At 39.3% G+C, this 72,089-nt stretch overlaps 1 protein-coding gene across 1 annotated transcript; it reads right to left on the reverse strand.

Moving 5' to 3' along the window:
• Nucleotides 1-14,523: 14,523 nt before the first annotated feature.
• On the reverse strand, nucleotides 14,524-39,443 carry Fundc1 (FUN14 domain containing 1). The gene is made up of 5 exons (XM_036174653.1): nucleotides 39,238-39,443; nucleotides 38,411-38,567; nucleotides 34,988-35,063; nucleotides 16,585-16,713; nucleotides 14,524-15,985 (listed from the first exon to the last, which is right to left on the reverse strand). Exons 1-5 carry the CDS (start codon nucleotides 39,263-39,265, stop codon nucleotides 15,908-15,910), a joined length of 468 nt encoding a protein of 155 aa, XP_036030546.1. The 5' UTR covers nucleotides 39,266-39,443; the 3' UTR covers nucleotides 14,524-15,907.
• Nucleotides 39,444-72,089: the final 32,646 nt, after the last annotated feature.

Genomic DNA, 72,089 nt, shown 5'->3' on the forward strand with positions numbered 1-72,089 from the left:
TGTTGCTACCTCCTTCCCACAATGATGATAATGGACTAAACCTCTGAAACTGTAAGTAGGCCTATCTTTGTTTGAGTTTTTATTGCTGTGAAGAGACACCATCATCATGGCAACTCTTAAAAAACATTTAATTGAGGTGGCTTGCTTACAGTTTCAGTCCATTGTCATCATGGTGGGAAGCATGGTGCTTTTACACTGAGTGAAGCTTAGCAAACTTCAAAGCCTGCCCCCACAGTTACACACCTACTCCAACAAGGCCATACCTGTTAATGGTGCCACTCCCTTTGGGGGCCATTTACTTTCAAACAACTACAAGGTCCCAGTTAAATGCTTTCTTTTATAAGTGTTTTCTTGGTCATAGTACCTCTTCACAGCAATAGAACAGAGCCTGAGACAGAAGTTGACACCAGGAACTGGGGTATTGCTGTCACAGGCCTGACAATGGTATTTATTGGAGGAATATGGAAGACTTTGGGACTTCGGACTAGAAAACCAATTGGGCACTTAAGTGGGGTTTCATGGACTATCCTACTAGGGGCATGGAAGACAGTGGTACTGAGGGTGACTTGAACTCTGGGAACCCAGCTCAAGAAGTTTCAGAGAGAAAATATGTTAGTACATGGCCTAAAGACCATTCTTACGATATTTCAGCAAAAAATCTGGCTGTTTTTTGTCCATGTTCTAAAAATCTGCCTGAGGCTAAATTGAAGTATATGATCTTTTTTATTCTGATTTTATAGGAAATTACAGTTAAGAGGTTGCATGAGTCTCAGAAGAGACTTTAAATCTTGGACTTTTAAACAGGGTTGAGACTATGATAAACTATGGGGACTTTTGAAGTTGGACTGAATACATTTTTGCATTATGATATGGCTACAAGCCTATAGGGACCAGGGAGTAGAATACAGTGGTTTGCATAAGAATGCCCCCTACAGGCTCATAGATTTGAATGCTTAGTTATAAGGGAGTAGAACTAGGGGTTGGCTTTGGGGTTTCAAATGCCCACACCAGGCCTAGTGGTTTTCTCTCCACTTACAGATTAGGATATAGCACTCAGCTACTGCTCCAATGGCTACCTGCATATCAGCATGCTCCTCACCATGATGAAAATGGACTAACTCTCTGAAACTGTCAGAAAGCCCCCAATCAAATGCTTTCTTTTCTAAGTGTTGCCTTGTTCATGTGCCTCTTCACAGCAGCAGAAGAGTGACTAAGACAGATTGCTTATGTTTCTAATGTATTTGTTTAGAACTAAAACAGATATGGAGATTGCTCTTAAATGTTCTAACATGCAAGCAAAAGTAAACTTCAAATGTAAAGTTAACCATATATTTGGAAATGAATAATAAACAGACACCAATTATTTCGGTTCTCCATTTATTTTACTGCCTTGCTTCCTCAACCAAATAAGTAGATATAACTACTCTTTGACACATGCAGTGTTGCCTTTGGTTTGCCAACAGAAGTAGAGATAGCTTGTGCCCCATCCATAGCCCTTTTATTGGGCCAGCACATCTAGCAGCCAGCTCTAGAGCTTGTTCTCATGAGGTCAAGGCCTCCCAGAATGGAAAATTACCAACCACAATCCCTGTGGGCACATTGTAGCCTCACTGACACAAGAATACACAAATCAGCCCTCACACCACAAAGGGAGAGGATGCAGAGGTGCTTGCATTAGTTGTCTGTTGTAGCTGTATTGAATTATTATGAATTTAATAGCTTAAAAAACGAACTTGTAGATGTAACTGTCTTGTTAAATAAGAAACACAGAGCCAATGCAGAGATGAAAGCCCAAAAGGTCAGAGTAATAGCTAAGAGCTAAAAATCTTACCCTTCACTGCCGCTCCTGTCCTTCCCTCCGCAGGAGACCTACTTCCTGTGTGTTTGTCTTTTTTATAGACTGTCTGTTCTGCCTTCTCATTGGTTGTAAACCCAACCACAGGACCTCCTCGTCACTGCCTGTCTGTATAGACCTCCAGGTCTTCTATGGTTGGTATTGAGATTAAAGGCGTGTGTCTCCATGCTGCCTGTATCCTTGAACTCACAGAGATCTGCCTGTCATGTGATCTGGATTAAAGGTGTGTGCTACCACCGCCCAGCTTCTGCTATGGCTTGCTATTAGCTCTGACCCCCAGGCAACTTTATTTATTAACATACAAATAAAATCACATTCAGTACAAATAAAATATCACCATACGTACTTATCTTATAGGTCAGGACATAGGCTATCTGACATGGCTCTCACTAGGATAAAATCTATATATTAAAATAGCAATGGAAGAAAAAAATGCATTTTCTTGCTTTTTCCAGTTCCAGGAGGTACCAATATTCCTTAGCAAGTGGCTCTTCTAACTTTCTCTTTAAGGTCAATAATATAGCACCTATCTTCCCATGCTATATCCTCATTGTTAAATCTCTCTTTAGCCTCCCACTTCCTAAAGAACTTTGTGTTTCATAGGGCCTGCTGGTACAACCCAGAATAATCTATGTGAGGTCTGTGAAGCAACATTCTTAACCAACCAGCTATCTTAATTCTTCTTTGCCATCTAACCTAACATATTCACAGACTCAGGATTAGGGCGTGTATATCTTTTAAGGTCAATATTCTGCCAACTGCACTGTCCTCCATGAGCCAGGGCTATTTGTGGGATCAAACTAAGACTAGGCCCAGCCGAGCACACTTAAAGGACGTATAGAGCAGTGGTTCCTAATCTTCCTAATGCTGTGACCCTTTAATACAGTTCCTCATGTTGTGGTGACCCCAACCATAAAAATATTTCATTGCTACTTCATAATTGTAATTTGCTACTGTTATAAATTGTAATGTAAATAGTCTTAGGTGACCCCTGTGAAAGGGCCCTTTGATATTCAAAAAGGTTGCCAACCATAGGTCGAGAACCACTGACCTATGTTGTGTGCTCATTCAACAGTAAATGTTATTTGTCAAAGTAATGTACATAGTTTGTAGTTGTTTAAGAAATGATTATTATAAGCATAGGAAATGGCCGGGCGGTGGTGGCACATACCTTTAATCCCAGCACTAGGGAGGCAGAGTGAGTTCCATGAGAGGCACAAAGCTACACAGAGAAACCCTGTCTCAAAAAACAAACAAACAAAAAGCAACAGTTGTAGTAAATAAATATCAAGAGAAAAAAATCAGCAGAAGTTGAAACTTCTGCTGGGCGTGGTGGCACACGTCTTTAATCTCAGCACTTGGGAGCCAGAGGCAGGAGGATCTCTGTGAGCTCAAGGCCAGCCTGGTCTCTAAATTGAGTTCCAGGAAAGGCGCAAAACTACACAGAGAAACTCTGTCTTGAAAAACCAAAAAAAAAAAAAAAAAAAAAAAAGTTGAAACTTCTATGGTGAAAAGCCTTGGAGTTGGACAAAGGTAGAATAAAAATCATGTACTTTTTGTTCAGAAGCCTTACAGACCTGTGGGGATCTCTGTGACCATCAGGGCCAGCAGATTAACTATCTTTGTGACACAGGAAGGAAATTCAGTTCAACACAACTCAGGAGCTAGTGTTGGTTCAAATTTCTACACTCTTAACACTGGGCAGTTTATTTTAGGTATATTTAAGCACAGGACAATTTTGGAAAAAAGTTTCCTGATGATAATTAACTCAATCCCATGTGTACAACAAAGCTTAGACTGGATGGTGGTGGCACATGTCTTTAATCCTAGCACTTGGGAGGCAGAGGCAGGTGGATCTCTGTGAGTTTGAGGCCAGGCCAGGCTACAGAGTGCGCTTCAGAAAAGGCACCAAAGCTACACAGAGAAACTCTGTCTCGAAAAACAACGACAAAAAACAAAACAAAATAAATAAATAAATAAATAAATAAATAAATAAATAAATAAATAAATAAAACGAAGCTTAAAGCATGTTTACACTGAAACTCTTCAAAGTATATAGGACCTTCTTCCATAAAGATGTGTTCTATTGCCTTGGAAACAATGATCAAGATAAAGGTCTAAGGAGAATGACTGAGATCAACATGAAAGTCTGAGGGAGTCAGGTGTGGTCTAGCCCTAGATATCGCAGAGGTCACCTAGACTCTGCTCCATTTGTAAAGTATATGTTACATCTCCCATACAGATGGGTTCTATTGACTGAGAAATAATGCTTAAGATAGCACAGGTCACCAGGGTATTAATTATGTCCATTACCAGCATTCTGGGTGGAAAACAGGTTCTATATCTCTTCCCTTGAACAGACAACCCTGCATGTTTAACATTCCTGGTTTCCCTAGTGCTTATCTGTGAGCACAAGGGCCTCATGCCCTCTACACAGTCCTATTTGACTTCTTGAACTATTTTCAATGTCTTGGTAGAAACAATTTTAAAACTAAATTCAGCAAATAAAATAGAAACGTTGGAAAGAAATATTCCCTCAAGTAGCAATAAATTACTAGTTTTAAACTCTGGTCCCTGGTTCTAAACAATTATTTCCTTGTAACTATAAGTTAGTATGCATTCAAAGGAAGGCCTCAGACAATACAGAAATGGTAACATCATAAAATAGAAATCCTGTACCTCAACCTCTCAGTAACAACCAGGACAAACATGAGTATCTGTATGTTCACTCAGGAGGGCATTTTAAAAAAATCAGACCACATTGTAACTTAGTTTTATAACTAACATGAGAGTATCATTCTAGGTGTAAGCATTCTGTCCTTAATTACATCATCATCCTGGGACGAGGGCCAACCTAAAAAGCGGGCGGGGCCTCTGTGTCCCCTCCCCTTCTCTCTTTCTGCCCTCCACGCAGTCTCTCTGTCTCTCTTCCTCTCTCTCTCTTACTCTCTCTCTGTCTCTGTCTCTGTCTCTCCCTCTCTCCTCTTTCCCTCTCTCCCTTTCTCAATAAAGTTCTATAAAGTTAACTATGGCTGGTGACTTTCCTCCAGAACAATCCTCCACTGGCATGGCCGCTGTGGGCAGTGGCCTGCCATGATCAGTGCCACTTTAACCAACACTAGGTCAATTTATAAAACTCTATATTGTTCTTAATAATCATGTATAATTTTGTCACCTGAAAATATCATTAGCTTTAGTAATAATTTTAACAAATATCAGGAGGGAAAAGGCTCTATTGTATTCATCTTTCATTATAAGGAATCAAGTGATATTACCTAAAGTCGGTAAAAATGAAATATTAAAGTATAATACTTAAATAAATAAAAGTTTATCCTGATTTAGTCTTCTATAAAGAATACATTTCATTCAAATTATATCTGAAATAAGAAGACATTAAAAATCAGCTATTCTTGAAAAACTATATATACATTTTTTAAAAAAATTAGTCAAAATGTCTCTATATATCTTCCAAAGCCTAAGCCACAAAACAGCAATATTCTATATAGTCATGTTTTATTAAATCTTCTAAACAGCTTCTCTGCCTTAAAAATATAAAAATTCCCTTTCAGACAAAACAAGCTATTTAGGCTTGTCATTGCAACCAAGCTGCGCCAAGTAATTATTTTTGGTGGTGCCTTTATTTTACTGGATTGCTATAAAGAACAGTTTCCTATAGACTGATGTTAGCATAAGTAATAGCTTTTGCATACTCACTCACTCATTCTCAATTATTATCTGAATACCTACTGTGATAGCTAAGGAAACTCCATTCTGTACCAGGCACCCTCCTTAGTAACCACTGGCCTCTGCCATAAATTCCTGAAAGATGAGCTTCTAACAACCCCCACCCTCCACAGAATGATGTAACTGCTGTGAGATAATTAACCACTTGCTCTGGCTTCTGTAACTCTTTTAACATGTTAATCCCAAAGATGTGAGGAGAAAGACCACCGACCCAAATCAGCATGTTCAACTAATTAAAGCAAGCAGTTCATTAAAGCAAGCTATTTTTATTCATGTACACAGGCTGTCTCCCCCTAAGGCAGGTTGGAAAGGTCAGCCTTGGATATGAAGAAGTCAATGCTTTTATAGCTCAAGGGTAGGGGGTTTCTAAATGGGGGATTTTGCAGGCATATAGGGGTGTCTTAGGGTTTCTGTTGCTGCCACAAAACACCAGGACCCAAAACTCAAAAGTAAGTTGGGGAGGAAAGGGTTTACTTGGCTTACACTTCTACATTGCTGTTCATCACTGAAGGAAATCAGGACAGGAACTCAAACAGGGCAGGATCCCTTGGACTGCTCAGTCTGCTTTCTTACAGAACCAAACCACCAGCCCGGGGATGGCATCCACCATGGGCTGGACCCTCCCCCGTAGATCACTGAGAAAATGCCTTACAGTTGGATCTCAAGGAGGCATTCCCTCAACTGAGGCTCCTTACTCTAGCTTGTGTCAAGTTGATGGTGGCTTTTGTATAGATAATATTGAAATCTTGTTTCATGTTGCTCTACTTTATTAAAAAAATTGGCTCTGGAGTTGGTTTATGCTCTCCCCTCTTCTGACCAAGCACACTTGTCTAAAATTTTTCTCCAGTATTTCTGTCCTAAGTCAGAAGTCCATCTGACTCTATGATAGGGAGATGGAGAGCAAAACAAAACAGCCCAGGAAAAGACACTATGTGTTGGAATTCCTGGCCACTCCCCCAGCTACATGACCACACATGCACTGGCAAAATGATTAGTCATTCCAGGGTTTTACATCCTGCGTAATCCCTGTGCTTCGTGGTCTTGTAATTTGCATGCAGCGTGATCATGCAATCTATGTGCATGCATGGTGTAGTTCCATAAGCCCATATGCGCATGTGCAGGGGAATCCATAAAAAGCGGCTCACAGACTCCTCCCCGCTTCTTCTTCTTCTCCCCATCCCTGCACATGTCTTCCATAGGCCTAAGCACATTATCTTCTGTCCCTCCTTCCCTAATAAATAGTGGGTTTTGTCGTGCCTTGTGGCTTTTCTCGCGCCGCTTAATGCCATTGTATAAAACCAACACTATGTGCTTTAAAACACCTAAAAAGCAGAGTATTTCTAATAGGGATTATTGCTACACATTTCAACTGCTTTTTGGTTTTATTTAACTCTCTAAAACTTTTGCTAAAGTATAAACTTTATCTCAAGATTTGCAAGACTACTGTGTAAATTCAAGATTTTAAGTTTATTGAGAACGTTTTTAAAAATCTGTAAAATCTGTAACAAAAAGTTACCTTAAAACTTGTAACAAACATGTTAAAAGTTAAAAATCTATACATAGGTAATCTTAAAGGGACATGTGCCTAATGGGCTCACCTTGGAGTAAAGAGCAACCATGTGTCTTGCTGCCATTTTGTCTGATTACCCCATCAGGATGGAAGCAATCAGGTGGCTGGCAGCCATGTAACTAAGGTTAAAGTGAGGACATGCCATGTAACTTCACCATCTTAATTAAGATGACCATCTAGTTTAAACTACTTAAGGAAGTGGTCATAAAATTTCTTGTCCTACTGAGCCCTCTGCTTATCATTGAATCTCCTTTTTAAAATAAGGAGGAAACAATATGTCTCCAAGATATTTTGGATTAGGATGGATTTCTGTATGATAATTTTTGTCCTGGGAGTAAAAACTTTAGATTAAAAAAATATATATTTAATAAGGTATACTTAAGGTTTATAAATTCCTAAGGTAATAAAGGTCAACATAAATTGACTTAGAGATGAATGTCTAACCACTTATTTCTTTGCTATGTTCAACACCAGGCTTCTAGAAAATTTTAGATAAGGAACAACACATGTTTGAATAAAGAACATAAGTAAGGCTTAGAAATTCCTGAGGTCTATTCAGCCTAGCAGAAACTGACTTGAAGATATAAGTCTAGCCTCTTTGTCTTCACTAATTTTGTTAAGCTTTAGCAATTTGATAAACTGGGTCATATAGGAAACTATAACATTATACAATGCTATACTATAAAAGGATCAGGAAAAGAAAGTTCTCAATCTCTCTGTGGATTGCTTTTATGGTTTAAAGTTTTATTTTACTGCTAAAAAATTTTCAATTAAATCTTGAATTAAAATTTTTAAGGATCAAGCTTAACAGGGATAAAACTGTAAAATCCTAATCTTGTAAAAGCTAATTCATTGTAAACTGTTAAAGATAATTAAGACACACAAATTCATGGTTAGTCACCTTATAAATGATGAAATTCTTTAATGGGCTCAGAACTGTATTTGTACAAATACAAATACAAAGTACAAATGTAATTCATTTACAGGGACAAGCCTTATTTAGCCTGCTATCTATGTTTCAAGGTTAAGCCTGACATAAGTAACTAAAACCAAATAAAGTTTGTTTAAAAACAGGTATATGTAATTAATTAAATAACTACCCGCAAACTCCTCAAAGATTTGCTGAATATGGCATTTAAAATGTTTAATAAAAAGCTTCCCATGATATACAAAAATGAGGAGATGATAGGGCACACCACCTGGATTGTGGTTAACAGTAACCACTGGGCAAAGAACAAACTGTCCCTTGCCTTGCCCACTGCCAGGGCCCTGCCCAAACTGTGGACATTTCTGGGTTGACTGCTCTACTCTGCCTCACCAAGTAAGGTCAGTTTTCCCAAGTTCCTCATCCACAGAAAACAAATCTCTCCAAACTTCTTGGTATGGTAGCCAGAAGACTTAATGTTGTCCTGTGTCACAGCCAAAGACAGACCACCTCTGTTCTGCCCTCCCCTCCCTGCCCCCCAAAAAACCCATTGGGATCACCATGGAGCCTAGGGTAACCATCCAGGTAGTGGGTAAGACTCTGTTGTTTTATCAGATTCAGAGTGCACTCTGGTCAAATTTATTCTTCTCAGATATCCCTTGAGGCTACAGCAGCCTAGTCAGTCCATTTGATATGTAAAAATCAGGCCTTGCTTTTTTCCATAGCTACTTGCTGAGAAAGGCCAATCTAAAAGTTTACCTTGCTGACAGGTTTTACACTAAAAGAAATATTTACAAAACAGTTTTCAATGTAACTAATGTTTTATTATTCCTTTCTTTTCAATGACTGCTTTCAATAAACAACCATCTGTGTCTTATGGTAAATTAGATAAAACGATGTGTAAATTTTGGATGTCTAAGGAAATAATTTAAGTTATAAAGGTCTTAAAACTGATTTAAGGTATGTAAAAATAAGACTTAAAATAATACATGATGTTAAGATTTCAAAAGTTCAGAGTTTTAACATAGTGATCAATAGAGTTCTAATAAGCTATTAATTTAACCTTTGTAAAGTACTGGCTACTATTATCATAGTCGCAAGCTCAAAATTTTAAATTATTTTTGGTTGTCTAATAAGTATAAGCTTAAAGATAATTCTCCTTGTGTTGAAAATAATTCTGTCTGATTATCTCCAGCTCTCTGGACAGAGGAAAGAATGTTTATGACTTTAACCCACAATCATTTTTTTGGATCCCCAAGCTTTTGCTATGGCTGAAAGGCATGAGTCTGCTCTAACTGTTTACAGACATTTGTTAACTGCTTTCTCTACGAGGGTTCTAGTACAGATTCCAAACAGAGGTAATATTAATATATCTAAAACTTTTCTCTCTTTTTTTGTAAATTAAAAAACAAAACCAAAAAAAAAACAAACCAAAAAACAAACAAACAAACAAACAAAAAAACCATGGCCCAGAAGTTAAGAGCACTAGCTGTTCTTCCAGAGGTCCTGAGTTCAATTCCCAGCAACCACATGGTGGCTCACAACCATCTATAATGAAATCTGGTGTCCTCTTCTGGCATGCAGGCAGAACACTGTAAACATAATAAATAAATAAATCTTTAGCTGGACAGTAGTGGCACACGCCTTTAATCCCAGCACTTGGGAGGCAGAGCCAGGCAGATCTCTGTGAGTTCGAGGCCAGCCTGGTCTACAGAGTGAGGTCCAGGAAAGGCACCAAAACTACACAGAGAAACCTTGTCTCGGAAAAAAAAATTATGTAAGGTTTGGGGAGTCACAGCTTGACTGTCATGGGTCAAGTGAATTCCAGATAAGTACTGCTGTCATGTCAGGCATCAGTCTAAGCTTCTCCACCTACTGCCTATTCCTGAGGATGGGTCTTCTCCCATCCCTGGTCTTGGGATCTCTAACTTCCCAACTACTAGGAACACAGGCACAGAATTTTCAAATGTAAGATTTTCCCCTAAGTTCCTGAAGTTTACCTTCTGTCCCTAGTCTATAGCTGTCCCTCATTTCCAATCAACTGAAGACAGTAAACTGCTTCAAACATGCCAGCCTCAGGTGGTTGTTGAGAATCAGGGAGCCCTAGACTTGCTAAAAGCTTATGTAAACCAGCATTCCAGACTGCTCCAAAGCTGGCTGCACTTCTCTAGCCCCAGGTGGCCCAGCAAAACTTGAGCAGTACAGAGGGTGGCGCACACCTCTAATCCCAGCACTCAGGAGGCAGAGGCAGGTGGATCTCTGTGAGTTCGAGGCCAACCTGCTCTTCAGAGCTAGTCCAGGACAGGCTCCAAAGCTATAGAGAAACCTTGTCTCGAAAAACCAAACCAAACCAAAACAAAACAAAAAACCTAAGCAGTGAAACTGAAGAACCAGAGCTGCTCCATTTTTAAAATAAGGTCTAAATGTTCTCCATCTTTGGTATAGGCCTTGAGTTACTGGAACAGGTCTTGAGTTACTGGAACCAGTTGACCCAGATTCCAGGAATTAGAAAGTGCAAAGTACAGAGTATCCCAACCCTAGTCTCCATGGTAATTGCTTAACCACAGAAATGTCCCCACCTGAGGGCAGCCAATGAGGAATGGGGACAGACATCCACCCTGCTTAGATGTAAGCAAAAGATAAGGTTTCTGGAAAGTCCCTAGAAGCAAGCCAATCAGAATTTCTCCCATACTAGCACCCCTAACTGATGTAACCTTGTGGTTTTTGCCTTTAAAAACGGAGCTTGCAGAACGGCGGGCACCTCCTCCAGCCTCCACTGTGTTAGATGGCTTGACAAGGTCCCTGCCTAGGCTTGAATTGCTCCCCAATAAAACCTTGCTTTTGCATTCTGGTAAGATCATCTTCCATGGTCTCTCTGGGGGTCGCAATCTAGGCACAACAATGAGCAGATGTATCCTGCTCCTTTTGAATGGCAGTCCCACCTTCCTGGGTCCTGAAAATGACTTCCTAGTTGAGAAGCAGTTATAGAAGAAAGTACATTGCCCCTTTGTCAAAAAAGCCTGGCATGTCTAAAGTTTAAAGGTCCTTGTAGTAGTACTTTTTTGTAGGCCTGCCAGCCTGCAAATAATGACACAGAGACTTAATAATTATTAAAGTTTGATCTTTAGCTTAGGCTTCTCTCGACTAGCTCTTGTAACTTAAATTAGCCCGTTTATATTATTCTACGTTCTGCCATGAGATGTTACTTCTCTTCCACCTTGCACCTCCTGTTTCCTCTCTTTGTCTCACTGGTGACTCTGCTCTTCTTCCAGAGTTCTCTCCCTAGAAGTCCCACCTATTATCTCCTGCCTAGCTATTGATGGTTCAGCATTTTGTTTTTGTTTTTTTATTTTTTATTTTTCGAGACAGTGTTTCTCTGTGTAGCTTTAGAGCCTGTCCTGGAACTCACTCTGTAGCCCAGGCTGGCCTCCAACTCACAGAGATCCACCTGCCTGTGCCTCCTAAATGCAGGGATTAAAGGCATGCAGCACCACTGCCCAGAGATGGTTTGGCTTATTACACCAATCACAGCAATACATCTTCACACAGTGTACAAATATCCCACACAGTTCCCCTCTACCAAAATGAGTTGCTTCCCTTCTCCCAGGCAAAAGGGACAAATGGTTACCTATGGTGCCTATTGACATACCAGGGCCCATGCTGGTTTCCAAACTCCCTCAGTATCACAAATAGTTGGGGTTTTTGTTTCTTTGTTTGTTTTTTTAAAGCAAAAGGGCTACTCAAGATGTGGGGCTGGGAGCTGATTGAATTGCCTACTTCATGGTTATCAAATTTTACCTGGATAAAGCTGATATTTATTTCTTCTGTCTTGCTGCTTTATACATCCTAATGCTAATTTGTGAATATCAGTGTCAAACACTATAAATACCAGGGACCTTAAAACTATATTCCCCAGATACAATGTGTTCTTCAAGAGTAGTGGTTCTCAACCACTTGGTTGCAACCCCTTTGGGGGTTGAATGACCCTTTAACAAGGATTACCTAAACCCACCAGAAAACACACATATTTACATTACAACTCATAACAGTAGCAAATTACAGTAATGAAGTAGCAATAAAAATAATTTTATGGTTGGGGGTCACCACATAAGGAACTATATTAAAGGGTTGGAGCATTAGGAAGATTGAGAACCCCTATCCTAGAGTTGGTGAGGAATGTAATGGACTACTAACCTATAACTATGCCATTGTATTTAAAAAAAAAAAAACAATTGTTAAAACATTAGCCCTATAAGCTTGGTATCAACCTGAACCACATGAATCAATGATTTGACTCATATGATCTAGAGCCACTGGGGAATGTGATGGCTAAGGAAACTCCATTCTGTACCAGGTACCCTCTACAGTAGCCACTAGCCTCTCTCCAAAATTCCTGAAAGATGAGCTTCTACCAACCCCCACCCTCCCCGGAATGGTATAACTGCTGTGAGAGATAATTAACCACTTGCTCTGCCTTCTGTAAAACCTACTCAACACTGTATATAGGGGAGAAAGTTTCTCTGGTAGCTGAGGGGAGTGAAGCCATTTCTCACAGAGCTACAAATTCCACAGAAAAGATAACTGTGGTATCTACCTTTAAAAACCCTTTCCTTAGCCCCTTCTGGGCAGCACATATTCAATTTGGTTTTATGGTTGCCTGTCACTCTACTACCAGTTTTTAATAAATTCAGATAATTATAATTTGAATTGAGTCTGTGCCCCTCCCCAAAGTGGTCTTGAACTCCATAACACCTACCACATGCAAAGCACTATACAGTTTTTATATACCCCAAATGAAATCCAAAATCCCAAACATTCACCAAATAGGTGATTTGTCGGTGTCCACATGATACATCGAAATAACTTAGATCATGGGATAGGTCACAATCAAAATGGAGGCACAAAAGTTTATGCAGCAACCCCAAGAGCCGCCTAACTGCAATATTAAAAGGTATTATATATAATTACCATTCCTGTTAGGCTACATGTAGACAATGTAAGTGAAAGATAAGTGAATTTTGTGTTTAGACTTTCTGTCTTAGACTGCCCAAAGGAGGAAGCTAGCTGAGCAGACCATTCATCTTTCTTCCTGACTACAGATGTGATATAACCAGCAGCTTCATGCTCCTGTAGCCTTGACTTTCCCAATATGATGTATTACAGTATAAAATGATTCTCAACCTTCCTAATGCTGCAACTCTTTAATACAGTTTCTCATGGTGACCTCCAAGCATAAAATCATTTTCGTTGTTACTTCATAACTGTAATTTTGCTGTTATGAATCATAATATAAATATCTGATATACAGGATTATATTGCAAAGAGGTTGTGACCCACAGGTTGAGAACCACTGGATTATTTATACCCTTGACCTATGAGCCAAAAAAACCCTTTCCATCCTTAAGTTGCTTTTATCTGGTTATTTTGTCACAGGAACAGGAAAAACTAACAAAACAAAACAAAAAACCGAAGACAGGAAATATTCCAAAACACAAAATACAAAATACTTCAGACCCCAATGGTTCAGATAAGAGAAATTTAGCCAGTACCATATGCCATACAATCTAAGCAACTGATTAACAAAATTGCTTCAGGTAATGGTCAACCTAGAGGGAGAAAACAGCATAGCCCAAAGGGGAAACAAGGAAACTGAGAGAGAGAACAGTATGACAGAGTACAAATAACGTATTTCCATACACATATTTTCAAACATGTCTCAAGAGACTTAGAAATGTACAAAATAAGTGTTTCCTTCTGTTGGCTGTTTATTTTGTTGTTGTTGTTTTGTTAGGTTAGGTTTTTAGACACAGGGTTTCTCTTTTATATATCCCTGGCTATCCCAGAATTCAACGTGTAGACCAAGCTAACTCAGAGAGATCTGCCTGCCTGTCTTGCAAGTGCTGAGATTAAAGGTGAACACCACCACACACACCTGCTGTTGTTTCTTGAGACAGAAGCTTACTATGTAGCCCAGGCTGGCCTCCAGACCCTGTGATCCTCCTGCATCAGCCTCCTTTAGGCTGTAATTATTGCACTCTACCACCATTTCTAACTCTTCTTTTCATTTGTATATTTGGACTCTCCAAGGAGTCCCCATATTAGTATACAACTCTTCATACTAACTGAAAGCTTGAGAGCAGACACATTGTGTTTCCCCTACTCTCCTAATATATCACCCCCAAAACAGACACTATAAACATCTTCAAAATGAAAACCGAGACTGGAGTTCCCAAAGTAGACTGCCTTGCTGCACAGGACCACCCAGGTGTGGTGCTCAGAAGCAGGGCCATGGTTCTCATGGTTCTACCAACATGACTTGAACACAATCAAGATATTTGCTCCTTTTAATTTTAGAACAATGAAAAGCTTAGTCAGTTAAAAATGAAGAAAGGTTTTAAAAAAAGAACAAGTATTTATAAGCACAATCAGTTCATATTAAGAAACTGAGTTTTATTTAGCATTCTATGAGACACTAATGAGAATAAAAGAAATTAAAAATCAATCCCACATTGAATTTTAAAGAACTTTAAGACAGTAAAAGCACACAGCTTGTAACCAATACCAGAAATATGAAACGACACATTTCCAATACAAAGAATATACTGTGGGTGCTTCCTATCACAAGGAGATAGTCTGAATGGCTGCAATCTTTCCAATCTGAAGACTCCAACCTATACTGTTTTGCTGTTTTCCCCAACGCCAGCATACAACTCTAGGCAAGACAACATACTGAAAGTTGTCTTGGATAAGGGAGGCTCTGAACAAGCGTGATGCTGGTTCTGAGAAACAAGTAAACTGGCCTAGTATTCAAGCAACATAATTCTACCAATGCGCGAGAGCCACACAATCAAGGAAGCAATTATATTTAAGCTATAATTTTATGACTACACAGAAAAATCACAGTTCTTCAGACAATAAATTCATATTTTACCATTAAGCATTTTAAAGCAATATGTACCTTTTGGTAAAGAGGCCAAAATTATAATTAGGATTTTTACAAATAAAAAATGAGATGCATTTGAAGTTCATAAAATGTATCAATGACCCAACTAATAACATACTCCCAACATACTCCCAAATTAGTACTGTCTAGACTATCAGGGATAAATAAATCAAACAAACCCCCAAACTAGAACATACAATGAAACATTTTAAAAAGTGAAGACATTACAGAAGGAAAAATGTTTTAGGCATGTAGTATTTCCTTACAAAAGCCTTTAATGAAAAGATACTACATAACCAAAGTAAGAAACAGGAGGGGAAAAAAGATTGATACATCAGAAGAGTTTAATATCATAATTATTCTGTTGTTTCTAAAGCCTTCCACAAAGGGGTAATACAATTCTTTACTTAATTGCAAACACATTTTTTAAAAAAAGTCAGCCATAATGTTGAAGCTATAAGACATTTTTTAATCATTGGCATTATACAGTAAAGCACAAAGAACTTTTAAAATACAACAGGGTAATATTTCATTGGACAGTACACATAATGGCTTTTTTTCTGTCTCCATATATCCAATGATTGTATTCATAGGCTAGTTTCTAAATAAATGTAAATTAAAAAACTGGCAAAAGCCATGATTTGCTCAAGAATACTATTGTTTACATAGCACATAGGCTGTCTTACAGCAGATACTAGCTTGTCAAGCTTCAGGTGGCAAAAGGCTAAGCTGTTGCTGTTGCTGTAATTGTCCAGCTGGTTGTTCCTCACTCTGGAGATTCTGGGGCATGTGCCGTTCAGAGACCGCCCTGCTGCCACCAGTTAGTTCTCTTCTCTCTGGTGGATCCACTAAGACAGAGCCTTCGAGTCCTTAAGATGCAAGGCCTAGCAAAAAGCCTCCTACAAAGCCACTGGATACCACAATGTTCTGCTTGATAAATTCTGTTGCCTAAAAATCAAAATGTCAATAAAAATACTCTTAATTATGTTACAATGCAGACGAACCTTGAAACATTCCATTAAATGAAATAAGACAGACAACAAAAGGACAAATGCACAATTCTACTTATGTACACTCTGTGAGTCCCAAAGGAGAATGGAGGACTAAGGGGAAATAAGGTTTAATAAAATCAGTTTTTACATTTTGCAAATAGATAGAGGTAATAATTATTGAGAAGCATGAATGTATGCAATGCCTCTGAATTGTATACTTAAGCATGGTAAACTTTATGATATATTTAACAACAATAAAAAATGCACAAATTACCAAAAAAAACTATTAATTACTGAATTCAAGATAAGTAACATTCTTGACTTTTTTCTTTTGCTGTTTTTCTTTCTTGAAATGGGTTTTTATTCTTAGCTCAGGCTGGCAGACTGGTCTATAATTCATGGCAATTCTCCTCATTCAGTCTTTCAAGTACTGGGATCATAGGCATAAGCAACCACACCTAGCTAAAACATCATTAAAACAATGCAATCCTGTCATATTTTCTACTGAACATAATAACAAAAAAAAAAAGAAAGCAAAATTGCTCATTGTCTTACTTCTTCAATTATATTGTTGATTTCGGGTGCTGCTTTATTGGCTCGTTTCTTAATCTGTCTTTTTGCTTTGTTTACATCTTTTTCAACTCTCTTCCAGTCGATCTGCACATAGCCACTGTGACTGGCAACCTGTAAACATGCAATAAAAATGACTATCATCCCAGAAGTAGAAGGCCATTTAGATTTCCCAGAATTCATGGAGCTTCAAAGTAAGAAACTGGTATTGACTCACCAATTACTCATTCAAGAGGCACTGAACAGAGAGGACCAAAGTCTCCACTCCTTAGGAGTGCTCCTTAGATGTACAGGCTGGGAAAGATTCTAAAAGCTGTACTGTAACTATTATAACTGCTTTCATCCTACCTTTTAGAATAGGGAGTCAGCTAAAAAGAAAGATTATCCAAAGTATATGAATAAAAAATAACTTTTAATTAAAGAGATGTGAAACAGTAGACAGTTGACAAGTCATTAAGGAAATTTAAAATAGCCTGGTAACGGCTCTTCACTAGTTCTGAGTCTACTTAATTTAAGATAATGTGGGGAAAAGGGAACCTCCATTCACTCTTGGTGGGACTGCAGGTTGATGTAGCCTTTCTGGAAATCAGTGTGGAGAATTCTTAAAAAAAAAAAAAAAAAAAAAAAAAAAACTAAAAATAGCTGGGCAGTGGTAGCGGTGCATGCCTGTAATCCCAGCACTCGGGAGGCAGAGGCAGGTGGATTTCTGTGAGTTCAAGGGCAGCCTGGTCTACAGACCTAGTCCAGGACAGGCTCCAAAGCTACAGAGAAACCCTGTCTCGAAAAAACAAAAACAAAAAAATCCTGCCCTGGAACTCCCATCTGGACCAGAGACCAGAGTAACTCCCATCTGGACAAGAGAAACTCCCATCTGGACAAAATAAGGAGACCCCAGGGACTTCCCCAGACTCAGAGTCCAGCCCCCCAGCTCCTATCCAGCCAGCACTCTCATCTGGACCAGAGAGAGGCTCCCTAAATCTGTCAACTCTCTCTGGAACAAGTACACTGATAAGACCAAGAACGAACACAAGAGGAGATGGGCAGACGTCAAGGCAGAAGTACATACAACAAAATAAAGAGCAATACAGCATCACCAGAACCTAGACCTTCTCCAACAGCTAGACCTGAACGTCACGGAATGGAAGAAGAAGAAGAAAACAACCTTATAAGTAACATCATGAAGAGGCTAGAACCTTAGATAGAAGAAATCAAAAATAAAGTAGAGGAACAGAAAAACAAAAAATGGGAAGAACGCTATAAAAAACTAGAGGAAAGGACAATTAAAGCAGAAGAAAACAATAAATCCTTGAATGAAAAAGCAAGGGAGACAATCCAAGACCTGAAGAGGGAAATAGAAAAAATGAAGAAGACACTAGCAGAAGGAATGTTGGAAATAGAAAATATGAGTAAACAAACAGGAACTTCAGATGCAAGTATAACCAACAGAATGCAAGAGATGGAAGAGAGGATCTCTGGTATTGAAGATACGGTAGAAGAAATAGATTCATCAGTCAAAGAAAACACTAAAACCAACAAAGTCATGACCCAAAATGTCCAAGAAATTTGGGACACCATGAAAACACCAAACCTACAAATAATAGGGATAGAGGAAGGAGAAGAATACCAACTCAAAGGCACAGAAAATATATTTAACAAGATCATAGAAGAAAACTTTCCCAACTTAAAGAAGGAAATGACTATGAAGATACAAGAAGCCTATAGAACACCAAACAGACTAGACCCCCCAAAAAAGACCCCTCGCTACATAATAATTAAACAACTAAACGTACAGAATAAAGAAAGAATATTAAGGGCAGCAAAGGAAAAAGGCCAAGTGACTTATAAAGGCAAACCCATCAGAATAACACCCGATTTCTCAATGGAGACTTTGAAAGCCAGAAGGACCTGGACAGATATAATGCAGACACTAAGAGACCATGGATGCCAGCCTAGACTAATATACCCAGCAAAACTTTCAATCATCATAAATGGAGTGAACAAGACCTTCCAAGACAAAACCAGATTTAAACAATAGTTATCCACAAACCCAGCCCTACAGAAAGCACTAGAAGGAAAATTCCAACCTAAGGAAGGCAGATACACCCATGAAAACACAGGCAATAGATAACACCACAGCAGTAAACCCCAAAGAGAAGTACACACACACTACCACCAAAAAATAAAAATAACAACAGGAACAAACAATCACTGGTCATTAATATCCCTTAATATCAATGGACTTAATTCACCTATAAAAAGACACAGACTAACAGAATGGATACGAAAACAGGACCCATCTTTCTGCTGCATACAAGAAACACACCTCAAATTCAAAGACAGACACCTCCTAAGAATAAAAGGCTGGGAAAAGACTTTCCAATCAAATGGTCTTAAGAAGCAAGCTGGTGTAGCCATCCTAATATCCAGCAAAATAGACTTCAAATTAAAATCAATCAAAAGAGATGATGAAGGACATTACATACTCATCGCAGGAAAGATCCACCAAGATGAAGTCTCAATTCTGAACATTTATGCCCCAAACACAAGGGCACCCACATATGTAAAAGAAACATTATTAAAGCTTAAATCACATATAAAACCCCATACATTAATAGTGGGAGACTTCAACACCCCACTTTCACCTCTGGACAGATCGGCCAAATTGAAACTTAACGGAGACATAATGGACTTAACTGATGTTATGGCTCAAATGGACTTAATCGATATCTACAGAACATTCCACCCAAACAAAAAAGAATATACCTTCTTTTCAGCACCCCATGGAACCTTCTGTAAAATCGACCACATACTTGGTCACAAAGCAAATTTCAACAGATACAAAACAATTGGAATAACCCCCTGTGTTCTATCAGACCACCATGGTTTAAAGTTAGATTTCAACAACAGAAAACACTACAGAATCCTACAATCACATGGAAGCTGAATAATGCTCAACTGAATCACCAATGGGTTAAGGAAGAAATAAAGAAAGAAATTAAAGACTTCCTAGAGATCAATGAAAATGAATACACCACATACCCAAACTTATAGGATACTATGAAAGCAGTGCTAAGAGGGAAATTCATAGCACTGAATGCCCACATGAAGAAGCTGGAGAAATCTCACGCTAGTGACTTGACAGCACACCTCAAAGCCCTTGAACAGGAAGAAGCAAAGTCTCCCAGGAGAAACAGACGCCAGGAAATTATCAAATTGAGAGCTGAAATCAATAAAATAGAAATAAAGAGAACAATACAAAGGATTAATGAAACAAAGAGTTGGTTCTTTGAGAAGATCAACAAGATAGACAAGCCCTTATCCAAACTAACCAAAAGACAGAGAGAGAGCATCCAAATTAACAAAATCAGAAATGAAAAGGGGGACATAACAACAGACAATGAGGAAATCCAGAGAATCATCAGGTCATACTTCAAAAACCTCTACTCCACAAAACTGGAAAATCTAAAAGAAATGGATACTTTTCTGGATAGGTACCACATACCTAAGTTAAATCAAGACCAGATAAACCATTTAAATAGTCCAATAACCCCTAAGGAAATAGAATCAGTCATTAAAAGTCTCCCAACCAAAAAAAGCCCTGGACCTGATGGTTTCACTGCAGAATTCTACCAGATCTTTAAAGAAGACTTAATACCAATACTCTTTAAATTGTTCTACACAATAGAAGCAGAAGGTATATTACCAAACTCCTTCTATGAGGCTACAATTACCATGATTCCTAAACTAAACAAAGATGCAACAAAGAAAGAGAAATACAGACCGATCTCCCTCATGAACATTGATGCAAAAATACTCAATAGAACAGACTCCAAGAACACATCAAATCAATTATCCACCACGATCAAGTAGGCTTCATCCCAGGGATGCAAGGGTGGTTCAACATACGAAAGTCCGTCAAGGTAATACACCATATAAACAAACTCAAAGAAAAAAACCACATGATCATCTCACTAGATGCAGAAAAGGCATTTGACAAAATCCAACACCCCTTCATGATAAAGGTCTTGGAGCGATCAGGAATACAGGGAACATACCTAAACATAATAAAGGCAATCTACAACAAGCCAACATCCAACATCAAATTAAATGGAGAGAAACTCAAAGCAATACCACTAAAATCAGGAACAAGGCAAGGCTGTCCCCTCTCCCCATACTTATTCAATATAGTACTTGAAGTTCTAGCCAGAGCTATAAGACAACATAAAGAGATTAAGGGGATACAAATTGGAAAGGAAGAAGTCAAGCTCTCCCTATTTGCAGATGACATGTTAGTATACATGAGTGACCCCCAAAATTCAACCAAGGAACTGATACAGCTAATAAAAACCTTCAGCAACATTGCAGGATACAAGATCAACTCAAACAAATCAGTAGCCCTCCTATATACAGTAGACAAACAGGCTGAGAAGGAAATCAGAGATACATCACCCTTTACAATAGCCACAAATGATATAAAATACCTTGGGGTTACGCTAACTAAGCATGTGAAGGACCTATATGATAAGAACTTTAAGTCCCTGAAAAAAGAAATTGAAGAAGATGTCAGAAAATGGAAAGATCTCCCATGCTCATGGATAGGCAGGATTAACATAGTAAAAATAGCGATCTTACCAAAAGCAATCTACAGATTCAACACAATTCCCATCAAATTACCAACACAATTCTAAACAGATCTGGAAAGATTAATACTCAACTTCATATGGAAAAACAAAAAACCGAAGATAGCCAAAAGAATCCTGTACAATAAAACAACCTCTGGAGGCATTACAATTCCCGACCTCAAGCTCTACTATAGAGCTACTGTAATAAAAACAGCTGGGTACTGGCATAAAAACCGACATGTGGACCAATGGAATCGAATTGAAGACCCTGACATTAACCTGCACACCTATGAACATATAATTTTTGACAAAGAAGCCAAAACTGTACAATGGAAAAAAGAAAGCATCTTCAACAAATGGTGCTGGCATAACTGGATGTTAATGTGTAGAAGGCTCCAAATAGATCCATATCTGTCACCGTGCACAAAACTTAAGTCCAAGTGGATCAAAGACCTCAACATAAATCCAGCTACTCTGAACCTGATAGTAGAGAAAGTAGGAAGTACTCTTGAATGCATTGGCACCGGAGATCACTTTCTAAATATAACACCAGTAGCACAGACACTGAGAAAAACAATCAACCAATGGGACCTGTTGAAACTGAGAAGCTTTTGTAGAGCAAAGGACATGGTCAACAACACAAAGAGACAGCCTACAGAATGGGAAAAGGTCTTCACCAACCCCACATCTGACAGAGGGCTGATATCCGGAATATATAAAGAACTCAAGAAATTGGACATCAAAATGCCCAACAGTCTAATTAAGAAATGGGCTATAGAACTAAACAGAGAATTCTCCACAGAGGAAGTTCAAATGACTGAAAGACATTTAAGGAATTGCTCAACATCCCTAATTATCCAGGAAATGCAAATCAAAACGACTCTGAGATACCACCTTACACCTGTCAGAATGGCTAAGATCAAAAGCACAGAAGACAGCTTATGCTGGAGAGGATGTGGAGCAAGGAGAACTCTCCTCCACTGCTGGTGGAAATGCAAGCTCGCACAGCCACTTTGGAAATCAATATGGTGCTTCCTTAGAAAATTGGGAATCCATCTCCCCCAAGACCCAGCTATAACACTCTTTGGCATATACCCAATGAATGCTCAATCATACCACAAGGGCATTTGCTCAGCTATGTTCATATCAGCTTTGTTTGTAATAGCCAGAACCTGGAAACAGCCTAGATGCCCTTCAACTGAAGAATAGATAGAGAAAATATGGTACATCTACACAATGGAGTACTACTCAGCAGAGAAAAACAATGACATCATGAGGTTTGCAGGCAAATGGATGGATCTAGAAAAAAAATCATCCTGAGTGAGGTAACCTAGACTCAGAAGGACAAACATGGTATGTACTCACTCATAGGAGGATACTAGATGTAAAACAAAGATGACTAGACTGCTACACAACTCCAGGGAGGCTACCTAGAAAACAGGACCCTAGGAAAGACACAGGGATTGCCCAATGACAGAGAAATGGATGAGATCTACATCAACAACAACCTGGATGCACTGGGAGTAATGAAGGGCAAGTTTCAAGGGAAAGAGAGCTTAGGGGAGAAGGAGATCCCAGCTGGATCAAGAACAGGAAGGGAGAACAAAGAATAACACACCATGATAAATGATGACCACATGAGAACAGGAATAGGCAGAGTGCTAGAGAGGTCCCCCAAAATCCACAATGATACATCCTCTGTAGACTGCTGGCAATGGTCGAGAGAAAGCCTGATCTGACCTAGTCCGGTAATCAGATGGCTAAACACCCTAACAGTTGTCTTGGAACTCTCGTCCAATAACTGATGGAAGTGGATGCAGAGATCCTCAGCCAGGCCCCAGGTGGAGCTCCAGGTGTCCAACTGTCGAGAAAGAGGAGGGTCTGCAAGAGTGTGAATTGTTGAATCCAAGATTGCAAAAAGCACAGGGACAAATAGCCAAACGAATGGAAGCCCATGAATTATGAACCAAAGGCTGTGGAGCCCCCAGCTGGATCAGGCCCTCTGGATAAGTGAGACAATTGAATAGCTTGATCTGCTTGGGAGGCACCCAATCTGTGGGACCAGGATCTGTTCTTAGTGCATGAGCTGGCTGTTTGGAACCTTGGGCTTACACAGGGACACTTTGCTCAGTCTGGAAGGAGGTGACAGAACCTGCCTGTACTGAATCCACCAGGCTTAAATGAATCCCCAGGGGTGCCTTGATCCTGGAGGACATGGGAATGGAGGGGAGGGGCTGGGTTAAACGTGGGGGTGGAGACGGAGGGGGGAGGACAGGGGAACCCATGGCTGATGTATAAAATTTAAAACACATAATAATAAAGAAAAAAATTTAAAAAAACAAAACAAAACAAAATAAAACAAAACAAAACAAAACTAAAAATAACTCTGCCAAATAACTCAGCTACACCATTCTTTGGCATATGCCCAAAGTACTTGACATCCTACTGTACTTGCTCAGCCATCCATGTTCATTGCTACTCTGATCACAATAGTAGGAAACAGAAACAACCTAAAAGTCCTACAACTGACAAATGGATAACAAATACTATTCATCTATAAAGAAAAATGAAACAGGGCTGGAGAGATGGCTCAGCAGTTAAGAGCACTGACTGATCTTCCAGAGGACCTGGGTTCAATTCCCAGCATTCACATGGCAGCTCACAACTGTCTGCAATTCCTGTTCCAGGGGATCCAATGCTCTCATACAGACATACGTGCAGGCACCACATAAACACCAATGTACATAAAATAAAAATAAATTAAGCTCCTGCACTCAAGAGATCCTTTAAAAAAATAAAGAAAATAAAAATGAAGCTGGGTGGTGGTGGCCCACGCCTGTAATCCCAGCACTTGAGAGGCAGAGGCAGGTGGATCTCTGTGAGTTCGAGGCCAGCCTGGTCTACAAAGCGAGTTCTAGGAACAGCCTCCAAAGCTACAGAGAAACCCTGTCTCGAAAAACCAAAGAAAAGAAAAAAGAAAAAGAAAAGAAAAATGATTTGCAAGTAAATGGATGGAACTAAAAAAAAATACTTTATTGACTGAGTTAACTCAGACCCAGAAAGACAAATACTGCATGTTCTCTCTCATCTGTGGTTCCTAATTCCAAATCTTTAGGTATGAGTATATAACCTGGAGTAAATACAGAAACCAGAAAAGGGAAAAGGGACTATAGGCATGGGATATCCTAGAAATGGGAATAGTAGGATAGAAACATGAAAGGGGGAAATTGGGGATGAGGTTTAATTGACTGGCAAGGGGTGAGGTGTTATGGAGCAATCTTTTTGTACACTGTGAAGATATGTCTTTGCCAAGGTGTCTTCTGATTGGTTTAACAGCTAACTGACAATAGCTAGGCAATAAGAAATTAGATGGGAGAGCCAAACTGAGAGGACACTGGGAAGAAAGGCAGAGTCACGGGAGTCTGAGGAGTCAGAGGAGATGCTGTGAGATGCAGAGCTAGCAGGATGGGAAATAGGTACATGAGGTAAATGAGCTTCAGGGCAGCATAAAGATGAATAGAAATGTGTTAATTTAAGTTATAAGAGCCAGCTGAAAATAAGTCTAAGCTATCAAGCAAGCATTTATAATTAATATTAAGTCTCTGTGTGGTCATTTGGGAGCCAGCTGCCAGGACACAGAAAAACTCTGCCTACAGCAAGGGGCGGGAGCGGGGGTCAATACGGAACAAGGGGCATGAGGAGAGGAGAAAATAGCACTAAGGATGTTTGAAAAAGCCATAAGGAATCATATTATTTTTTATGGAAAATTACATGTAAAGAAAATTAGTGTCTATATATACATATAGTGTACCTACACACACACACACACACACACACACACACACACACACCCCACACACCACACACACACAGAGTTATGCCACTTGGGCTGACAATACCACCCTGAGAGCCATTGACTGTTAAACAAAAATCTCCAGTACTAGCCATCTTGAGTTGGTCCAGGGTGTCAAAGAGATTCCCAAAATAATATACGCTATTGCTATTGCCTTTGGTTGTCTCCCAGAGATTGAACGTAAGTATGTGGGTTGGGGATTTAGCTCAGTGGTAGAGCGCTTGCCTACCAAGCGCAAGGCCCTGAGTTCGATCCTCAGCTCAAAAAAAAAAAAAAGTAAGTATGTATTGCTGAACATACTATGCACTTTAGACAGAGGATTTGGAGGATCCGAGCTAGATCTAATCTGAAGTCTCCTCCCTGAGGATTCTAGCTCTCATAGTACCAGAAAGGTACTATACAAAATGCCAAGGGAGGAAAGCAATCAATAGTCCTACCCATCCATTATGCATATGAACCACAAAAACAACCAGCATGAGAAGATATCCCCAAAGGCATAATAATGATATCATATCTAGGTAGTAACCAACAACTATCTATTTGGACTTAAGGCTTCCTCAACAGGAAGGAAAGTATGCCTGGTACTTACTGGAAATCTAGCCAACCACCCAGAACTAGTGAGATCATGGATCTTATAGGTGAACCTACTATTGCTACATTCCTTAATCAGCATAATTCTTAACTGCATTCTAAATACTTATCTTGATAGTCAGATAAGTGCAGCTTTTAACCATCATCAAAGCAGCTTTGCTTTGCAGCAGTTGGATATGATTACAAAACACCCAGACCTGACAGATATATCTATAACACAACTCCTGCACCTAAGGTTCAGGGAACATCTCAGAATAAAAGGGGAGAATCTAAGGAGCCACAGAACTAGGAAGTTTGCTGTGAGATCTTGTCTCTTAGAAATAACAGGGAAGCTACACCCATGAAGTCTCACCAATATGGCTGCTTAAAAGAGTACCTGAACAATACTACCAACAGACATGCTACAATGGAGGGGGGACGTCTCATAGAGCCCCACCCTAGACAAAGAACTGCAGGCAATGAATGATCGCTGAAATGGGGAGAATTAGTCAACCCCAGGGAAGAGCCTCTAATTGGTTATCCAGTTCCAAGTTGTCATCCCTGAAACTATATACATACAAGCAACACTAAATGTCTCCACAGGTTGTATTTATATATGTATGCATTTATACATATATGTAATAATAACAGAAAAGGAGGCCATGAAATTTGAGAAAGGCATATACAGAGAAAGCTGGAGGTAGGAAAGAGAAGGGGAGTAATGATGTAATTATATTTTAATTAAAAATCTTTATAGTAATTGCTTTCCATAATAAATTTCATACTATAAATCCTTTTTATAAAACTATAGCTAAATGCTTATTCATCTTAAGAACCCTACTATGAAATTACAGAGCCACTGCAAAATTAGAACAAGAACGATAACAAGATGTAACTAGTATAATGAAAATATAAATATAAATAAGCATATAAGAAGCAAATAATTGAACTATATATACTTTTATAAACCACTTCTATCAATTTCACGCATTTGCCGGGTGGTGGTGGTACACGCCTTTAATCCCAGCACTCAGGAGGCAGAGCCAGGTGGATCTCTGTGAGTTTGAGGCCAGCCTGGGCTACCAAGTGAGTTCTAGGAAAGGCGCAAAGTTACACAGAGAAACCCTGTCTCGAAAAACAAAAACAAAAACAAAAACAAAAAACAAAAAAAAATTTCACACATTCTTTGTAAATTTTTGACTACCAATCTCATACATTGTAGGATTTTAACAACATATAAAATACTTGAAATAACAAAAATATCTGATTTCATATAAAGACTGACTGGAATCTTAGGTTCTATTTTCTCTGTGACTAACTCCACAACAGAATTGGTTTATCTGCAGTTCTTCCTATACTCACTCACCAGCGATCCCATCAGATTCCAGCCTTAGAAAGAGGTGATCAAACTGAGCAGCATATGAAAGCTTTCCCGGTAGAACCTGACACAGTGATGTGGATCCTAGGCACGGCAGTGACAATGAACTTCAGAAAAAGGAGCCTAAGCTAATCACACTAGTTGATTACTTTGAAACTTCTGTAGTATTTAACCTTAGGTTGAATTTCAACTTATCTTCTTACTGAAATACAAAGATTTCATGCATGTGCATGGCTTCTGATGTTGGTTAGAATAGCCAAAATGCTATCCATATTACCACACTCTGGCAATACATAATTCAACTGTCATTTTCAAGATTTACCATTGTAAGATACTATTTTTTTTAAAGTAATAAAACCTTTGTATCATGACTTATGTTGGTGATAAAATAACCAAAAAGCAAACAAACAAACAAGCTTTAAATTCTCTCCTGGAGGTGACTGCTTATGTACTCCAATCCCGTAACTTAAAAATGGAGGCCATCTAATCAGACAGATGAAATAAATTCTCACAAATACAATTCTATGTATAAATTTAAAAAACAAATTGCTACCAAAGTCAGTAAACCCAGCTAATTTGAGAAAAAAAGATATTGTAGATACTTTGAAAGTAAAGTATCATACAGTTGCAGGGTAAATAAGAAAGCTTAAGCTACGTAGGACATAAATGTTTCTCTAGGTTCCCCTTCTTCAATACCTCCAAGCAATTCAAGCCTTTCTCCTGCACTCTGTCCATACCACAGGTACCCATCCAGCTAGGCCTTGACTACCACAGGTACCTATCCAGCTAGACCTTGACCACCACAGGAATCCATCCAGCTAGGCCTTGACCACTACAGGTAGCCATCCAGCTAGGCCTTGACCACCACAGGTAGCCATCCAGCTAGGCCTTGACCACCACAGGTATCCATCCAACTTGGCCTCAACCAGTTGATTTGTTTGCCACTATCTATCTCTCCCAGTGAACTGTGAATCTCTTTTTCCCTGGTCACAAATAGTGTCATGCAAAAAGATGAATGAGAAACACTGAATGAATGATGATAAAGACAATGAATAAATACTAAATCTCCAAAGTTATATTAATCAACCTGGTTCAAAGAACACTTTAACAAAGAAACTGGGCTAGATTAATCCAAAGGGTCCTATCATGTTTACTAGTGAGAGGATGATTTCCACCTGACATGGATGTGACCCACTACCACTGAAGAAATTTCCTTGAGAAGTTCATCACTCTCTTCCCTTAGAGAGACACCTGTCAAAGGGGAACAGTCTGAACTGAGCAGCATGCTGCAGTACAATCATCAAGGATGAATTATCTGTTCCCAGTGAGACTGAATTACATCTAACCTAATAGGCAAGTGCATCCTCAGAACTGACCATACAGGACCCAGTTTAGTCTTGTTCACATCTAACTTATCCATATAAAGAAACTCAAACCAGCAGACTGGAGAGGAGGTAGAACAATGATGACCACTTTTTGAACTATACTTGACTTTTCTACAGCACTTCAATATTTAATGAAATTACATAAAGAGGCTTTATTAGAATAAAAGCTTCTCAGTTAAAAATAAGGAGCTGAGGGTACAGCTCAGTGGTAGAGTGCTTGTCTGATGTGTAGGAAGGACATCCTGGATTAGATCCCCAGAACTACAATAATAAAAAATAATTATATGTTAAAAATAGCACCAAGCTTTCATTACAAAGATTCATTGTTGCGTGAAAGCTGTAAGGAGGTAGATGGGGCTTCCCACTTGTGAACCTCACCATTAGGAATCCAACTGGCTATTTCATTAGGAAGATTCTTCATCTCCTAATTTCAGGAGTTCAGATAATTCTTCTTAGACTGGCTAGATTTCCGGAAATGGACAGTCCCATCAAGGATTTAGAGTTCCATTAAATTTTAGTACCTAGTTCTTAAATATGAACAATCAAGGATCATCAGGCACAGAGGAAGGAAGGCTTTTAACATGAAAATAGGAGACCAAAACAAACAAGCAAGGAAAGGGGGTATACATTTAGAGAAGGGGTTGAGGGTGAGGTTCAGTGTTTGACCACTTGTCTAGTATGTTTAATTTTAACACTGGAAAACAAAACAACAGAAACAGCAACCGAATGTAAAAATTAGGGGAGGTTTTAAAACAAGAGCTGAAGATGTAGCTCTGGTAAAGTATTACAAGGCCCTGTGTTTGACCCCTAATACCATAATATAAAACAAAACCAGTAAGAAGAGAAGGAGGAAGGGAGCGAAGCAAAAAAGAAGGAAATAAACCGAGAAAGGCAGGCAAGCAGGCTGGGGAAATGGCTCCATGGGTAAAGGTCTGCTATATAAGCATGAAAATCTGAATTTGATCCCTAGTAGTAACATGAAAGCTAGATGAGGCTACATACATACGTAGTCCTAGCATTAGGGTGGAGACAGGTGGGTCCCTAGGACTCAATAGCCAGCCAGTATAGCAGAAACATCGAGTTCCACATTCAGTGAGAAATCCTGTCTCAGAAAAGAAGGTGGCAAAACCTCTGAGTGCACAGACATAGGCAAGTGAACCTGCACACATGCATACACCACACAGACATACAGATGCACAAATAAATATATGAGTAAATAAATGAATAAATGAATAACATGAACACTGATGATCAGAGGAAGTAATGCACAATTTTTGAAAGAGCTCCCCATGGCTAAATCAATAACAATTTGATCAAGAAAATGGTATTTAGATTTTAAGCCAAAATATAAAATAAAAAATTAAGTCCATACTGATATAATTTAATAAAAATTAATAAATGAAGAAGAGACAAGTCTTTAGAATTTTTTTTCTCCTTCTGAGACAAGGTTTCACCATGTTGCCTAGGCTATCCTTAAACCCCTGGGCTCAAGTAATCCTTCTGCCTCAGCTTCCCTAATAGCTGGAACTATGCAGACTATACATATCATTACCTCTGACTAGAAATTTTTAAAAACAACTTATGTAGACACTTGTCCTCACCTCAGGGAGGTCACACCTACTCTTCATGTGAGGGCTGCCCTAGTGATTGATTCCCTTCTACAGAATATAGAATAGAAAGAAGAAAAATTGGTATGTACTTTCATAAAGGGACAGTGGAAATGCAATGGATGTATACTTACTAGAGGCACTTGATATTTATTTATTTAGTTAGTTAGTTTTTCGAGACAGGGTTTCTCTGTGTAGCTTTGAGCCTTTCCTGGAACTCACTTTGGAAACCAGGCTGGCCTAGAACTCACAGAGATCCACCTGCCTCTGCCTCCCGAGTGCTGGGATTAAAGGCGTGTGCCACCACACTTTTAAGAACCTTTATTTTCAATTCAAATCAGAGATGGGGTAACGGGATCAAATGGGATATAGGAGACTCAATTTCATATAAACACAGTCTACCTCCTTAATTTCTTTTAAAAAATAATCATGAATAGCTTAGAGGAATTAAAATATATGCACAAGGGCTGGGGCTACATGTAGCTCAGTGCTAGAATGCTTGCCTACTATGCACAAGGACTGAGTTCAATCCTCAATACCAGTAAATTAACAAACAAATAAGCAGAAATGGAAAAACTCAGATAGGAGATGAAGGTGAAAATATCTCAGAAAATAAACCAAAGAGACAGAACTAAAAATCAGGAAGACGGGCTATGATATTAGACAGCCAGTCTAGGAGATGTATATCACAAGAAATACAGGGACAGGGCAGCAATGACAATAAACACGGAGTAGGACTTGTTCACAAATATCAAAAAAATTCCTGAACTGAAAGGGACCACAGTGGGTAAGAATAGACCCACAGCAAGAACTATCAATGTGACAAATCAGAACACTGGAGACACACATACACAAAAATCTTCTAAGCATTTACTAGGAGGTAGGGAGAGGGAGGTACATATACAAATGGTCAGGTATTAGAATGGCTTTAGACAGCAACATTGAATTTGGAAGACAAGGCAGAAATATCTAAACCCAGCTGAACTATTACTCAAATGTGAGAGAAAATGAAAATTTCAGACATGCAAAAATCTCAAAACTTATACCACCCATGCTTATTTTTCTCCACAAGTTACCTGATGTATGGTTTGAATAGGTATGGCCTCTATAGATCCATGTGTTTGAATCTTTGACCCATAGGGAGTGGCACAATTAAGGAAGTGTAGCCTTGCTGGAGTAGGTGTGGCCTTGTTGAAGGAAGTGTGCCCCTGTGGAAGCTTTGAGGTCTCATATGATCAAGCTAGGCCTAGTGTGGCAGTCTCCTTTGGATCAAGATATAAGAATTTCAGCTCCTTCTCCAGCACCATGTCTACCTGAATGTCACCATGCTTTCTCCCATAATGATAATGAAGTAAACCTATGAAACTGTAAGCCAGCCCCAATTAAATGTTTTCCTTTATGAGAGCTGTGGTCACAGTGTCTCTTCACAGCAATAGAAACCCTAAGATACTTGAAGATATAATAATGGGAAGATGTGTCCCTTGAAAATAGGAAACAAAACAACATGAGATACAGGAAACAACCCAAGACAGAGCAGAGGAAACATTCAGAATGGTAATGAAAGAGAAATCCCCTGCTAACAGGCATAGGCTAGGCCTAGAAAACAAGCAGAACAGAGGAGCCTGGGACAGCCTTCTCCAGAAGACTAAACTAGCTGGCTAATGCATATTCCCATAAGAAAAGATTTAGATAATGAGAATACATTAAAAAAAAAAAAAATCCCGGGGCTAGAGAGATGGTTCAGCGGTTAAGAGCACTGTCTGCTCTTCCAGAGGTTCTGAGTTCAATTCCCAGCAACCACATGGTGGCTCACAACCATCCATAATTCTATCTGGCGCCTTCTTCTGACCTGTAAGCATACATGCAGACAGAATACTGTATACATAATTAATAAATATTTTTTTAAAAAATCCCAATCTTACTGGAAACAAGGCCCAAACCTTCCCAGTGTTTTTTGTGCTTTTTCTGTTTTATAAATAAAATTCACTTTTTAAATTCTGTTTTATTTGTCTGTTTGTTTTCTAGAGGGAAAGACAGTTTGGAGTTGGATGGGTGTGGAGGTGGGGAGTATCCAGTAGGATATGGGAGAGGGGAAACCATGATAAGAATATATTGTATGAATTTTCAATAAAAAAAACAAGAATTCAAGCAGCTCATTTAATCATAGATACTTATCCTACACAATGATGAAATAATACTCAAGGGCCAGAGGGCATGGGGGAGGGACAGAAAGCATTCAGGTGTATAACATAGGGGGAGGTGGGGACAGAACAGGACAACTCAAAAGGGAACAGTGACTATTCCACAATGTGAAGCCAACAGTGAAAAATCTGCTGCTGAAAGATCAAAAAACTGGTCAGTCAACTCAGGGAAAAGAAGGTTCTGTGAGAAGTTAAAATGGTTGCTTCAAGGGAGGGAAAAATCGGGGTAGGAGGCAGAGGATTAATCTGTAACAAGCTCTATACAATTATCTGTCCCTTATATAAACATATAACTTTTAAAAAAGGTGAAATACTTATATGTCATTGTCTACTTTTTTAACTTAAGCAGGGGGAGTGGAAAAATCTGTGGCTGGTTACGATTCATTAGTTGTACATACTACTGTACTCAGACCTGCTCCGATGTCTATTTTAAGAAGGCAATATGATAAATATCTACTGAAAAACATTTAATAATGTTGGTAGAAAAACTTCAAGTCTATCCCAAACTAATACTTATCTTTAATTATAAGCAAAGGTTATAAAATATGGAATCAGGCCTAAGAATATGAGGCAATTAGCTTAAAAGCCATTTCTTTATCTAGTTTCTCTTTCAGGTTCCTCCTACTGCGTTTTCAAGGCTAATTATATCTGTGGGTGAAAGTGGTTTGATGCAGACAGGACCTGTGCCCTTCTGCCTTCAAGACTTCAAAAAATACCAGGCTTGGAAAAGCAGGAAGTAGCAATGATAAAATGTGGGTTTGAACAGTGAATACTGAATGGACTGAAATAGAGAGGTGAACATGCAGAAATAGATAAAAACAAACACACAATTCAATTCTCTTAACAGTTTTAGTATACTCTGCTTTAGTCTAGTTCCCTTTGCAATGAACAGAAATGACAACTAGTTTTCAAAATACCAATAGATTCAAATATGCCCTTGATTCTATACAAATGCAAGTCAAAATCAGCTTAAATAAAATTTTCTTCCATGTAAACACTAGCATACATCCAAAGGACCAAATTAGAAATTAATCACATTATTTTACTTCTATCACAAGAAATATTGCTCTTAATATTGTTATTAATATAAAATACATCCTTAAAACAGCTGGCTAGTACACTACTTGAATTAGTGCTTAATTCATATAAGTACTATCCCTTTGCACTTAAGGTGACTACACTGGTTATTACAGGATCAATGGCTTAGGTACTAAAGCCAGATTTTGGTTGCTATGAACAGCAATCACTTCTTCTTAAATCTGATAAAACTGACAGTTCTCCTATCTTTAAGACTGTTGCTAACATTCATTCTCAGAGATTTTCAATTCTGAGATTTACTATATTTGATTTTCTTCAGGAAATACTATTCTGAGGGAAATACATACCAGTCAGACATGAATGGTAGATAATATCCTCATAAACATTCTCTAATAGCAAAGCATTTTTAACCCCTAAAAGAGGATGAACAAAATTAAAATTTTAATCTACCTGTCTTGGAAATAGGATTATGGATAGGATTATGGATATTTTTAAACTTAATTTTCCACTTTCTGCATCCTCCTTCCTTCCATCCTTCTTTCCTTCATTTCTTTCTTCTTTCTTTTCTCTCTAAAGTCTCAGTATATATCTAAGTAGGTCAAGGCTGGCCTGGATCTCTAGATCCTTCTATCTTAGCCTCTCAGCCTCTTGAGTGCTAGAATTCTAGGCCTATATTGTTAGCAAATGGTGCCCTTCCACCCCCAGCCTGCCTTCAGCAACTCAGGGCCAGTAGCCTCTTCATCACCAGCCATTAAATGCAACATGTGTACCCTTTAAAACATCCCCACAATCACAGATAGCTCTCTGGCCATCACAGACAGATCTCTCACTCTTTGTATGTCTCTATTTCTCTCATTGTCTCTGTCTCTGTCTCAGTCGTCTCCACTCCAAGGCAGTAGTTTGCTCCCCCACAATAAATCTCTTGCCTGAGATCTGTTACATGATATGATCTCTGTGGCATTCCATTCTTTAGCCCCAATCAATCCACCAAAGTACTCTTCCATAGAAACCCTACCATATACCACCAAACCTGCCTCTAGTTGTTCAGCTTTTGACATAACTAGGCATCAGTTTACGGAAAAGAATATAATGAATGCACAGTGTGATCTATGAACCAGGTATGGTTGTATATATTCATAATCCCAATTTACCAGTAAAATTCAAAGGCTCAACTACTAAACTACAGTCCCAGCTGTTTAGTTTGGTTTGCTTTGAGGACTAAGTCTTGCTTTGGACTTGTAGTCCTCCTGTCTCAGCTTCTTGAGTATCTGGGATTATAGATGTATGCAACCACATCTAGTTCAAAGTTATCGTTTTATTTTATTTATTTGTTTATTTATTTGGTTTTTCAAGACATGGTTTCTCTGTGTAGCCCTGGCTATCCTGGAACTCATTTTGTAGACCAGGCTGGCCTTGAACTCACAGAGGTCTGCCTGCTTTTACCTCCAGAGTGCTGGGATTAAAGGTGTGCACCACCACCACCCAGCTAAATTTATCTTTTTAATAGTTGATACCACATCATGCTGTGCATATATTAGAGAATCTAGAAATATTTAATTTGTTTACTTTTATTACAGATGCAAGCTTTCAAAACTCATTATAGTTTTTCCATGAACTAATAACTAAAAGAAAATTTCTACCTCCTATTGAAATGAACAGGAATGAAATGAGTTAACATTCTGTTTCTAATGGCTACCTGTATAAGTAGAAGCAAGTACGGAAGCTCTAGCATACCTGCAGGAGAAGAAAGCCACCACCTACTGCAGTTGCCGCAAGTTTTCCAACCTTCTGGAATAAAAATCCTGCACACCTTTAAGGACAGAAATAACAAAAAATAAGAACAATCAGTGGTGCACTAAATTTCTTCTACATTTTACTGCTTTGCTAATAAGAGCTTAATGTCCTCCCATTTCTCCCATTTCTCCTGATAATGTCCTTTGCCTGCTCAGAAACCTTTCAGTGTTTGCCTTCAGTCATACAGGGTGGTTAAAAATGCACACTAAAATGTCTGAGATTTGCTGCAAAATGAGGAAAGAAGAGAAGAGGGAGACTTAAAAGGAAGATAAAAAGAGCAGCTACTGAAACCAGTTGTGAGTATTTGAGTTCATTATACTCCTTCTCCATTTGTGTAAGCTGAAATTTCCCACAGTAAATCATTTGCTTCTTTTGCTTAATGCAGTCAAGGTGTTCCATACATCTGGCCAACACATACTCTATCCAAAGCAGCTCAAACCCAGTTAGATTCAAATGCATCAGCATCTTTATTTGAGCTACTAGTCTTCCCAATTCTATAGATTCCTGCCTAGCTCTGCCTATGAAAGCCTTCCTGTCCTGGGTGTCATTCCACTTTTATGATTACATGGCCCACATTTCTCAGAGCCCCCTTATCTAGTATTGACTTTCAGTTTAAAGCTTGTTTTGTCTCATCTAACTGTAGAGTGTCACCCCATACCTTTTGCATGAACTCACAGTTCCCTTGCTATTCCAGATCAAAATAGCACAAAAGAATCCCAGATTTCCAACCTAAGCCTTGTGCACTAAATTGGTGTCTCCCCCAAATTACTGTCCTTCACGAGACTTTACTTGGAAATAAGGTCACTGTTGATGTAATTAGGTAAGATGAGGTCATACTGGAACCGGTAGGTCCTTAATTCAATGAGTCATGTCACAGGGACACAAACACAGCCAAAACAACTGCTACAAAGGTTCCGATTTCTATGTACCATTCTCCATTTGCCACTTCACATTCATTTCAGATTTCCTCATCTTCAACTGAAAGTTTTCTATACCCTGTCTCTAAAACTGTTTTTTCCTTTCTATTCTTTTGTTAATTTTTTGGCTCTGTGTGTGTGTGTGTGTGTGTGTGTGTGTGTGTGCATGCATTTACATACATGGACATCCAAGCACAATGTACATGAATTAATTCTCTCTACTATGTGGGTCCTATGGTCCTACGGATAGAACTCAAGTCACCAAACTTGGCAACAAGCCTATTTGCTAAGCCATCTTGCCAGCCCTCCTTTGCTGGTAATATAATGGTAATATAATGTTGGGATTCCATAACTGTGCTTCTAGGCCATGTTCTAACAACACCAGAATCAGTCTTGAAGGCCTCCAGGTCTCCTAGCAACCACCCATTTTCATACTAGTTTTCATTTCTTATGATCAAAAACCTACAGCTACCTACCTACTACAGCTAAATATAATCTCCTCAGGCTATCCTTCATGTCTTGAATAGGTCTGAAATGTTGTTAGGTTCATGCCTATTAACTGTTCCTCTTTTATGCCACAATATCACACCAATGTTATATCCTAAGAATATTTCAAAATGTTACTATATTGAATCTACACTACAGTTCAAGTCATTACAGCAAATCACCTATGTAGCTGCCGATGTCACTCAGAGGTAGAGTGCTTGCCTGCCATATGCAAGGCTGCAGATGTCACTCAGAGGCAGAGTGCTTGTCTGCTATATGCAAGGCCCTGAATTTACTCCTACACTAGTTAAAAACAAAAAACAAGCCACATATGTATTAGTGTTCTATTATACAGTTCAGGCCATAGGATGGCTCAGCAGGTAAAGGCACTTGGCACCAAGCCTGAAGACCTGAGTTTGATCCTCAAAACCCACATGGTAGAGTGATCTGATTCCTATAAGCTGTCCTCTGATCTCCACACATACAAATAGATCAGTGTCAAAACAAAAAACCACAAACCATTACATAGCTCCTGGGTTGAATACTTGGCAGATTCTGATAATGAAAATGTATGTATTACTAGTATCAAGAATATGTTCCTCATACAGGAGTCAATAACAAAGTCTCAGAAAGAGAAAAAAAAAGTAGCAAGTATCTACAATATCCCAAGTTGGATGCTCCATAAGCTGTGTACCATAGCTAGGAAGCATCAGTAACTAAGATGACCCTACTAACTTCTTCTCTGCCTTTAGGCTTTTCAAGAAAACCTGGCAATCATGGGCCTTCTTACCAGGTTTGGTCTACAAGAAGAAAATGTGCAGTAATCTTATAATTCTACTTCTCAATTATTTTTAAAATATCTTTTAACATTGGGCTTTTGGCCATGACTCCATTTAACCAGTCACCTCTGGCACCAAATTATGAACTGATTTAAGGGGGGCAGAGGTGTATTAATTCTACAGTGAATCATCAAAGTGACCAAGGTCCTCAGCAAAAATTTCTGTTCTAACTGCATGCTTTTTCAATAAAGCATTATTAATACCTTGCCTGTGTGCCATGGTATCTTCACAATAGTTGGTTTTGTTTGTTTTACATTATAAAAGAACTTTTATAAGAGGCATAGGGAACCATCATTATTCCAAGGTCCATGTAAAACACACATGAAGAAATGTTATTTACCCATGCCACATGGAAGTTTGTATTTTAATTAACACAAGATGAATTTACCTTAGAATATAAAGAAAAAAATGCTTACACTTTAAGCACCATCACTTCAAAAGAGTCATCAACATTTTTCAAAATGTTGAACTGGTTCTGCCCCTTATTATCTGGTTAATCTTTTATTCCAAAAATAACAGAACTAAAATACACGGTAACAACAGTGTAATCATGTGGTCTGAGTTACTGCCTAGTTCATGGTCATTAAGCACTCCTTATTGTACTCGACATTATTGGAGAATAAGCAATCGCTCCACTAATTTTAACACAGAAGCAATGCTGTCAGATCTTCAAAGTACTGTCATAATCTGAACACAAAAAATCCAATCCGCTGCATCATGATGAATAATTTTTTACTGACCATTAATGCTTCTATGTACAGAGCCGAGACTCCTAGAGGCCAGTTCTGCAGTGGGAGTTCTCATGGGTTTTTCCAGTTGTTGGCACTGAATAGCAAATAACTATAATTAACTTGCTAAATTTGGAAATTTGATAATGAATCAAAGGAAGGGTAATGGGGGACAAATGGAACTATGGTGGGCCTGTGACAGAGGGAAATCATCAAAATCCAACAAGGAGTGTCTGAAGGTTGACCTAACCAATTACATCAAGGAAAAGCCCCAAAGTTGTACTCTTCTGGAATTAACAGTGGAGAGCCATCGAAGATATATGGTGACTGGCCTATTTACAAAAGGACAATAGCTAGGTTCCCATTGAAATTTAATGAAAAAGATGTTCTCACCAGCCAGTCACGCCACCCATTACAATCTGGGTAGCTACGGAGTATTTTTCTACCATAGGTCCCGAACTGTGGCCAAATACTCGATTCCACCAGTGGTGTCTTCTTGCATACTCAGTTAAATCCAACACTTCATAAGACTCATCATCGCTTTCATAGTCTTTAAAAAACACAAAACGAAAACATAAATCAAATCAATCTATACTCAGAAATGTCTCACAAACTGTTTTCATAAAACCTGTGACTGTCATGTCTGGCCTATAACTAAAGATGGCCAGATGGAAACGAATACGCAATATTAACTCAATCCCTGAGACTTGGGCCTCAAGAGTAAATTAGGGCATAGCAATAGCATCCCCATAAAGACATAGGGACATGCAGCCAGGAGCCAATTGAGTTACAAAGCAGTGAGTGGTTACCCACCCAATCATACTAAGGTCAAGGCAGCACGGTCCATTTCTATCAGTGGGTTAAGGGGGAGAAGGCATGTTCCTTCCCTGAAAGAACAGGTTAGGAAGCCAGCCAAGGAAATCTAGACAGGCCTGAAACAGAACCAACCAATCAACCCACCAACCCCTCTACTGTAGCAAGATGGAGAAGGGCTCGAGGTGGGGGCAGGGCAGGGTCCGGCATTGATAAGTGTAGGGGAGCATGGTGAGTTCCGCAAAGAGGCGAAGGTGACGTCTGGTTTGGAGGGGGGTTGCTGAAAGGGGCTGTGTAGCGACCGAGCCCCAGAAATACTGGAAGAGGGGAAGGGAGAAGCACCATAGGAGCAAGGTCGAGAGCTGTGGGCCGCGTCCCAGAGACTACTTCGGGCCCTGGCTGCTCACCTTGGGGAGGGGGGTTCCGGGACGCCATGATACCGCCGGCGGCCAGTTCGGGGTGGTCCCCGCCCGCCCTCCTCTCCCCAACACTTTAAAGGACGCTCTAGGCCGAAGTAGAAGTCTATGGTCTCTCTTTTTTCTCAGCCTCCACCTCCTTCTCCTCCTCCTCCTCCAGACTCAGTCTTGTCACCGCCCACTCTTCCCAGCACAGCGCCATCAGCACTTTGTGCGCAGACGCAGATGTAAAACTCGGGATTAGGGGCGGACTATTTGCGTCCCCGCCCTACGAGGGCTTATGGGAATTGTAGTCCCGTGCTCTTCTCCCCGAGTGGCCTGGGCATCTCCCAACCCCCACTGGAGTTTCCAAGAGAAAATTTCGTTATTCTTTTTTTTCTTTAAGCTGAAGGGATAGGTGGAGGAACGGCGCTGAGCAATAGAACAGGGCAACCAGTTTGGCTCGGCGGACTGTCAGGTTGCTCTTCTGAAGCAGTCTTTCTGATTAGATGTCCTCCTTAGGTCCTCTTAGGCCTCCAGTTGCTGCAAAAATTCTGTTGACTTTAACAAAAATTCCACCCCTGCCCCTTGCTTGATATCTAATAACCAAGACCTTTCTTCAGAACCCTATTAAGATGGCTTAGTAATTAACTCTCCTGCCTCTTTGTAGGATTCCACAACTTGACCCTCTCCCTTAAATTATGCATTATAAATCACCGGCATTTTTCTGTATTCCAAATAGAAATGAATTCATTGCCAATTTTAACTAGTGTCAAGATAATTTTTAAAGGTGTTTTGTAAAAAATGTGTCTTAAGCGCCATACCAGCAAAAGATATGAAACTCCCTGTTTCAAGCCATGTATTTCACAAACTTTCACAGGCTCACCAAGAGACAGATTTTTTTAGTGCCCTATTGCTGTGAAGTATATGCTTTGATTGAATTGTTTGATAGTCAAGCAGACATAACTCTTTAGCTTAGAGTTTTGTTTGGTTGGTCATTTTTATTTATTTTTTTTTTTGAGACAGGATTTCTCTGTGTAGCTTTGGAGCCTAGAACTTGCTCTGTAGACCAGGCTGGCCTCAAACTCTCAAGAGATCTGCCTGCCTCTGTCTCCCTAGTGCTGGAATTAAAGGTGTGCGCTGCTGCTACTGCCTGGCAAAACCAGCAAATTAAAAACTCTAAATTCTGCCGGGCGGTGGTGGCGCACAACTTTAATCCCAGCACTCGGGAGGCAGAGCCAGGAGGATCTCTGTGAGTTCAAGGCCAGCCTGGTCTACCAAGTGAGTTCCAGGAAAGGCGAAAAGCTTCACAGAGAAACCCTGTCTCAAAAAAACAAAAACAAACAAAACCCCTTTAAGTTCTTTTCTTTCTTTCTTCTTCTCCGCCCCCGCCCCCCAAGACAGGGTTCTCTGTGTAACAGTCCTGGTTGTCCTGGAACTCCGTTTGTAGACCAGGCTGGCCTCGAACTTACTGAAATCCACCTGCCTCTACCTCCTAAGTGCTGGGATTAAAGGCGTGCACCACCACCTCCCTCATTGGTTATTTTTAGACAACATCTCACATAATCCAGCATTCTCTGCAACTCCCTATGTAGACCAGGCTGGCCTGGGACTTTCACAGATCCATCTCTGTCTCTCCAAACTTGCTTGTTTGTTTTTACATGTCCTCACTGTGTAAGCTCCAACGATGGATTCCTCTGTCTCACTCTCATCAGTGCTGTGATTACAGACATTCACCACCATGCTGAGATTTTTAGAAACATTGTTATTATTTAAATATGACATAGGGATAAAGTCAATTTTTTTATTACAAAAATCCATGGAATTCTATAGGATGTAAAAACATGTTGGGTACCAAACAGCTAACCCAAGTTCACATAAATTAGTACCAAACTTAAATTAAAACATGAATTCTATCTGAATTAGCTGTATAGTTAAAGTGAATAGCCTGATTTGTATTAACATTACTGGAAAGTTAACACATTCTAGTTTAAAGTACATTATTTAAGAATATTAGCCTTGCAGTTGATATTTCAAATCTTGGCAGTTTTAAAACCTCTTGCTTATTAATTTTTTTTATTTATATAGCTTGCAAATGTCTTTCAATTATTTGTTGGTTGGAATAGAATACTTCTAAGCAGGTAATATCCCTACAAATTGAATTACTTACCTTCATTACCCTTCATATTATAATATTAATTTGTAATAACTATTAAGTAACTTGTGTTTCTTAGTTCTTACCTTATCTATGCAAATAATTATTAGCCTTTAGCTTCAACTCTGCTTTCCTTTGAGGTTGTTTGGGAAAGCAAATTTTCTCTGCTATGGTCTAATGGGATTCCAATATCTTCAGAACTAGCAAGACATAAAGACATGTAGACAATAATGACAAGCATTCATTTCATGTCTATGAAGGGGGTTTGCAGAGCTGGAAATAAAGGAGAAATAGAATGAAGACAAACACTCCAAACATGGGGCAGAAAGAGAATATAAGGAAAGAGTGAGGTGCCTAAAGGAAAGAAAGGATACTGGAAATTTTAAACATTGATATAAAATAAGATAGTCTAATCAATGCTGAAATAATGTACCTATTCTAAGGTGACTAAGTTTGTGGTGGTATTTTGGGTGTGCTCTAACAAATAAAGCTTGCCTGGAGATCAGAGGGCAAAGCCAGCCAAAGTTAGCCAAAGAGGCCAGGCAGTGGTGGCACACACCTTTAATCCTAGCAGAGGCAGACAGATCTCTGTGAGTTCAAGTCCACCCTGGGCTACACGAGTTTAATCCAGTCTAAAAGAAAAATAGAGCCAGGCAGTGATTGCTCACATCTTTATCCCAGTACTTTGGAGCCACACCTTTAATCCCAGCACTAGGGAGGTGGAAACAGGAAGTGATATGGTTGGGCAGAGAAAGGTATATAAAGCAGGAGGCAACAGGAACTGGGCCCCTTTTTGTTGAGGATTCGGAAGATGTAAGTGGCTCTGCTTCTCTGATCTTTCAGCTTTCACCCTGATATCTGACTTGGGGTTTTTATTATTAAGATCAATTAGGATTCATACTACATAAGTTCATCACACTGCTGGTTACCCCACCAAAAGAAAAAAAGTGTTTTTTTTTTAATCCACATATGACTAGATAAGCTTTTATGGCTAGGGCTCTAGCTCAGTTGTAGCCTGCTCACCTAGCATCTATAAAGTCCTGGGTTTGAATCTTCATGCCATAAAAAAAAATCAGAATAATTTTTTTTTAATATTTAAGTATTTATTTATGTATGTGTACTACACACACATGCATGAATGACAGAGAGAGAGAGAGAGAGAGAGAGAGAGAGAGAGAGAGAGAGAGAGAGAGAGAGAGGATGCCAGAAGAAGGCAATGAATCCTTTGTAGCTGGAGTTACAGGTAGTTGTAAATTGTCTGATATGGGTTGGGTGCTGGGAACTGAACTCAGGTCCTCTGCCAGAGCTTGGATCACAACTTCAAAGTCAGACTAGGCTATACACTGAGTGAGACCACCCTGGAAAACATTGAGACTCCATGATGGTTAGTGTTAATTGTCAAATGCACACCTTGGAGGTAGGCCTCTGGGCACATCCCTGAGGGATTGTCTAATAACCTCTGGCAGTGTCTGTGAGGGATTGTTTGCTTTGTACTGACCCATCTTGATTGTGGACAGGACCATTTACCTGGGCAGTAGGGCTGTGATGATATAAAATGGAGAGGGCGAGCTGAGCACTAGCACAGATTTATGGACTGTTGTCTCTTGTTGACTGTGTTGCTATGATTTCCCTGCCATGATGGGCTGTAACCTGGAATTGGGAGCCAAACAAACCCTTTCAACCCTTTCTCATTAAGTTAATTTTCTCAGTGTATTTTTTATCACAGCAACAGGAAAAGAAACAATGACAGACCTAGTCTCCAAACAAAAAGTCAAAAAATGTGCTGGAATATGCCTCAGTGTTACAGTGCAAATGGCCCAAATTCCTATTCTGTCTCCAACCCAGGTACTTCTTAAAAGTCACTATTTTAAAATGTGTCAGACAGACTCAGGCCAGGAAGCCGGTAGGGTAACTGCAGACCTTTACCTCTTCCTCTGCTCCTCCAAGTCCAATCACCCAGTCTCATCCCCAGTTCTGTAGCTGACCACCTGCTGAGACCTCCCTTCCCTCACTGCCCCATCACCAGTTGGTCATAGAGATTTTATCCTCCTAGGGTCCTTCCCCCAACTCATTGCCTTATCCCAGCCCCCAATTCCAGCAGGCATTCCCTGGGAACTCACAGGCCACTCTGGCCCGGGAAGCAGGTAAGCTGACTGCAGATCTTCACCTCTCAATTCATCTAAGTTCAATCAACCAATCTTGTACCCAGCTCTGTAGTAAACCTGCTGAGTGGCCTCTCCTCATACTCTGCTCTCATTGCCAGGAGACTAAGCAAATCTGGTAGAATACCCTGTTAATCTTCCCACATGTGGACCACCTCAGCCCCCACCAGCCCATCACCATTCCAAAGTGTCAGTTCCCAACACCCTGAAACATATTTTACCTGGAGCCCACAGTGGCCACACATATCAGAATCCTAGAATAATTTTCTATCAGGCAACAAACAGATACCACACTATCCTAAAAACCAGACAGGAAATCAGAAAACAAGGAACAAAACACCCATTCAAAAAAGACAAGGCCACGTATCAGAACCTAGAATTATAATCTTCCCAATCCCAGATGCCTAGATGCCAGAGTAAAAACACAATCAATAGCAGCCATGAAAATATGTCTCCACTAGAGCCCAGTAACCCTACCACAGAAGTTTCTGAGTATTCAAACAGAGCTGAAACATAAGAAAAGGACCATAAAATAGCCTTTATGAATATGATGGAAGTCCTCAAAGAGGAAACAAATAAATCCCTTAAAGAAATCTACACACACACACACACACACACACACACACACACACACACACACAAAACCAAAAAACAAAAAAAACAGTGGAAGGAAATGAATAAAACCATTCAAGACCTAAAAGTGGAAATACACTCAATAAAGAAAACCCCAAACTGAGGAAAATCTGGTAATGAAAAAGTTAGGAACTCAACAGAAACTACAGAGACAAGCCTCACCAACAGACTATATGAGATGGAAGACAGAATCTCAGGGAATGAATACACAATAGAAGAAACAGATACCATGGTCAAAGAAAATGTTAACTCTAAAAAGTTCTTGGCACAAAACATCCAGGAAATCCAGGACATTAAGAAAAGGCCAAATCTAAGAATAACAGGAATTAGAGGAAGGAGAAGAAACCCAGGTCAAAGGCACAGAAAATATTTTCAACAAAATCATAGAAGAAAAAATGTCCTAATTTAAAGAAGGAGATTCCAATCAGGAACAAAAAACATACAGAACACCAAATAGACTGGACTAGAAAAGAAAGTCCCCTCAGTACATAATAATCAAAACACTAAACACAGAGAACAAAGAAAGAATATTAAAAGCTACAAGAGTAAAAGACCAAGTAACATATAAAGGCAGACCTATTAGAATTATACCTGACTTCCCAGTGGAGATTCTAAAAGACAGAAGGGTCTGGACAGATGTGCTACAGATTCTAAAGGCCATGGGTATCAGCCAAAACTACTTGTACTGGCTACTTTTATGTCAACTTAATACAAGCTAGAGTTACCGAAAGGAGGGAAAATCAATGGAGAAAATGCCTTCATAAGATCCAGCTGTAGGGCATTCCCTTAATTAGTGAGTGATCAATGGGGGAAGGGCCCAGCCCATTGTGGGTGGTGCCATCTCTGGGATGGTGGTCTTGGGTTCTATAAGAAAGCAGGTTGAGCAAACCATGGGAGCAAGCCAGTAAGCAGCACCCCTCCATGACTTCTGTATCAGCTCCTGCCTCCAGGTTCCTAACCTGGACAGTGATGTGGAAGTTTAAGCAAAATAAACCTTTCTTTTCCCTACATTTTTTGCTCATGGTGTTTCATTACAGCAGTAGTAACCCTAACTAAGACACTACTATACCCAGCAAAATTTTCAGTCATAAGAGATGGAGAAAATAAGACATTCCATGATAAAACCAAGTTTAAGCAATATCTATGTATAAATCCAGGCCTACAGAAGGCACTAGAAGGAAAATTCTAATCAAAAGAAGTTAACCACATCCAAGAAAACACAAGGAATAAATAACCCCAGACCAACAAATCAAAACAGGAGAAACACACACATATAACAACAACTACAGCAACAACAACAAAGTAACAGTAATAAACAAACACTTCTTATTGATATCTCTCAACCAAAATGGTCTCAATTCCCCAATAAAAAGACACACACTAATAGAATGGTATGAAAACAGAATCCATCCTTCTTCTGCATCCAAGAAACATACCTTAACATCAAGAATAGACAGCACCTCAGAATAAAAGGATAGACAAAGATATTTTAAGCAAAAGGACCAAAGAAGCAAGCTGGTACAACCATTTTAGTATCTGACAAAATAGACTTCAAACCAACAGTAATCAAAAGACATAGGAAAGGACACTACATACTCATTAGAGGAAAAATCCACCAGGATGATCTTTCAATTATTAACATCTATGCCCCAAACACAAGGGCACCTCAATTTTTTAAAAGAAACATTACTAAAGCTTATATTCCACATAGATCCTCACACACTGATAGTGGGAAGACTTCAGTACCACACTCTCACCAATGGGCAGGTCATCCAGACAAAAACTAAAGAGAAAAATACTGGAGCTAACAGATGTTCTAAATCAAATGGACCTAACAGATACTTACAAAACATTTCACCCAAACACGGAAGAATGTACCTTCTTCTATGTACCATGGACCTTTCTCCAAAATTGATCACATAGTCAGACATAAAGTTTCAACAGATATAAATAACACCCTGCATCCTATCTGACTACCACAAATTAAAACTGGATACCAACAACAGAAATCTTACAGAAAAACAGAAATCTTACAAACTCATGGAAACTGAACAACTCATTACTGAATGAAAATTGTGTCAAGACAGAAAGAATTTAAGACTTCCTAGAATTCAATGAAAATGAATACACAACATATCGAAACTTATGGGACACAATCAAAGTAGTGCTAAGAGGAAAGTTCATAGCACTAAGTACCTACATAAAAAATTAGAGAGATCTCATACTAGCGACTTAACAGAATACCTGAAACGTGGAAACAAAAAGAAGTAAGCACACCCAAGAGGGGTTCATGGCAAGAGATAATTAAACTGAGGGCCACAATCAATAAAATAGAAACAACAACAAAAATAATACAAAGAATCAATGAAACAAACTCTTATTCAAATTAACTAAAATGCAAAGAGAGAATATCCAAATTAATATTAGAAATGAAAGGGGGAACATAACAGACACCAAGGAAAATCCAGAGAATCATAAGGACATACTTTAAAAGCCTGTATACCTACAAATTAGAAAATATAAAAGAAATGAATAATTTTCTCAACAGGTATTACTTACCAAAGTTAAATCAAGATCAAATAAACAATTTAAATAGACCTATAACCCCTAGTGAAATAGAAGCAGTCATTAAAAGTCTCCCAACCCAAAACAGCCCAGGGCCAGATGGTTTAAGCACAGAATTCTACCAGACTTTAAAAGAAGAGTTACTGCCAATACCCCTCAAATTATTCCACAAAATAGAAACAGAGGAACATTGCCCAATTCATTTTACAAGGCCACAGTTATCCTGATACCCAAACCACATAAAGAGCAGGGGGGAGGGAAAGGAGGAGGGAGATGAGGGAGAGAGAACTACAAACCAATTTCTCTTATAAATATAGATGGAAACATTCTCAATAAAACACTCACAAGCTGAATCCAAGAATACATCAGAAAGATCATCCACCATGATCAATTAGGCTTCATCCCAGAGATACAGGGATGGTTCAACATACAAAAATTTGTCAATGTAGTATACCATATATACAAACTGGAAGAAAAAAAAACCCACATGATCATCTCAATAGATGCAGAAAAGACCTTTGACAAAATCCAACACTCCTTCATGAATAAAAGTATTGGAGAAGTTAGGGATACAAGGGACATACCTAAACATAATAAAGGCAATTTACAGCAAGTCGACAGCCAACATCAAATTAAATGGAGAGAAACTCAAAGCTATTCCACTAAAATCAGGAACAAGACAAGTCTATCCACTCTCTTCATACCTATTCAATAGGGTACTTGAAGTTCTAGCTAAAGCAATAAGATGGGAATGTCTTTCTGTATGCTGTGAAAATGTGTTGCTCTGATTGGTTGATAAATAAAGCCATTTGGCCTATGGCAAGGTAGCTTAGAGGCAGGCAGAAAATCCATACAACAAGGAAGGGGAAAGACAGAGCAGAGGAGATGCTGCCAGCCCACCGCCATGAGAAGCAAGATGTAAAACTACCACTAAGCCACAAGCCACATGGCAAAATATAGATTCATAGAAATGGGTTAATTTAAGATATAAGCACTAGCTAGCAAGAAGCCTGCCATGGCCATACTTTAAAAATAATAGAAGCCTGTGTGTGTTTATTTGCGTCTGAGTGGCTGTGGGACCAGTGGGTGAGAGGGATTTGACTGCAGGCCAGGCAGGACACAGGAAAACTTTCATCAACACAACTGAAGGATATATAGAGCATAAAATTCGAAAGAAAGAAGTCAAAGTATCGTGTTTGCAGATGACATGATAGTGTACCCTAAAAGTTTCTCTGGGAAACTTCTACAGTTGATAAACACTTTTAGCAAAGTAGCTGGATAACAAAATTAACCCACAAAAATCATAGCCCTTGTATATACAAATGGCAATTGTTCTCAGAAAGAAATCAGGAAAGCAATACCTTTCATAATAGCCTCAAATAATATAAAGTATTCTGGGGCATCTGTAACTATGGAACTGAAATATTTGTATGATTAAAAAAAAAAACCTCTTTTGACTATTGTACACCACTCTGAAATGAACACTAATATAAAAGTATCCTGACTGTTCAAGTCCCTGGCCAGTATATCACTCTTGTAATTTAGTTACAACAAATATATATTTGCTTATAGCGAGCATGTATTTGTTTGCAGAAACATTGGAAGAACACACAAGACATGAACAAAAGTGGCCAAGAGATGGAAAGTTAAGATAGCTCCTTTGGGCCAGGGAGATGACTCAGTGGGTAGATAGATACCTGTTGTACAATCCGGATGACCTGAGTTTGGTGGAAGAAAGGGCTGACTCCCAAAAGTCCTCCTCTGTGGCATATATACATTCCACCCACAATAATAATTATAAATATAACCAAATTTGTTGGAGTCCAGCTCCCACCTGTTGAAGGGTTCTTGAGGGGAGGAGAGAGGAATGAGGAAGTATTAGATAGAAATATAGACGGAGATGATGAGAAAGACAGAGACACAGGATAGCTTTGGGAGGGCCCTAGGTCAATACCTGGTTGCCTTGAGTTTTATTCTAATGGGCTTTTTGTACAATGCCAAGGGTAGAGAACAAAGACCTCCCCCTTCAAGGTCAAAGCACAATGTACAGCCAAGTGTAGACTCTTCAAAACACCTAGTAACCACGCCCCTGGTCAAATCATCCCACTATGTAGCCCTGCTGGGCAAAGCAAGCTCAGACTTTCTGACCTTGAGTAAAGCCTTACTAGGGAGCCTCTGTGGGCTCCCACACAGATTGAAAAACTTCTCCTTAAGTGTACCTTTTTATGGTTTTAGTATTCGATATTGTTAAATGTATTGTGTGAGTTAAAACTTTATCTTCCATCTTGAGTTTCCATCAAATAATGCATTAATGAAGTTGAGAGCTGTGTATGGAGAAGGGTAGAGAAGCAAAGAAGACATGAGTCTCAAGTTATCCACTGTGAAGTTAGTAAACTATTTACAAGCTCAAAGTGTGGAAAGAATACTTTCAGAGTCAGGTGTGATGGCACACACCTATAATCCTAGCACTCAGAAGGCTGGGGCAGAAAAATCTCAAGTCCCAGACTTGCCTGGTCTATATAGCAGGATCCTCTCTCAAAACACTAGGAAAAAAAAGTTGCTTAATTAACTCATTGAACAATGTTTACTTTTTCCTATATGTGAAAATGCCAAGTTTTACTGCTGATTTTTATCCCTAAAAGTTCTGACAGTTCTTGTTCATCTAAATATTGTATAGCTTTGCCAATAATGTTTACATTACAATAATTGTTTTACAGGTTATAATCTCCATAGGAGTGAAATGGTGCTTGGAAAAGTCAGTATCCCAATGACATAAAGGAAAAATTTAAACAGAATTTTCTTAGTTCTGTCAAAAATAGATCATATTGCTGCAGAAATTGAACTCATACTGCCTCATACCTCCAAAAGAAGTAGGGTTCTAATTCCCCATGAGCTCAGAGGGAGACAGGGAGGGAAATCAAGGAAGGGAAAGAAGGAGAAAGAGAGGCTACGGTCTCTTATTATGACCCCCAAATCCCAGATTGTGAGGGGGACAATTCATTTTTCAAAGAAAGGCCCAGGAGGAAGATGAGGTTAGCAATAATGTCATCCAATTATGTAACAAAAGGAAAAAGAAAGCAATCCCCACCTCAGATCAGTAAACATGCTCTTAGTAAAGAGTACACAGAAAGAAAATTGTTCACATGAGTCAGATGGCAGAGTACAGGAAATAAACCCCATCAGATGTAAGCCCTTAAAGTTACATGCAAAATTTGCTGCAGCACCTGGCTTATCAGAGGCTATCCAAAGCTTGTTGGCTGGTCCATGGAAAAATCCTTCTGTGGCTTTCTCTTTTCTGGCAATTTTTAAAAATAACTCAGCACACTTCCTTAGGGGGACCGAAAAGCAAACATGTGGCCAGTGCAGCCAGCCCTGAGTATGTCAGGAGACTGGAAGGCGGCCAACAGCCCAATTCCCTGATGTAAGCCTTCCTGCTCATAAGCAGATTTCAAAATAACATTTCTCACTCCAAAACATCTAGTGCAGACTCTGACAGTTCTTGGATGGATGGAAATGGGCCGGTTCTTTGGGGGTACTTTAGCAGCTCATCCTTTGAAAATGTTTTGAATCCTACATTCAACAGAGAAATATCCAGGACATCAAGCCCATTAAAAACCACACATAGCAAACAAATAAGGACAATCTCAATGGCTTTTTACTGTTCCCTCAACTTACCTTGTGCTAGCTTACCAGGTTCCCATTGGATAACACATTAGTTCATCATTCCTCTGCTCCTCTCACTGTGCCTTTCAGCTGTGTTCTCCTGCTTTGGGCAAATGTTTGATTGTGACTTTGGGTTTCTGAGGAAAAGTTCTAAAATATCCAATGCTGCTGATTTTCAATTCAATTCCCAGCCACAGAGTTTCGGTTAAATATTTTGAATTAACTCTTAGAACTGCAAACAGGACCCCGACAGGAAGCTAAGGGGGAGGCTCCAGAGGCATCTCCCTAAAGGCTCTAGCTAGGCTACCAGGTTTGGAACTACAGGAAAGGTTGCTCTGCCATAGCTATTCACTTCCTCAGAATTCAACCCTTCACCAAACTGTCCTGTCTTTTAAGCTTGTCAGTTCCACTTGGAAAATTAGATGATGCAGAGGTTACCTACTGATTGGTATAACCTAGGAAAATGGAATCCAAACACTGCATAAAAGTGATGTGGAGAGCTGAGTTGGTGGGAAGAGAGAGGTGAGCATTTCAGACTTTATTCTCTCAAGCAAATGTCCACTTCTCAATTCTACAAGGTACAATGAATGAGTGGAGTCCATGTATATTCTCTTATACTCAAGGAATTAAGAAAAGAATCATTGCAAGCATTAAAAGGAATCTTAGTATTTAATTATCTTTTACTGAAACATAAGAGTATAGTTACCTTATTTTTTAAATCAGATATTCTACTTTGGTAGAAAAAGAAGGAAAAGGAAGAAAACAAATACTAGTTCTTTTTGCCAGGAAAATATTTCTTATATTGATATACAAAGTGTCTATAATGGTTAATCTCAGGAGCTCCAGAATCACCTTGGAGATGAGCTTCTGGCTGTGCCTGTTGGGAATTATCTTGATTAGGTTAGTTGAAGTGCAGAGAAGCAATACAATGGTGGGTGGCATCATTCCCTGGTCTGGATCCTGGACTTAACAAAAAGGAGAAAAGGAAGTGAGTACAAGCATTCATTGATCTCTCTTTGTTTACTGCAAATGCAGTGTGATCAGCTGGTTTGACAGTTGTTGAAAATTGTAGTGAAAGCAATCAGACACAGCAAAAGGAGACGCTATAACTCAGCACAAACACCAGGTATCCAAAGCCATTTTATTGTGCTCACTTTCCCACCAACCATTGTGTCTTAATCCATTTCTGTTACTATCACAAAATACCTGAGGCTGGGTTACATATAAAGAAAAGGTGTTTGAGGTTGAGAATATAAATTCATTGTAGAGTACTTGCTAGCATGCACAAGATCCTGTATTCCACCCCTGGTACCACAGCAAGAATTAGACAAAAGAGAAGTTATTTGGCTCTGCGTTCTCGTGATTTAAGAGCATGATGTTATAACCTGTTTGGCCTTTGGTCTTCTAGCTACATTACAACATGGCTATTACCATCATAGTGGGATCATGCACTTGCTCAGACTGGAAGTCAGAGAAATCCGGGAGCCAGGCTTGTTCTTTCTTTCGTCACTTTTTTTTCCTACTAATTTAATCTTTAGAGATTATAATTATAAAATTTCCCCTTTCCTTTCCTCCCTTCAAACCCTCCCACATACCCTCCCCTTCAAATTCATTGCCTCTTTTGTGGTGATATATAGTGTACCCTAATAAAATTTGCCTAAAGATCAGAAAACAGAACAAGTCACTAGATTAAACATAGATACCAGGCAGTGGTGGCACAAACCTTTAATCCTAGCACTCAGGAGGCAGAGATCCATGTGGATCTCTGTGAGTTCAAAGCCACCCTGGACTACATGAGATTGACTCAGTCTAGGAAAGAAACAGAGCCAGACACTGGTGGCACACACCTTTAATCCCAGTACTTGGGAAGCACACATGCCTTTAATGGCTGGGTGGAGAAAGGAATATAAGACATGAGGAGATAGGAACCAGAAGCCTTTCAGCTGAGGAAGCCCTTTCGGCTAGAGGCCTATCAGCTGAGGCTTTTCAGGCTGAGTCGTCCTAGAGGTAAGAGGTGGCTTGTTCCTTTGTCTCTCTGATCTTTCAGCATTTACACCAATCTGGCTCCAGGGTTTTTTTTTTAAAGACCATTTTAAGATTTTGTGTAACTCTCTTTCTCTTTCATTGTTGTTGTTGCTGTGTGTGTACTCTTAATTATATATAATTACAATGTGCTCAATCTGTACAATGTTACTTGTATGTATATGTTTTCAGGACTCACCATTAGGTATTAGATAAACAGTTGGTGTGCTCTTTGTGTACTCATAAAATCTCACCAACATGGTTGCCTAACTATGACCTAAACAAGAATGATATCAATAGACATGCTAATGTGGAAGAAGAAAATCTCACTGGGCCTCAATCCTAGACAAAAAACTACAGGCAACTAAGGAACGCTGAGAGTGGGAGAAATAGTATTTTGTTACAATTTTGCCAATATTTTATTGGTACACATATTTTTTACATATTTGTGGGATACTATGTGATGTTTCAATACATATATTCATTGTGTAGGCTTGCTCCTCAACTTACTTTCATAGGAAAAGTTCCATAAGAACTACACTAATCTCTTCTAAGAGTTGGTTCCTCCAATAATCCTATTACTTCCTACTTTGTCCCACTTCTTGAGTTCCAGGACCTCTCAACATTTCTACACTGAGGACCCAGTTTGCAGTACATGAAGTTTGGGGGGTCTATGGTCAAATCACATCCAAACAACAGCTCAGTGAGATTGGTCCAAACACCTCTCACTTCAGCTGTGCTTCCCTTCAAGCTCTGAACTGTATGTCTTTGAATGCCCTTATCCTGTAATTTATCACATCCATCCCTGTTAACATTAAGTTAACAATGTCATTGGGTTCCACTAATATTATCTCACATTGTGTCCAAGCTACTGAGTACACAGGTTTAATTTACCATTTTCAGTTACTGTTGCATTGTTTTGTTGAATATGCACTTCATGAAATTGGGCAAATTACTCACAAGTGGTTTATTGAAAAATAGTGGTGAGAATAGTGACATACAAGTTCCAATGTAAAATAATGTCATAAATACAATCAACAGGGTCCCAGTCTAATTTTTACTATGAGTCTATAAATATAAGTAGGAGCCATTCTGTCTGTGAAGATACCTGACAACTCTCGAAAGCAAAAAGGCTTAAAGTGGGAATAATATGACTGATATTTGAAAATTAGATTTTTATTGGACCTGTGATCTATTTAAAACTCTCCCAGGTATAGTCTGTTATATAACTTTATTAAATAAGAGGATGAAGGCACTGAGATTTCTGCTATCTAAAGCAAGAATGACCTCTCAGATAGCTTTGGTGTGTTTATTGAAAATAAGCATAAAATAATGCCTCTCATTATAAAAATTATTATCTAAAATTAGAGAACAACCTAAGGAGTGTAACTTTAAACTGTACTTCTTTTGGCAAACACCATATCAATCTTGTTCCTTCTGGAAGCTTTTGAAAGCACATTCAAAACTAATGATCAATATTGTGTTCAAAGGAAAAGCACAGTTAGCTATTGGTAAAAAAGAATATCATGTGCTGGTTGATGTGTTGTTCTCCAGTAAGGTGAAACTACCAAAATAGGAAGCATGAATCAGCACTTAGCAAATATGTGCCACATACATGAAGAGGAAGGCCTGGGTGACACCCTTTTCTGATTATAACTGAGAAATCATGCTATCAGAGACATGTTCTATTCACTACTGTATTTTTGTTGTTGTTGTTGTTGTTTTGTTTTGTTTTTCGAGACAGGGTTTCTCTGTGTAGCTTTTGGAGCCTTTCCTGGATCTCACTCTGTAGACCAGGCTGGGCTCAAACTCACAAAGATCCACCTGCCTCTGCCTCCCAAGTGCTGGTATTAAAGGCATGTGCCACCACCGCCCGGCCTATGGCTGGTTATTTTAGGAGCCATGATATAGCCTGGCCAGGAACGAAGTCTTACCTGGGACAGTATGTGGATTAGTCTTCAGCTACAGCAGCCTTTCCTTATAGAGCAGATTCAGCTTGATGCCAATCCACACCCTATTCAATTCCCAGAAAAAAATCCACAGGAAATGAACCTCTTGACTTTGATTGATGGTTGCAAGAAAAGTGAAAAGCATTGCATAGAATTAAATTGTGTGCTTTTCAGAGGCACATGTGAAGAAATGAGTAGGACAGCAGTCTCCTCTAATACATAGGGAGGCCCCAGCCCAAGTCTGAAACCACTGATAACACTAAACCCTATGAAATCTATGCTTGCTTTCTTTCTTTCTTTCTTTCTTTCTTTCTTTCTTTCTTTCTTTCTTTCTTTCTTTCTTTCTTTCTTTTCTTCTTCTTCTTCTTCTTCTTCTTCTTCTTCTTCTTCTTCTTCTTCTTCCTACAAACCACACCTACAGTGAAGGTTAATTTATAAATTACAGATAGTAAGGGATTACCAACAATAATAGAGAATTATAACTGTAAGCTGTAAGAAAGATATATGCATATGGTCTTTTTTAAACCATATTGTATTCACACTTACTTTTTGTGGTTTTTCAAGACAGGGTTTCTCTGTGTAGTTTTAGAGCCTGTCCTGGATCTCGCTCTGTAGACCAGGCTGGCCTGGAACTCACAGAGATCCGCATGGCTCTGCCTCCTGAGCGTTGGGATTAAAGGCGTGTGCCACCACCGCATGGCATATTTCCACTTTTTGTGATGCTTTGAGATGATGAAATGGTGTGACCAGGTGAAGCACATGACATAGGCATCACGAAGCAGCATCCAGAAGCTATTGCATTTCTGATTGTACATCACAGGGATGATCATATGCTTTGGGTGATACTGATTTTTAAACTCTAGGGAACTGCTCTGAAATTGAAGAGAGTAAAACTTAGGATAGGAGAGACTGCTGTACGTAAAAAGATAGAAGTCTGCTTTCCCACATACGAACAGGAAAGAGAGAATTTGCCTAGGATTTAGAAAATGAGGAAGGAACAAAGAAATTCTTTGACACATTGACAATGCCAGTTGGGCTATTTGAATGACTTAAGATGGGTTGTTTTTGCTTTTCTTAAATAATAAATTGAGTCCTAGAACTTGCTCTGTAGACCAGGCTGGCCTTGAAATCACAGAGATCTACCTGCCTCTGCCTCCCAAGCATTGGTATTAAAGGCATGAGCCACCACCACCTGGCCAAATAATCACATTCTTAAGATGACTCAATTTATCACTTGCGGGCCAGTCTGACTGCCACATGTGCAGTATGCCTGAGGAATGGTCAGCCAGAAAGCTTTCTAAAGTTTCCAGTCTTCTGGTAACACACTTACAAGCTAAGGTTTTCACATTTCCCAAGTACTCAATGCAAATTCTCTTTTTTTCCCCCAATTGTTAAGCAGAGAATATACTATTTCTTTATATCAAGGAATACATGAATGACATGGCTTGGGGGCCAACAGGATTTATCAATCCTGAATAAGTACTTGATTGATGTCACCAAAATGTGGCAGTAACAACATTAAGTGATCAGCTGCCGTGAGGAGGGAGGAGTGTCTCTGTGAAACAGACCCTCTTCTACACACTCCAAATACCTGAGGACTTTAGCAGCACAAGTGAAGCAGGCCATGTCAAGAGAAGGACTGGCCAGCAAACCCACTGACTCAGGAGAAATTGAAAGTTCTAGTCCACTTGGTTTGAGAGTGATTTGCTTTCCAGTTAATAAATAATCAAAACAGCAAATTAATGCCACAATGAGAAGAAACAGAACCACTTCAGAACTCATAAGCTTTGAATTCTGATGGATCTAACCTGAACTCAATTCACCAACTTACTATCTACATGGCTTGGGTGCATTCTTAAACTTTTCTGAGCCCCAGTTTTCTTCCATAGAAGGAAGATTATTGTGATTACTTCTTGACATTATTATGTCAGTCAAAAGTTTGCCAGCTTACAAACAGTTGCTACGCGCTACTGACGATAAACCTAAATAACCTTCTGGCTTCATGCTCACTTAGCTGACTTAAAATCAACCACTGGGAGGGCACACAGCTATTCCCCATTAGCTTTGCTGTATCAAACATCTCTGCCGGATGGGTCATGGTGCTAACAGTTATGTAGGTTACTCTCCAGAGACTTAAATCTTACTTTTACTAAAGACACAGACTCATCTCTTGGGCCCAGGCTTTACACTTCTGTTTTCATGTCTCTTCCTTTTACCACCTTCCATTTTGGCTCCAATAGCCACCATGATGGGAACCATCACAATGTGAAAGAGGTGGAAGAGGTGACATCTGAATTCCTGGAAAATGTCTGTCTACTCCCAGAAAAGATAAATATCCCTTCACTTAATTAGCCTGGAATTGAGTTTTCCTTTCCTGTTGCTCTATCTCTTGATTTATTGATAAAGTAATGTAGTGGCTAGTTTTATGTCAACTTGATATAAGCATGAGCCGTTTGGGAAGAGGGAACCTCAATTGAGAAAATGCTCCTACCAGATTGGCCTATGGTAAAGCCTGTGGTACATTTTCAAAATCAGTGATTGATATGGGAGGGCAGGTAGTATAGCCCCGGGGCAGGTGGTCCTGGGGTGTATAACAAAGCAGGCTGAGCAAGCCTTGAGGAGCAAGCAAGTAAATAGCATCCCTCCATGGCCTCTGCTTTAGTTTTTGCCTCCCAGTTCCTGCATTGAGTTCCTGCCTTGACCTCTCTTAGTGATGGACTACAGCTGTAAGATGAAATAAACCTTTTCCTCCTCAAGTTGCTTTTGTTATGGTGTTTTATCATAGCAATAGAAACTCTAAGACAAGTGGCATCAAAAGTGAACCTCATTTTAAACTGATTTTTTTTTTTTTTTAGATTATGTGGATATGTGCACTGAGTGCAGGTATCCACAGAGGCCAGATGCATTGGATTCCCCTGGAACTGGAAGTACAAGGAGTTGTGAGCTGCCTGACATGGGTTCTGGGAATTAAACTCTGGTTCACTGAAGGAGCAATATGTGCTGTTGTTAGTTGAACCATATCTCAAGCCCCTAGAATTCAACTTTTATGTTCATTTTATAAGCACACTGCTCAGCACATAGTAAGGATCTAAATCATATTTTTCTTTCTTTTTCTGTTGTTTTGTTTGAAACAGGGTTTCATATAGCCCAAGTCACTTTACAGACTGAGCAGCCAGCCCTGAGTGTGTCAGGAGACTGGAAAGCTGCCAACATCCCCATTCCCTGATGTAAGCCTTCCCAAGACAATTTATATGAGAACTAGTTCAAATTTGGATAAGTGAAAATTATTTCTCTTTTCTCTAAAAAACATTAAACATACTAATAAAGAAAACTTGGCAACAATAGAATTTTAACTCAGAATTGATATTATATGCCATGCTATTTCACTTTTGCTACAAGTTATTTGGTGTTTTCAGTACATGCAGGCTGCATCATAATAGCAGAAGCAATAAACAAAATACAAAGATCCATTTTGTCACTGGGAGTTTATTTTTTTATTTTTTTAATACTTTTTCTTTATTATTATATGTTTTAAATTTTATACATCAGCCATGGGTTCCCCTGTCCTCCCCCCTCCCGCCCTCACCCCTACCTTCCCCCCAGGCCCTCCCCTCCATTCCCATGTCCTCCAGGATCAAGGCACCCCTGGGGATTCATTTAAACCTGGTGGATTCAGTACAGGCAGGTCCTGTCACCTCCTTCCAGACTGAGCAAAGTGTCCCTGTGTAAGCCCAAGGTTCCAAACAGCCAGCTTATGTACTAAGGACACGTCCTGGTCCCACAGCCTGGGTGCCTCTCAAGCAGATCAAGCTATTCAATTGTCTCACTTATCCAGAGGGCCTGATCCAGCTGGGGGCTCCACAGCCTTTGGTTCATAATTCATGTGCTTCCATTCATTTGGCTCTTTGTCCCTGTGCTTTTTGCAATCTTGGATTCAACAATTCACGCTCTTGCAGACCCTCCTCTTTCTCGACAGTTGGACACCTGAGAGTTCCAAGACGACTGTTAGGGTGTTTGGCCATCTGATCACCAGACTAGGTCAGATCAGGCTTTCTCTCGACCATTGCCAGCAGACTACAGAGGATGTATCATTGTGGATTTCTGGGGACCTCTCCAGCACTCTGCCTATTCCTGTTCTCATGTGGTCTTCATTTATCATGGTCTGTTATTCCTCATTCTCCCTTTCTGTTCTTGATCCAGCTGGGATCTCCTGCTCCCCTAAGCTTTCTTTCCCTCAAATCTTGCCCTTCATTTCTCCCACTGTCGTCCATGTTGTTCATGTAGATCTCATCCATTTGTCTGTCATTGAGTGATCCTTGGGTCTTTCCTAGGGTCCCATTTTCTAGGTAGCCTCCCTGGAGTTGTGTAGCAGTCTAGTCATCTTTACCACATGATCATCTCACTAGATGCAGAAAAGGCATTTGACAAAATCCAACACCCCTTCATGATAAAGGTCTTGGAGCGATCAGGAATACAGGGAACATACCTAAACATAATAAAGGCAATCTACAACAAGCCAACATCCAACATCAAATTAAATGGAGAGAAACTCAAAGCAATACCACTAAAATCAGGAACAAGGCAAGGCTGTCCCCTCTCCCCATACTTATTCAATATAGTACTTGAAGTTCTAGCCAGAGCTATAAGACAACATAAAGAGATTAAGGGGATACAAATTGGAAAGGAAGAAGTCAAGCTCTCCCTATTTGCAGATGACATGTTAGTATACATGAGTGACCCCCAAAATTCAACCAAGGAACTGATACAGCTAATAAAAACCTTCAGCAACATTGCAGGATACAAGATCAACTAAAAAAAAAATCAGTAGCCCTCCTATATACAGTAGACAAACAGGAAATCAGAGATACATCACCCTTTACAATAGCCACAAATGATATAAAATACCTTGGGGTTACACTAACTAAGCATGTGAAGGACCTATATGACAAGAACTTTAAGTCCCTGAAAAAAGAAATTGAAGAAGATGTCAGAAAATGGAAAGATCTCCCATGCTCATGGATAGGCAGGATTAACATAGTAAAAATGTCACTGGGAGTTTTAAGTGGTAAACAAATTAAAAGAATTTGTCTTCAGAGAAGGCAATAGTAACACAATTATTTACTTGGGTAAAGAACTGCATTTACATTAAAAGGAAAAAATGAAACTAAAACACAAAAACAAAATCTATGTACAATTGATTGTACACTTTAGGCCAATATAACATGCACATGTAGATTTATCTATGCTTGGCCCACAAAAGAGATGGGGGATTTGGGAGTCAAGAGGCTGGAAAGAACTGTAGAAAGTCATCCCAAATATGGTTGCTTTATGGATTTGCCTGAAAGGTTGTTGGTGGAATAGTATAAGCAATGAAGAACATAGAGAGTCCCTAAATCAAAGGGTTAGAATCTAAAAACACACACAAAAGATGTTTGACATATTAATAAGCTACATTAGGAAACTTAGACCTTGAATTGCTACAAGATCTCACTTCCTAAATAGTAGATCCAGTCACAGATGCACTCCATTTCTTTCATTCCTGTGATGTTTGATTATATTTGTACAGTATATGTTGATTTTCCAGTTTTATGTTGGAAATGTTTTAAAGAAAAACACATAAACCTTTATAGACTAAGTTTAATGTTTTTTGGTTTCTCACTGTAATTATGACAGTCTTAGAGAGACCTCCACCCCCTACCTATTGTCCTTACTCTTGTATCTGCTCATCTCCTTGAGTGTGCATGGGGCCTCTGATGTCTGTCTAATTAACAGACTATGGTTAAGGTGATGAGAGGTCACTGCTGTGATTATGTTTCATTATATAACTCATTTTGCTAGCAGATTTTTCTTGAGACTAGAATTGAACACTCTCCTTTTGCTTGCTTTCAAAAAGCAAGTTGCTGTGACTCCTATAATCACCATTCAGAATTGAATGCTGCCAACCAGCACAGAAAGGTAGGAGAAAATGAGTCTCTGGTTTAAAGCCTTGTGAATTTCATGATTGTCACTTGTAGGACCCTTGGCAGAACATCTAGGTAAACAATGCCCAGATTTCCAGCCCACAGAATTGAAGGACAATAAATGTGTGCTGATTTGTTGGACAGCAATAGAAAACTAGTGCTGATTTTTGTACCTGGAAGTGGGTGCAGTTGTCATAGGTACCTGTGAACACTGTGAAAATAGCATTGGAATTAGTACAGTTGGAAGAATTTTAAGGTTCATGGCAGAGAATGCCTCAGTCAGCTTGAACAGATTGTTAGGAATCTGGACTTTGAAGAAACTAACTTATAAGCACTCCAAAGAAAGCAAGACACATGTTATTGGAAGTTGGAGGGAGTTATGGCATGGCAGAGATTTGGTAAAATTTTGTCCTGAAGTTATGAGGACAGAAGTCACAAATGACAGGCTTGGATGTAGTCATGCACTCCGTGATCACTCTAGGTTTGGATGTAGTCATGCACTCCGTGATCACTCTTTGGTCAGCAATAGACCACCTATATGATGGCAGTTCTCTAGGAATGTAGTGAAGCTGAAAATTTCCTGGAGCTTAAGCTGTCATAGCTGTACTAATGTCTCATGTGTTTAAGACGATGCTCATGTACACAAACGTACTATGATGCCAGATATGCAATTATGCATATATGCAAGTATGCAATTATGTATCTTCCATAGTTCTCAATAATAATAAGTAACTGTTTCTGGCTTTTATGTTTACTACTTTGGTCATTATTTTAAAGTTACTCCTTGTTAACAGTTTAGTATAAATTAGTATGCTGGATTACACTAGCAGCAGGCTTATACTTCCTGATTACCATAGTTCTTGATTACAGCATTTTCTCTTGTGCTTGATTTAATATCATGCTGTTTGATCTGTCAGAGCTGCTAAGTATACAAAATCTACTGGGGATATTGCTAGAAAGAGGCCATGTTGAAAGAGAGACCCGAACACAAAATTAAAGGCAATCAAGCATTACATGCCTCATCCCACCACAAGCTGCTAAAGAATGGTCTTCATTGAAGGCTATGAAACTAAGAAAACTTTGAAAAGGGCCTTTACCAGATAAGGAAAAAACTTCTAAGGCTCTTTTCTTTTTTAATTAATTAGTTAATTAATTTTATGAGGACTGCACAGGTCTAAGCAAGATGAAGTCCCAGTACTGAGAAGGAAAGTGAACACAAACCCTCACTCCAAGCCAGAAACTCTCTTCAATTGATAACCACTTGCAAAGGACAATTTACTTTTCTCTAACAGAGTCTCACTGGATATATGAACCACATGTAGGGGCAGGCCCCATGCCTAGAAATAAATGACCAACACAAAGATAATTTAAATGGAATTTTTGGAGGATTTTTTTTGTCTCATAATGCTTTGTCTGGACAATTTTTTAAATGTTATTGGTCATTGCTTATATATTATATTTTCTAATTTTATGTTTTTATGAGATTCTTGTATGTACAAGTCTGTGTGTCTGTTTATGTCTGTTTGTGCTTTTTCTTAGGTTCATTTTTTTTCTGTTTGTTTTGTTGTATTCTGCCTTTTTTCATTGTTGCTTAGTTACCTGTTTTCTAATAAGAGAAGGAAAGGGCTTGGATTTGGGTGGGTGGGGAGGTAGGAGGAAGCTGGGAGGAGGTGGGGGAGGGAAAACCATGATCAGAATATATTTTATGGGAAAATCTATTTTCAATAAGAATTAAAATTATAAAGAAAAAGAATTATTTTATTTTTTTTCATACAATATATTCTGATCATGCTTTTCCCTACCTCCCCATGCACCCAACTCCATACCATTTTTTCTTTCTCTTTTTAGAAAACACTGAAGGGGAAACAGTTTTAACTGAAAACCAAAGGACATCCTTCTCAGTTCGATGACTATCATGACAAAACAAAACATTTGTTTGCCGTGTTGAAAGAAAAGGCTGTATTCAATGATCATATTGAATTTATCATTAGGTCTGAGTAGATTTTTGTTTCTTTGTTTACAATATTGCTTTGTTTTGTTTACCTAGAAGTGCTAGGATTACAGGCACAATACTAAGTGTTTTTTAAATTATTCTATCTATTGCTCTGTTTGTTCACAGAGAAATCCAAACAAACTTTTATTTACAGTCATAGCAACTGAACTCAGGGCCTTGTGTGTACTCTGCCACTGAACTGTATGTTCAGCTCGTGATTTAAGAATTGCTGCTCAGTACATGTAGGGGTGTGTGGTGACTACAAATGTTGATGTCAAGGCAGCCAAAGAAGTTTTGGAAACCATAGATAATCAATTGTGGAGGAAAATGACTTGCCAGAGCAAATCTTCAATATGAATAAGACAGCTCTCTACTCTTGATACAGATGTCTGAAAGACATTTTATCCACAAAGAAACCAACTCAGTGCCAGGGTTCAAGGCTTTTGAAGACATCTTGCTTGGGGGCAGTGTTGCAGGGTGCAAATTAAAACCTCTTATGACCTGGCACAGTTGAGGACCCTTGGGCCTTCAAGCATACAGACAAAGAGTGCCCTTCTTGTTCACCACAGGAATATTAAGAAGTCAGGGGTGATTCAACGTCTCTTTCAAGGTATCCTGCTGAACTGTGCTACTGAGATAAGAAATACTGTTTAGAGAATAGCATGCTTTCAATATGTTGCATATTGTTCATAATGTTCCCATTTGCCCTCCTTGTATTGTGATTTTTCACCTCAATATCAAAGCAGTATTTCTCTCTCCAAACACCACCAGTATATGAGGAAGTTGCAGCAGCTTTTAAGGCTACCTACCTGAGTGGCCCTTACCCAGGCTTGTACAGCCATGGAGGAAGACCCTGAGAAGATATGAATGTAGTTCTGGAAGGGTTGCAGCCTCTATGACTTCATACTTGGACTTGTGTAGCTATTTCCATCTGAGATGAAACATTCTCCCTAGGAAGGAACATGAAGGCTCCTGAGACTCAGGAAGTAAACAAACATCACATGTCTGGGAAAGCTGGACCTTAGAAGACTCAGGAAGGCCCCTCCCCCAAGGATACAGAAATAGTAAACAATTTCCAGGTAGAAGAGTGGAGGCTAATCTGCGTATAAGAGATTGTCCGACCTGTCAAGATGCTTTGTATGTCAAGCAGAAGCTCTAGGGTTGCAGTTTCATTGAGTCATCACCTTTTGGGAGTGGGCTTTTCTGTCATGCAGCTGCCTTTGAGTCATCCTTGGTCTTGTAAGTAACTCAAAAAATTGATTGGTTTGCCAAGTTGGACTATGGTGGGATCGTTACTTTGGTTTGTCATTGGTGCCCTATTTAGGGTGAATAGACAGAAAAGTCTCACACAACACACTTGCAATGATGTATTAGAGTGCCTGAGTGCCAAGTAGGAGAGGTTGCAAGAGTTAACAAGGTTGTGTCTGATATAAAGGAGTATGACACAGAGGAATATGTGATTTCTAAAGGCATGACCAATAAGGAGTTGCAGTGTTTGCAGACCTCAACCAGCTCCTTAAAATGTTTGAGGAAATGACCCCTGTGATGGTTATTGTTAAATGTCCACTTAAGAGAATCTAGAATTGCTTGGAAAATGGGTTTCTAGGGGGATTTTTCTTTATTTAATGAGTTGAAGTGAGAAGACCCAGCCATTGTTGATGGTGCCATTTCCTGGCTGGGATACTGGACTATATAAGTGGAGAAAGGGAGTTGGTCAGTAGCATGCATTCGTGGCTCTCCATTCCCTAATGTGGTAGCAATGTGATCATCTCCTCAAGCTCCTGCTGTGTTGACTTGCCTAATATGATGAACTATGTCCTGGAACTGTGAGCCAGATAAAACATTTTTCCCTTAGGTTGCTTTTATCAGAGTATTTTATCACAACAACAGGAAAAGAAACTAAGATCTCACATTGAAAGCTTTTCATCACTAGAGAGGAATGTGTATGATTCATTAGCTGCTATGATGAAAAAACAAGGAAACAAGGAAACCATCATGGACATATTTCTGAAAAGATTACCACCTCTGTGGGAGTAGCCCCATGCAGGTTCTTCAGGAGGGATCTGGAAGAAGGCATTGTTGTTTCAGGAGATAAAGCTTCTCATGTGTACATATGTTATTGACTATGAAGATAGTCTACCAGGACAAGATGTAGAGGTGGAAAATAGTGGAATGGGTGGTTCTGACCCTGGGTGGACTTGGACTAATGTGCTGGGGTTTTTGTTGTTGGTTTTTATCAACAACAATAACAACAAAATTCTTTAAAAGTAAAAATAAATAATAGGAATGAAACTTATAGAATAAGGATATTATGTAAGACTTTTTGTTGCTGTGGGACTACCGTATCTCTTCTTAGCTGTACACTTGTTTGTTTGTTTTTTTAATTATTTTTTGAGACAGGGTTTCTCTGTGCAGCTCTTGCTATCTTGGATCTCACTCTGTAGACCAAACTGGCCACAAATTCACTGAGATCCGTCCGCCTCTACCTCGCAAGTTCTGGGATTAAAGGCATGCAACACCACCACCTAGCTTAGCTCTATGTTTGTTGGTGTCAATAATTAGAGAGATTAGTCATAGTGGGAATATTTATGGCAAAATTATTTTTGTTCAAGGCTTTAAATAGGACCTTTGTCTCCCCTGAAAGTTAGTGTTTACATATTTACCAGCATATTATCATATAGTATGGTATTTGTTTCAATAATTTCTCTGGATTATAGTCATAGAGGTAAGACTTTTTTTCATATTGTGTTGGTTCCATTATTATAACACAATACCAGAGATAACCAACACAGAAGAGAAAAAGGTTTATTTGAGGTTATAGTTTTGGAGGTTTGAGTCCATGGTCAGGTAGATGAGTTGCTTTGGGGTCTATGACAAGACATCACATCACAAGACTTCCACATCACTGTGGGACTCCATAGTGGAACAAACCCATCCATCTTGTGGCAGCTGGGACAAAGAGAATGTAGAGGACACCAGGGTCCCATACTTTTCTTTGAGGGCCCTAATGACCTAAGATCTTCCCCTCTCCCCTAACTTTAAAATTTCTACCATTTCAACAGTGCCATCTTAGAGAACAATTAATACATGGGCCTAACAGAGACATGCTAGCTGTAAAATATAGTAGATATCAACAATTTTTAAAAATTATTTTTATTCTTACTTTATGTATATGGGTGCTTTGCCTTCATGTATGTCTGTATAGCACTTGAGTGCCTAGTACCTGCAGAGGCCAGAAGAAGGTACCAGATACCCTGGGATTATAGTTACTGATGGCCATGTGGGTGCTGGTACTCAAAGCTGGGTCCTCTGGAAGAGCAGCCAGTGCCCTTAATCACTGAGCCATCTCTTCAGCCTCTGACACTTTTTAAAAATTTTACTATATATAGTTGTTCTAGAAAGTGTTTGTGCTATTTTATATTCCCATCATCAGTGTGGAAGGTCATTTCATCAATGCCTATTATTTAAATTTGTTACACTAGGGGTTTGAAATGGTAATAGTATTTGGGTTTTCTTTGTTAGTAACAGACTTATTGGGACATATTTGACATATAATAGATTGTCTACACTTACCATGCTCAAACTAGGTAAATTATAGCATACACATTCATAACCATCACTATACCATGACAAGTAACAATGAACACATCTGTCACTCCTGACAGATCCCTTATGTCCCTTAGCATCCCTTTGTCTTAATCTATGGGGATGCTGTCATAAAAATGCAGTAAACTGGGCTAGCAAGATGGCTCAGCAGTCTGTGTATCCAGCATATTGGGCGTTAACAGCTTAGATGCAAGATTGTAAAGTATCAGGAGCGGGGGGTGGGGGGTGGGGGGTGGGATTTAGCTCAATGGTAGAGTGCTTGCCTAGCAAACACAAGGCTCGGGGTTTGATACTCAGCTCCAAAGGAAAAACAAAAACAAAAACAAAAAACAAACAAACAAACAAACAAACAAAAAACATCAGAAACGAACTTCTGTCCTCTGGGGTTCTCCCATTGTGCTGTAAACCTGTATTTAAGACCTCCTCCCTCCTTCAATAAACGGCATTCAAAAAGAAAAAAGGAGGAGAAGAAGAGGGGGTCAAGATCATGATGGGGAAACCCACAGAGACAGCTGACCAGTGATAGTTGGAGCTCACTGACTCTGGACTGACAGCTTGGGAACCTGAATGGGACTGAACTAGGCCGCTGAATGTGGGTGACAGTTGTGTGGCTTGATCTGTTTGTGGGGTCCCTGGCAGCAGGGCCAGGACTTATCCCAGGTGCATGAACTGAATTTTTGGAACCCATTCCCTGTGGTGGGTTACCTTGCTCAGCCTTGATACAATGGGGAGGGGCTAGGCTCTCCTTCAACTTGGTATGCCAGACTTTGTTGACTACCATGGGAGGCCTTACCCACTCTGAGGAGTGGATGGGGGTAGAGTGGGAGGGAGGTGAGGAGGTGGGAGAAGGGCAGGGAGGGGGAACTGGGGTTGATATGTAAAATGAAACAAATTTTAATAAATAAATATATTTAAATACAAAAAAAGATGGCTCAGTAGAATCTCACTACCAAGCCTTACAGAGTTCAGTGCCTAGAACCCACATGTGAAGAAAAGCCAACTTCCACAAGTTCTCTGCCCTCCATTTGCACACTGTGGCACATGCCACACACATATATAAATAAATAAATAGAACAAGTGTAAATAGAATTTATGTAAATATGCACACACATACATTATACATAGCAAACTATGTAGCCTATAAACTATATACATATTTATTTCTCAGTCTGAAAAAATGGGATGTCCAAGATGAAGGCACTGGAAGAGGCCGTGTCTGGTGAGGGTACATTCCTTATGGAACCTTCTTATTTTGGTTGTACGAGGCTAGAGTCATTTTTGGTTGTATACAAGACAATGGTGTCATGTTAGGTGGAGTTATAGTCACTGGAAGATCACATATGGACTAAGGAAATGTATATTGGCACCAAGCTGACAAGAAGTGGACTTGTTGCAGCCAGATTCTGATTTGAAGCATTTATGTATTTATTTATATATTTTTCAGTGATAGGGATCAAACCTAAGGCCTGACACATGCCAAGCAGGCACTCTACTATAGAGGTATATGCCCAGGAGAGAGTAGTTTTTAGTTGACTGGGTTAAGGTATACTGGGAGCTGGTAAAATAATGCATCTTGGTGTGTCTGTGAGGATGATATTCATAGAAAGAACTGCCATATGGATCAGAGAATTGAATAAGGAAGAGCCATGTGCTCCAGTATGATTCGGTGCCAACCAACTACTCCAGACCTAAATGAAACATAAAGGCAAACTGACCTCCTCTGGGTCTGTGACATCCAAATTTTTTTTTTTTTCCCATCAGGTACCAGCACTGGTCTCAGGCATTCAGATTTTAGGGCCTTTAACCTGCCACAAGTCCTAAAGACTTTAGTTTCCAACTGAAAACCACATTATTGATTCCCCTGGTTCTCAGGAAAAAACTCAGGCTGAGTTAACTTTCCTGGTTTTCCAGTTTACTGCTCTGGTAGATCATGAGGCTTTTTTATAACATATCTTTTATATATCTGTATACACATCTTGTTGATTCTGTTTCTCTGGAGAATACTGATTAGTGCACTCTCCAACCCTCTACAGCCTACCCTTGGCCCCACTGTTCTGTAACATTTTCTGAAAAGTTACCCAAATGAAGTTATGCAATATGTACTTTTGTATTTTATTCAGCATAACTATTATGAGGTTCATTTGCACTGCTGTTTCTAGTTTATTTCTTTTTATTGATAACTTGTATACCATCATATGGATATACTAAAATTATTTTATCCATTTACATATTCATGAATAATTGAGATTTTTCTGCCTGTGACTATTAAAAATAAACTTGCAATATATAAACCTTTGTATGGACATCAGTTATTCTTCTTTCTTGAGTAAATATTAAAGAATAGTGTTACTGAATCATATGGTGGGCATAAGTTTAACTTGGCAAAACATTGCTGGGACTGGCAAGATTGCTCAGAGGATAAAGGCACTTACCACAAACCTTCACAACCAGAACCCACAAAGAGGAAGGGAGAACTGACTCCACCAAGTTGTCCTTGGACCTCCCCATTCTCACCATGGTGTGCGCGTGCACACACACACACACACACACACACACACACACACACACACACACGATAATCTTAACAGATCGCTAAGCTATTTCCTAATGTGGTTGCATAAATCAGCATTGCTACCACCACCTGTGAGGGTCCCAGTTGCTCCACAACTTATGAACACTTGGAATGGTCAGATTTATTTTTACAATGTGTATGTTCTAATATGTATACAGGGAAGACTATCTATTAGTTGACTTGTATTCTCCCAGTTACTAATGACTTTGAGACAAGAAATAAGCACTAAGGACTAATAATTTAAATCACCTTCTCAAACACTTATTTACCATCCAAGTATCCTTTTGGACAAAGTATATGTTCTTGCCTTTTGCCATTTCTTCTTTCCTTTATTTCCAATGCTAGAGGTTGATTAAAACCTAGGGTTTGTGCATGCTAGGCAAACACTCCATCAAGTGAGCTACATCTCAATCCTTTTATTACTGTTTTGACAGAGTATGTAGTCCAGATTGGCCTCAAACTCAATGGTTCCATAGGCCCTCAGCCTCTGAGGTGCTGGGATTACAGTTAGGCTTGACTTTCTACTGGTTCTTTTTTTTAAATAATATTTTTATTAATTTCTTTTGAGAATTTCATCCAGTGCATTTTGATTATATTCACTCCTCCCAGATCCAACCCTACCTCACTATCCACCCAACTTTGTGATCTCTTTATTGGTTTTTTTCTTATTTATTCTTTTTTTGGTTTGTTATTGGGTGGCTTGTTCCTTATTATTGAGGTTAGCTCTTTATAAATACAAAATACAAGTCATTATTAGATACATTACTGCTGATTTTTCTCCCAGTTTAAGGCATATCTTTTTACTTTCTTAATTGCACTTCCCCATTTTTAGTACTTATTTTTATTACTGTACGTGCATATGATGTATGTGTAGCCATGTTGATGCCATAGCACAGGCTGTGGGCTCTAAGGGTCAAATTCACACAAGTGGCTTTACACACTTGAGCCATCTCACTGGCCCCTGACAATGCCTTTTAAAGAATAGAAATTCTTTTTCAAAAAGCTTTTTACTGATTGGTTGTGGATTTCACATTATGTATCCTGATTCCATTCATCTCCCCATCCCTTCGTAACCACCTTCTCCTTGCAACCTTTCCAGACAAATAAAATAAAATAAAATTTAAAAGAAAAAAATCTTGTCATAGAAGCTATATAGTGTGACACAGTGGGTCATGCAGTGTGACACAGTGATTCACACAGTGTACCCTTTAGCCCATATATCTTTGCTTGCAAATGTTCATTGCCATGAGTCTGGTTCAAGGCCTCTGGCTTCTGCTATACTATCACTACTGGGCCCTCACTAGAACTCCTCTTGGATACCCTCTTGTTGCCCTGTATTATGGAGATCCTGTAGTTTGGGATCTGTAGGACCAGCCCCTTCATGTGTTCCAGCAGATCATAGTTAGGGTGGATGTTGGGGTGGGCAAACTCATAACCCTGGTTCTGGGCCTGAGTGGTAACTGGGTTGGTCAGCCTGCCTGCTCTCCCTCATCCTCACTACTAGGGTGAGCTTTCCAGGACTGTCATGGCTAACTTACCCAATGCATCAGGCAGCAAGGGCAGGGCCAGTTCTCCTGCTCTCACAACCCTGGGACCAACTCATCCACACCCATACCACCAGGGCCAGCTCTACTATATTGCCCAGGCAAGGTGCAGGGCCCACTCTCCTGAGTGCTGCTGTTAGATGAGGGGCAGGACCAGCTCTCCTGCTCTCATGACCTAAGGCCAGTTCTCCCACCTGCTGAAGATGGCAAGGGTTGATGTGGGGGAGGACATCTTTCCCCTACTCAGGCCCCCACATGGCAGGTAAGGGGGAAGCAGGCTCAGCTGTCCTGCTCTCATGTTCTCAGGAATGGTTCACCTGTGCCCCTACCAACAGGGTCAGCTGTAGTGTGCTGTCCAGGCAAGGTGCAGGGCCTGCTTTCCCGAATGCTGCAGCTGGTGAGGGGCAGAGCCAGCTCTCCAGCTTTCATGATCTCAGGGACAGCTCTACCTCCTGCAAGAACAGAAATTCTTAATTAAAATGAAGTACATACATTAGTGTGGGTGGTGGTTGTGCCTTTGGTGTAACATTAAAAAATTTCTTAACTGGGCATGATACTATACACCTATGAAACCAGTACTCAGAGGCAGAATGATTGCAAAGGAAAGACAACTGCATAGGGAGGACTTATCTCAAATAATAAGAATAATCTTGCCCTAACCCAAGATAAACAAATATTTTCTCTTATTCATGTGTCAGAGCAGGAAAGGCTATATTAGATATAAGATAGCCAAAAGATACCTTTAAAGCACTGGAATTCCCTATCTATTGAAGATTTCAAATTCAGACAGAATATATTTTTTGTACATTCAAAACATGAAAGAAGGTATTACTAGCAGCTCTGTACCACAAGAAATGTTAAAATCCTCAAGGCAGAAAGGAAATTACATTGGATGAAAATTTGGATTTTTACAGAGGAATTTAAATGAAAAATTACATAAATGTGTACATTAGCTTGTTATTATTACTGTAACAATTTAGCACAAACCTAGAGGGCTAAAACAACACAAATTTATTATTTGACAGCTCTGTAGATTAGAAGTCTGACAGACACCTCCCTAAGACAAATCATATTATCAGAGCTGTAGTCTTCTCTGGAAGGTTTAAGAATAAGCCCATTTCCTTGCTGTCTGCCAGCCTAAGGTTATCCTTAACTGTAAAATTCTCTGGTCCTTATACATGCATGGCCTTCTTTATCAAAATTCATCTGACATTGCCATTTCTGCCACCTACTCCATTCTTCCTCTCTTTTGCTTTTGACTCAGATTGTTTGACTGAACCCACCTAACACTCTAGTCTATCACCTTCTTAACCTGGGCCAGAAAGATGGTTCAGCTAGTGAAGGCACTTGCCACTAAGCCTGAGAGTCTAAGTTTGATTTCCTGAGACAATGTAGTAGAAGGAGAGAACAGACTCCTCTGACTATTACATGCAAGCCACACACACTTTAAATAAGTAAGTAAGTAAATAAATAAATAAATAAATAAATAAATAAATAAATAAATAAAATGTAATACACTTTTTGAAGTTTTTAACCTTTAATCATCATGCTACCAGGTCCCTTCTGACAAATAAGCTGACATTTTCTCAGGCTCTAGGAACTAGGACATGGTCATCTCTGGAAGGCCTTTGGATTATTATTGTGCCTACCACAGTGATAAACATAAAAAAACCCCTATTTTCTTATTATTTAAATAACTTGAAAAGGTAATTGACCATTTAAAACAAAAACAGTATGTTATAGTGTTCATAAGATGTGAAGGTAAAATGTCTGACAACAATAGCATAGTAGTCCAGAGAAGGGAAATGGAAGTATAAATGCAAAGTTCAAGTGGTAACATGAAGGGCCAGCCTATCCTCATTCCTCAGCTTTCATTAGCGTATCTATGGCAATCAACTTAGAAAGAAAAAAGGGTTGTTTTAGCTCACAGTTTTGAAGGTTCCAGTCTATGGTCAGTTAGCCCTGTTGCCCAGGGCTTGCTGCAGCTCATCATGGAAGACCACTAGGGGGAACAAAGCTATTCATCTGAATACTAGACAT

Source organism: Onychomys torridus, chromosome X, assembly GCF_903995425.1.
Source record: "Onychomys torridus chromosome X, mOncTor1.1, whole genome shotgun sequence".
Taxonomy (NCBI): domain Eukaryota; kingdom Metazoa; phylum Chordata; class Mammalia; order Rodentia; family Cricetidae; genus Onychomys; species Onychomys torridus.

Excerpts from the sequence above, each read along its gene's own strand:
- Fundc1 (XM_036174653.1), bottom strand. The coding sequence starts at position 39,265 with ATGGCGTCCCGGAACCCCCCTCCCCAAG. Across the intron at positions 38,568-39,237 it reads CCGGAACCCCCCTCCCCAAG|ACTATGAAAGCGATGATGAG; the intron begins GTGAGCAGCCAG and ends TGTTTTTTAAAG. Across the intron at positions 15,986-16,584 it reads TCAACAATATAATTGAAGAA|GCAACAGAATTTATCAAGCA; the intron begins GTAAGACAATGA and ends TTTGATTTTTAG.